We start from the raw sequence: 72,089 nt of genomic DNA on the forward strand, positions 1-72,089 counted from the left end.
AAATACAACCCTAGGTTGTTATACCTCGTTGGATAGCTGATAAAATGTAGATGTTTTTAAGCACATCTGCAGAGCAAGTGCCATAATAATTTTTTGAGATATCCAGAAAAGAAAAATATTTTTTTATAATTTGTACTTATTTTCTTAAGTTTCGATCGTCTACAATGACCTATTTAGTTAACTTACGTGCAATTTTAGTCATTGAGGTAATTAAGCATCTCATTCTTCCTGTAAAAAACAAAAAAAATAATCATAAGAGTCAAAAATATTCAAAATATTCAATTGTATAGCCGAAAAATTGGGCATTTTCATAAAAAAAATTAAAACTCGAATATCTCGAAAACGGTTAAATTTAGGAGGGGGGGTTACATAGTGAAATCATTCAGAAATGATGCGTACTACATGCCCTTAACGGATCTACATCGACTTTTCCTGTAACCCTGTATAATTACTAAACACTTTCGAAATAGCAATAAGAAAAGAAATAGGACCGAACCCCTATTTGTATACCTGTTTAAAGTATAGTATCGTTTAAAAAAATATGTATGTTTGTTTTTGATGAAACCAGATGTAATTTAGAAGAAAAAGGACGAAAGCGAAGTATCTTTAAAAATAATTTTATCGCATTCACCAATATTTTAAACGTGTTCACTATAACTTAATTAATCGGACATCAGTATAATAATAGCTATGAAATCAAATGTGTGCTGAGCATATTTCAAAAATCACCAAAATAAGTAATTATGAAGCCAGAATTTATTCATATCAGTAGTTTGCACATTAATTAAGCATAGCTAAAAAATATTACCTTGTTATGCCTATATACTGTTTGCCCTAACAAGCGTACGCACTGCACAAAAACAACCATGGTAGGGTAAGCAAATAAAATATGTTATATAATTTGTAGGGTGCGCATTAGTCGTGCTCGCAGTGACGCCCGCGGCTGCAGGTGTTTGGTGCAGTTAATTACGGGCTGGAGCCACCAATTACGGGATTTATAAAGTAAAATTAACCGGGATTATATTGTGGTACAGTAACGTAGCTATAGCTCTGGAGGCCCGGCTCAAATTCAGGAAGGATTCTACGTTATTATTATATTATACGGAGATAGTTTTAATTTAAAAAAACATGACATTGATATAGGATTTCAAAAAATGTTAAAAATTAGTGGTGAGACAAAATGTAAATTTATGTTGTGTACATTACCGTATTTGCCTGGTTTGACACAAAATCAATATAGGTTTATCTATAATATTAACTTGAAATTGTATAATTTAACAAATCATCATAGTGATGCATTTATATATTTTGACTTAAATTCCTGTATAAAATCTTTTTGTATGACAAAGAATACAGTGTATCTGCCATTTAGATATAAGAAAGAACTTGCTATGTTAATAGCATATAAAATTATTAACCAGTCTGGTACATGTTCTGTATCAGACCATCGATCTACTATAATTTTATGTAGTAGTAACTATATACACCAACCTAGGTTAAGTGTTGACAGAAAATTTAGCCCTAAGCTAGATTTAAACTAGTATGTAAGACAACAGCTAAGCAGCCTTTTTCCATTGTACATCAAAATATTCAAGGCTTGGCTAGCAAATTATTAGAAATAGAATTATTCTTAAATCATTATAGTATTAAAGTTTTTTGTGTAACAGAACATTGGCTTAAACAATGTCAGTTGTTAATAAATGTTGATAATTATGAGTTAAAAAGTATATACTTTAGGAAACATGCTATTCATGGAGGTTCTCTTATTTTTGTACACAATAGTGTAAAATGCAAAGAACGAACTGACATTGTTAGTCTATCTGTAGAACGCACCATTGAACTGTCCTGTGTTGAACTTGAGCGTTACATTATTGTTTGCGTTTATAGGCCTCCTTCCAGTGACTATAATATGTTTGAGACAGTCATGGAAGAAATATTAAAGCGTTTGAGCAGAAGTGAAAAGAAGGTTATAGTATGTGGAGACTTTAATATTGATTTACTTTCACACACACAAACGGCAACACGAATAGTTAATTTATTTCAATCATTTAATTTACATAAACTTTTTGATGAACCCACACGAATTACACCTAGTTCTGCAACTTGTATTGATAATGTTTACTGTGATTGTAACTTTTTAGAAAAAAATATTCTCAATACACTGACTTCGGATCACTGTGGCCAGAAAGTAGTTTTTGAATGGGATTGCATACCTACATTTAAAAGAATTAATGTTAGGCCTATAACTAAAAAAGGCATTCATAAATTTAGAGATAATATTAATAATAATTTGCCTGGCCTGAATGATCAATCCTTTCATAATAATCCTTGTGAAATGTTTACAAATCTTTTTAATTTAATTCATAATGAGTTTGAAAAAATCTTTAAAGTTAAATCTTTAAGTATTACCAAGGATTTACCATTTAGCCAATGGGCAACACCTAGTATACACAGATGCAGGAATGTTTTATATGAGTTATATGGCATGAAGCAATATAACAAAGACATGTCATTTCTTAGATATGTTAGAAATTATTCAAAAACTTTTAAAAAAGTTTGTTTCACTGCCAAGTGCTTGTATGTCAGAGATAAAATACGCAACTCTGATAACAAAGTTAAAACGGTTTGGTCAATTATTAATGGTGAAATGGGCAAAAGCCAATCAAATAGTACCATAAAACTTGTTAATGCTGGTAGGGTCATTGACAAAAGTGCTGATGTTGCGCTTGCTTTTGAAGATTTTTTTAGTAGTGTCCCTGTTAGTATTACCGAAAAATTAAATTCGTCATCAGCGCTTGCGGAGTCCTACTTGAGGGACCATGTTGCTGAGTGTAATGTATTATTTGAATTGCGACATGTGACTGCAGAGGAAATTGTTAAAACTTTTAAAACATTAAACTTAAAAAAAACATGTGATCTCTGGGGAATGTCTGTAAATTTAGTAAATAATATTATAGAAAACATTGCCAACCACTTAGCGTTTATATTTAATCAATGTTGTGACTGTGGTATATTCCCTGATTTATTAAAGTTAAGTAAAGTAATTCCTTTATTTAAAAGTGGTGACCAGGAAGACTGTAATAACTATAGGCCAATTTCCATTTTACCAACTTTGAGCAAAGTCTTCGAGAAATTAATTTTAAACCAATTATGTAGTCATTTTGTATCAAATGGTTTACTGCACGCCAAACAGTTTGGTTTCACAAAGGGGCGCTCTACTACTGATGCTGGAATAGCTCTTTTGTCACATATATATAAAGCATGGGAAAATTCAAAGAATGCTTTAGGGATATTCTGTGACCTTTCTAAGGCTTTTGACTGTGTAGAACATACCACTCTATTACGGAAACTAAATTTTTATGGTATTAAAGGTTTATCTCAGGACCTCATAGCTTCATATCTTCAGAACAGGGTACAAACCGTTGTTGTTAATGGAGAGAAATCTCGCGGTGCGCCGATTAACATAGGTGTTCCGCAGGGATCTATCTTAGGACCGTTTTTGTTCTTAGTATATATTAATGACCTACCTTATTATTTGCAGGATATGTGTGAAATAGTACTGTTTGCAGATGATACCTCATTAATATTTAATGTGGATAGACATGACTCAAACGTTGACGAAGTAAACTCTGCTCTTTTACGCATATCCAATTGGTTCACTGCTAATAATTTATTATTAAATGCAAAAAAAACAAATTGTGTAGAATTTATCCTTCCAAATGTAAAAAAGGTAAAAAGGGATATTATTTTAAACGGGGAGGTATTATACCCTGTGGATTCTACTGTTTTTCTTGGATTGACACTAGATGAGAAGTTACAATGGGGGGCCCATGTTGCCGCCACCGCTGCTAAGCTTAGTTCAGCTGCATATGCAGTTCGAAGAATAAGGCATCTCACCGATGTAGACACGGCTAGATTGGTTTATTTTAGCTACTTTCATAGCATTATGTCCTATGGAATTCTTCTATGGGGCAGGGCTGCAGATATTGAAACTATATTTATATTACAGAAAAGAGCCATACGCTCTATATATAATTTACGTGCTAGGGACTCACTAAGAGATCTCTTTAAGAATACTGGTATCCTCACTGTACCATCACAGTATATATTTAATAATATTTTATATGTACACAAAAACGCAGACTTACACACAAGAGTAGGAGATAGACACTGTTATGGCACAAGGAACAGAAATAAAATTGAAATGCCGTTTTACCGGTTAGCTAAAGTTAAAAATTCATTTATGGGTCAAGGTATACTTTTTTACAACAAAATTCCTCATAGTATTAAAGAGTTTAGTAGTGCTAAATTTAAGAATTATGTAAAAAACGTCTTAGTTCAGAGAGCCTATTACAGCATTAAGGAATATATGGAAGATAAAAACCCATGGAGGGTTGTCGCGTGAGAACCGCAGGACAGTTCTTTGGCATATTATGATAATATATACGTACGGTTACTTACATATTTTGTAAAATTAAATTGTAATACTGAAATGATTTAAAAGAGCAACTATGGAGTTTCTTGCCGATTCTTCTCCATAGATACTGCTTTCCGAATCGGTGGTAAATGATAAAAATATGTATTGACGTTTCAAAAGTGCTTCTCGAAGAAGTCTAATTGAATAAATAAATGTTTGAGTTTGAGTTTGAGTTTGAGTTAAACGCTCTACAATTGCATTTTTGGCTTTATTGGCAAGCTTGGCTTGGCATAGTCTACTGAATGACGCATAGCAGGATTCTAAATCCACTAGTTAAACATATATATAAAACCAACGTTAATATTGTTTTTAAAGATCAAGAATACGTAAAAATTATATTACAAGTCAAAATACAAAATATTTTAGTTTCCACTGAGCGTACATTAGGTCTTTAGGGTAAAGTTTAGTTACTACGTGTTTTCATGGCCCTGGTCAATCTCCATCATAATTAGGAAGGTACTAATTAGTGTTGTTGAGTTTAACTTAATTAGTTTTGCTCAGTTAAGTTTACTTAATTAGAATTTATGAAACAAACGTTTATTTTAACAACGGCCTTTACCGTTCTATAACGTTTTTTCTTTGACGATGAAAAATGTACTTTATATGGTTTTTTACTTTATTTAAAACTATTGAAATGATATTATATTTCAAAACAATGCTAATAATATCGTGTGAAAAAACATTATTTATTCAACCGTTCAAACTACACCTTTGTATATTAATATTCCTTTACTTCCAAACTGCTTTACAATGTTATAATAACAACAATAATAACCTTGCTAATGACTGAAAAATAAACAAAAGACGATTCACAGCTACATTTACAACATTGCACTTGTCTAAATACCCAATGAACTGGTTAATCAACCTTACACCATAGAGAATTAGTAACCAAACAGAGTCATAGCACAGATAATACTATACGCCATAGCAATAACTAGCTGCGCCCCGCGGTATCACCCGCTTGTCTCCGCTCCTGTTGGTCTTAGTGTGATGATATAGAAATATAGCCTTCCTCGATAAATGGGCTATCTAACACCGAAATAATTTTTCAAATCGGACCAGTAGTTCCTGAGATTAGCGCGATCAAACAAACAAACAAACTCAGAACTCTTCAGCTTTATATTAATACTATAGATCTGTGGTACCTACTGAATAGCGTTGTCTCTGGAAAATTAAAGGCACTCGCAAAAAGTCCACGCAATCAGTCCGACAAGCCTGATAAAGGATGTTTTTGCCCTGTATTTATTACGGAAGCTAGGCTCGATTCATTAATACTGTTCGAGAGGGAACTATTTTTTCACACCTTGCTTCGGCTCCTTATTTATGACGCCTGCGGGTGAAATTCTATTTGCCGCGTTCGGTTATAGCGCAGAAAAATCAGTAGCCTAAGTATTTACTTTAAACAAATAGAATAAATTGTCTATTATTTCAAAACCATTTTTTTATCAACTCAATAACTTAAAACTTAAAAACTTCCGGCTACCTTAGTTTGCAAGTATCTATTTTAATTTAAGTTTAAGTTTAAAAGTTTATTCAACACCACACACATAATAAATTTATGTTATTTTAAATGTATTGTATTTTTTCTAGAACAAAATATGTGAAATAGCATTTATTGTTAGTTATTACACACGTTTTTACCTTAAAATGACTATAAGATGTGAGAGAATAAATAAAAATATTATTCTATGCGCTACTCTTCTACTCTGTGACTCCAGTTATCAAAGGCTCATCAATTATTAAGGCAATGGTAGAGGAAACGGTATCGTCATGATGCGGTTCAGTTTAAGCTCACCTCGACCCACTAAAATGAATTTTTCATACCATTTCCTGCATCCGAACCTTTCTTTTGTATTTTTAAAGGAAATTTACGTAACTGCTTGTAATATCCTTACACGAGTAACAGGAAGCTATTAACTCGATTGGTAATTTTAATTGTTTAGTATTCTTTAAAATTTCATTTTCAATAACCTCAGTGATTCGCATAAAAACTAAATTATTCTTATATAATTCAGTTTTCAATCCCTCTTTGTCTATCTAGTATCTACCCTTTAACATTATACAACAAAAACCTTTAAAACCGTCCAATCTACGACCAAACAAATTACGCATTCAAAATACCCATACCAGTAATGCGGTGATTCAAAGAATAGTACTAAGAGCTAATGTAATAAGAGAATAAGCTGAAGCTATAAATCAGGCGCCATTAACGAATCTACCTAATTCTGTAACATCGGGAGCAGGCGAGGAGCCAAATGCAGCTTTTTGGTGACATTACTCTCAATGCAAAAACTGGAGGTAGTTTGGAAAGTGAATTTGGATGTTTTCGTAGATTTAATGTGCGATTTTATAGTCAAAATTCTCAGTCAATTGCGGGATTACAAAAACACTTTTAATTTGGGTCCCTAGTGCATATTTTAAAAGCGCTAAATAACATGTAATTAAATGATATTATCTATAGACTACAAGCCCGCATAGGAAAAAAATATGGGTCAAATGAACCACCAGGGGACATATCTAGAACGATAGCAGAGCAAAAAATAATAAGATTCATCACTATGCCGTCACTTGTAAGCTGTCCAACTGAGTGCAGATGAGAATTGAAAAGTACAGGTAGACTCGGTAAATTTTGGTCATTTGACCATGTACGGCATTCTTAACCATCGATAGATCCATTAAAAATAATAAGAAACCGCTCAGTGCCGTACAAAAATGGTGGTCCACAAAGTCGGAATTTTTATTTAATTTCCGAGAGTTACCGGGGGTAAATTTGGTCATTTGACCATGTACGGCATCTGTGTCATACTATGCCTATACTGCTTTTAATCCATTATTCCGCAACGCCGTACAAAAATCATGGGGACAAGGGGAAAAAATCGAGAGTTGTAATCCCCTCTCTTTCCCCACTCCAGGGGGTCATTTGACACAACACGAAATAAATTTATTTTTAAAGTATTTTATGCATAGATAATATTTTTTCATGTGCCGTACATTTTCGTTGGTTCAAAGGGAAAAATCTGAAAAAGAAAAAATCCATATAACGAAATGTTTGCTTTATATTTTGATAATAAAATATAAATATACATTAATATTAAGAAGCTTGAGGTGGTTAATTATCACCTTGGATTGTCGGAGTCAGGTGGAATGGACTCCGTTAAATTGATGAACTAATAAAGAAGCTATGAACGAAAAGATGTGAATTATATGCAATCAGCCCATGAATACAGGTAAAGTCACAAGCAAATGCTAGTAATATATACATATTCAAAATGTACAAGTAAAGCGCTTTCAAATGATACCAAACACGGCATATTTATCTTAACTTTATTTTTTTACTCTGTATGTTTTGTCCGCTAGAGGGCGCCACATTAGATTTTGTGAAACCCCATATAGCCTTTAGCTAGCTGGTCGCTGGTTATCCAGTGAACAATTGAGACGCTTCTAATGATATGTCATTTGTCGAATTCTGATAAGTAGTTTAGAAGTTACGAGGGAATAGATGAACATACATACATGACCTGTCAAAATCATAACCCTCCTTTTGCTTTGCCGTAGTTGGGTAAAAATATGTTAATGCCGTACTGTATCAAATGGCCATAAAGCACCCTTAAAATTGTAGCTTTCGTCGCTTTCATCAGCCTAAAAGATGTGGTCTGCACAAAAATGTACGGCATCGTTTTTTCCTAATTTATCTATGTTAATACTATTTAAAACGAATAAAGTGTAGAAAACTATTATATTTCATTAATCTACGATGTTTAAACTTTTACAAAATTTCTGTTTTTGCATTTCTCTATAATATTTTTTTTAGAACGGTTTCTTTTGAACGGCAATACTATACAACAATTGAATTTTACAATATCATGTTAAAAAAAAAGTTCCCGTACAGGGTCAAATGACCTTACAGCTCTTTATGTCAAGAATTCGATGAAATTAAGATGATTATTGGTATACATTTAAAAGAACAATTATTTTTTGACGGCATTGCTTTTAATAGTACTTTTGAGTGCTAGATAATGTTTTGGAACCGAAGCCGTACTTAGTCAAATGACCCCCTGGAGTGGGGAAAGAGAGGGGATTGCAACTCTCGATTTTTTCTCCTTGTCCCCATGATTTTTGTACGGCGTTGCGGAATAATGGATTAAAAGCAGTATAGGCATAGTATGACACAGATGCCGTACATGGTCAAATGACCAAATTTACCCCCGGTAACTCTCGGAAATTAAATAAAAATTCCGACTTTGTGGACCACCATTTTTGTACGGCACTGAGCGGTTTCTTATTATTTTTAATGGATCTATCGATGGTTAAGAATGCCGTACATGGTCAAATGACCAAAATTTACCGAGTCTACCTGTACTTTTCAATTCTCATCTGCACTCAGTTGGACAGCTTGACAAGTGACGGCATAGTGATGAATCTTATTATTTTTTGCTCTGCTATCGTTCTAGATATGTCCCCTGGTGGTTCATTTGACCCATATTTTTTTCCTATACGGGCTTGTAGTCTACTAGTTAGGTTGAAGAAATCCCGTAGCTGCCTTATGTACTGTTACTCCGTTTATTGTATACTGGTAAATATTTTTAACTTGGTGTAATAGGTACCTACCTATATTAAATTGTCAAAGAAATAAAATAAAGATCAATAATTTTTGCATATAATATATTGACTATAATATCTATACTAATATTATAAAGCTGAAGAGTTTGTTTGTTTGTTTGAACGCACTAATCTCGGGAACTACTGCTCCGATTTGAAAAATTCTTCCGGTATTAGATAGCCCATTTATCGAGGAAGGTTATAGGCTATATTTCATCACGCTACGGGCAACAGGAGTGGAGCCACGGGGGTGAAACCGCGCGGAGCAGCTAGTTATAAATAAAATTATTGAATTGTGTATAGTTTTCAATTAGTCGCTACGAGGACTGTAATAGCAACAAAATATTATTTTTAACTCTTTTACTTAGTATATAACACACAATTAAAAATACTTAGTCTTATTTTTCTACCTGGTAGAGTAAAATTTCCTATATTAAAACCAATTTAAGAACTTAATTAGCTTTATGCCGTATAATATTGTAGGTATAGAGTACACAGTTCTTACTGTTCTGTGAGTACACACCACGTTCAAAAGACGAGCTTTGTAATACGATGATACACTACGCTCTATCCAGCTAGCGGGTTTACCGTTATAATATTATCTTCGGTTAATTTTATACGGAGTATAGAAAAAACAATCTTCGATAACGAATATTATTATAATTATTAATTACTAAAATAAACGTGTCATTAAGATATAAACAACACAAAAAGAGCGTGTGTGCCGAGCTTAGGTACCTACGTATCAGAAGTGAAACTTCTTTCTCAAGACTCAAAATACCAAAATTGTCACCGATAGATGATACTACGGCAAAATTAATAGATATACATTAAGTTTTAAGTTTACCTATCCTAAAGCCACTTGGAAACGTAAAGAATACCTACCTAAGCTATAAAATCCGTCAAAATTTAACTTATAAATTATGGTAAAAAATTATTAAAAAAAAAACTAAGAAGCCTACGTACTTACGGAAAGAATCGTCAACTATTCAACGACAACATTAGGTATAGTACTTACGTATTCAATAGAAACATCAGTGACAACCTTTTTTATTAGTTCGCCATCAAGTTCGCTTGATATTTTCCCTCATGACAATGTAAAATATGTAGCCCAACCTTCACACGTGTTGCTGACGAGCTCTGAAAGTTTGCAGCATAAAAGCTCTTTGACGCCCACACTTTGCTATTTCGGAGATTCCACGTTAAAATAAGCGTGATACTTAGCGACGTACTCGGAGATAATGAATAGAAGTATAGACTATAGGTACTCTACACGCTGTGAAGACGAAATTTTCAAATTAGTAGAGAAACGCGTTACAAATTACAATTATAAAAGACAATGAAAAAAGTACTAAGTAGTACAGGATCCATCGCTCATTTTTGCAAGTGACTACTATCAAGCTAATTTTCCGTGAGTAGGTACCTAGCTTTATTTTGATGAGACGCGCAATAATTTCCGCTTTAGCTAACAGAGTTAACAAGGATAAAAATTTTTGATTTGATGATTTTGATGGTTGATGGATGATGTACCGACTTACCTATTATGTATCATACATACCCTTAAGAGTATGTATTAGCAAATACATAATCTAAGATCATAATTCATACCGTATACATAATAATGAGCATTTGTAACTAATCAACTTGAAAGAAAAAATACATATAAAACCAGTATTTATTGCATAAAGTATCGCTGAAAAAAATAAACAATATTTAAGCTATTGCATAGCTTCTATCGCGGGCCTTGAGCGTGGGGACCGAATCGAGAAATTCCGTAACGAAAAAACCTCACGCTCACCACTCCGACGGGCGGAGGTGTGGCTTGAACACAGAACATAATAATATATACTCAGGGGAGGGCTTGAAGGCATAGCATGCAATAGCTTGACCGCGGCAGTCCCTGAGTTCCAACTTCCACACGTTGTTTTTTTTTTATTTTAAAATTAATAAACAACTATTTACGATATGTCCGTAGAACGTATTTGATGGTCGTCACAATATTACGTCAGTTAAGACAGTTTTGTGAAGGCCGTAGGTATTGAAATTATTGTTCTAACCTTGGTTCTAACAATACATTCAAATAACAACAGAAAAACTTATACCATATTAATATTATAGTAGGTATGTAGCTATATGAATGAATAACATACCTTCTGGTCGCGCTTCAAATTACTTGTTAGTTAGTATGACGCTGACCGATGTAACGGATTCAATTCAGACTGAAACAGGGTAGGACAAAAATAAACACTTTATTTCACTCTGTTTTCACTACCTACTCTCCACATTCGTAATCATTCGTTTCGAATTAATTCTCCATCAATATTGAGAAATTTTCAAATCAGCGCCTGTTTTTGAAAATAGAATGTGCACATGTTTTTTTCTTAATTTTATTGCCAATAATAATTTGCCAATAATGTCTTGTCTATGGAAATCATAGATAAATATAAAATTATTTTAAAGTCTATTAATAAGTATTTTATTAATTAATTATTATTGTAAATTTTAAAGTAGGTATTTAGTTACTTCTATGCGATCAAATTACGATCAATTATCTTATAATGACAGGTACACCGTTGACAAAGCTGGAAACATTCCAAATGCAATCCGTTCACGTTCCTAGTCATTGTATCGTAATGAACGCAACGTGATCGCACACGATTTAACTTTGAAATTAATATCGAAATGGGAACACGATTCCAATTCACACTACATCTCTTTGTAACGCAGTACAAGCAATCAGAGATACGTCGAGGTGTCCATGAAATAAACGGAGCGCTTCGTACCCATTATGTAACAGACTTCTTTTTCGAAACGTGTCAATTGGATTGTGTATCCGCCGCTTTACCGACGTACAATCTACCATAACAGTAGGTACCTAACTAGACATTACGATTTGCGCTTTACATTGGATATTGTGGAAGAGATTTTGAATAAACACTACTTTTGTAACCAGCAATGGTTCACTAATGATGCGAAGCTATTACCGTATAGGTAGGTATTTCAATTCCTACTGCCTAAAATCAAATTAATCTCGTAGATAACCAAATTGGAATGTCTGTTACGGTCTGTTGGTTTGTCATTTTTGAAATACGAATAATTAACTTTCTTGTGCACCTTTTTGAAAAAAAATAGGTATCGGACGGATGTTTATTTGGTAGGTAATAAAAATTAATTCTCTCCCAGACACAAAAAAATACAATGTATGTAACATTTTTGACTGCCTCCTTGGTACAGTGGTTGACGTGTGAGCGTAGCACCGAGGGGTCCTGGGTTCAATTCCCGGTGGAGACGAAAAAAAATTGTCTCGGTCTGGTAGGACACAGAAGGCTGATCACCTACTTGTCCCTAGAGAAAATCGATCAGTGAAACAGATGTATATAACGCATCTGCCCGTACCCCACTAGGGGACATGGGACTTCACTTTTTTATGTAACATTTTTAAATTAATATCTTATTTTTAGATAATAAATTGCAATTATTCGGTCGTGCTTTAATGACTAATATTTAATAGGATCGTAAATTATTAATTAATTACGAGGACGTGTCGTTAGCAGAGTAAGGGACAATGCCCAATGGCTACCCTTGGGCTTAGGACCGAAAGTGCTTTGCCATAAACCGCGCAGCAAGATTGTATTTTGTAAATTACACTTAATTTCAGTTTCATTTTAATGTGTTATCAATAAATAAAAACTACGTTAATATTCGCCTTAAAATTATAGGAAACAAAATACATAAAAATGAACTAAAAGACTTAATTAACAAAATTTTCTTACAATTGGTCGGATTATTTATATTTCCTTAGAAATTAGAATACATAATAATATAATATTATCAGTTTATATAATATATAATTATATTGTAAGACATATTCTACGTTTATTTCTATATTATGAACATCAGTTACTAAATAATATTGTCACACACACAACAACAAAGCATTTGCATAGATACTTATAATAGTAATTGACTCAATCGTCTCTCACATCGTCACGCATTTCACGGTTCGGTTATCCATGTAATTCGTCCCCGAACTTATTGAATAGGGAAGCGGGAATCCAATAAAAAGCTGTCAAACCCAACGCCCCGACAGGTGAGGGTTAGTCTTATCTTTGACTGGGGAATCGCGAGACATTTAAATTTAAAACAAATCCCTTACAATGACAGAGTTTTCTGGATCATTGAATAGGTATTTGATATATTGATTTTCGGTGATGATAGGTACCTATCTATTTATATTGTGAATAGATATATTTGAGAAAAATATTCTAGTATGTTATGTACCCGCACCGCAGATCAATAATACTTAGCCCACATAAACAAAAATTGTACCCATAGCACAGAATACTTAATATATAGTAGCTAACGCTCCCATTGTACTTGAAAGGCAAAGTATTAACATCTTATTTTAATGTGTATTTCAAAATCTATTACCTATATTATAATATTGTTCTAACCAAAGCTATATTGGAATATAATAATATTATTGAAGTGGAATATAAATATGTTTAGTGTTTACCCTTTGAGGAGTTAGAGGCAACTTATGTTTTATGATTATTAATAAATATCCAATTTTATGATAAAAACTTCATATATAGACGAGATATTTGCTCATTTTTGAGTATTCCAGTACAATAATAATTTATTAATCGTTATTTTGTACTATTCAATTTAAATTAACTGTCATGAGTTATTCATCAAGATGAGACCAAAAACCTTGTATTTAAATCTTCATTAAAATTTAAAAGAATATGGCAACAAAATTATGACATTGGCACTTGGCTGTTTGACTGTTGACACTTGACATTGCAATTTGCAATAATTTGCGTTTTGCATGTTGAATGTTGAATTTCGAATTCGAGATTCCCTTTGGACTTTTGGAGTCTTGGAGATTCCTTCCAAACACTTTCATGAGCTTTTTTCACTAGTGAATGAAATATTTAAATAATTCAATTATATAAAAAGTATAAATCTATATAACTTCAATTCAATTATTTACCATGAGCTTCAATGAGCGGGGAATTCTTTGGTAGCAGTTGAAAAGCTTCGTGATGGATAATATTGTTCAATTTGAGTGGTTAGTAATTATTACAAAACTATTTAATATGTGAAATGGAGTTTTACATTATTAACATGTTTCTCAAGTCTTAATTGAATAATAAAATAGTCATTTTAGTAACTTTGTTTTTACTTATTTATGTCCGTGTATTCAGTATATCAGATATAAATTTGCACTATAAAGTATTTAAACAAATAGATAAGTATCCTAATTCTATATTTTGTAGGGTTGAACCAGAACGCGACCACTATTTCCTAAGAGCCCAAGATTTAGAGAACTGTGTGACAGAAAGAATATTAAGAAACACATTCCATGACCCATTGATTTCTAGCAGTGATAGTGAAGAGTCCAATGATATTAATTGGAAAGATATTTTTAGTCAAAAACAAAATGTAAGTTTCAATTGATTTATCGCTGAAAATTTAATGAAAATGTTCGTATATTACTGATTCAGTTACTTGATTATAAAATACAATATTTCACTGATTATAACAATATTTGTTTAACTTATCATTCAATAATATTTCATCTATATTAAAAACATTGGAATAGTTTGAAAATAGATTATTTTATGGTATTGAGTGTTTTTCGAACCGGTGGTAAATGAAAAAAAATGTAATGATAATTCAAAAGTGCTTCTAGAAGAAGTCAATTGAATAAATAAATGTTTGAGTTTGCATTTGTTTGTTGAGTGTAGGACATAAGTTTTGCTGAAATGTTAAACATAATTTGTAAAAAAATGACTAAAAGACAATCTTTCCATACAACCAGGCAAACCAAAACCACCGTCTCTTTGTGCCAGGCTGTCGGCCTGTGCCAAAGTACCCCAAGTTATCATCGCTCACTGCGATAGAACACACACAATGCCTCAAAGTGATGTGCGTGAAGAGTCCACACATACTGCCGCTGAAGCCATTCCCGAAGCCCGGTAAAATGGATTATAAAGTGTTTGAGGTATGTAATTAACAAAACATTATTTTGGTTTGTGTCTGGTTTGGTTTACTGGCTCCTGTGACACAGTTTTTTACTAATTCAGGAGCCTATGGATTTATATACAGGGTGTAAGGGAGACCTGGTCACATCACTTCAGTGTGGATAGGTGACATCCTCACATGAAATTTGGTATGGTTTTTTTTTCTTAACTCTAAATATTTAAAAAAATACGACTATTTTAATTTTAACTTTACAATTTTAGTCATATTTTTTTAAAACACTTCTGTACTCGATTGTACTTCACCGATTTTGATGATTTTTTTTAAATTTTGTTGCTTAATCAATGTACTTGCAGATTAAAACGAATGTACTAGTATTCCCTAGTAAATTACCTGATATTTTAATACTTGAATTTAAAACATAATAAAAAAATACTTGCAATTTTAGTAAAATGCAATTTTTTTCAAAAAAAGACCCATACAACTGCATGTTTTTTTAATCTTATCTAATTCCTCATCATTTTTACTTTAAAATACCATTTATTTCATAATTGTAAGTGTTATAGTTTTAAAATTGTGACTGCACAAAAGTAACTACTTTTTTTCTAAGGAACTTTCTTAACCTGTTACACGACCCTGCATTGTTATTGTTTAAACGGGGGATGTAGCAGTACGCATGGGAATTTCTACCTGGATTGATAAGTCTGTCTCTCTCTTACTTGTCCTTTGCCGGGCGAGCTAAGGGAATGCGGGGGGAAGCGGGCCACGCATTCCAGCGATTCATTGTTAGTCTCTACTACGCACGATAGTTGTTTCTTTGCATTCGACGCTCACAGTTTGTTTCAGTATCAGTTACTCGTACTTGATTGTTATTTTTTCTGTTTTGAGTTGTTCTGTGTGAGGAAATGGCTAATCCGTTTAATTTGACCGAGATGGCAGACATGCATTTATTATACGGCTACTGTAATTGTTCGGCGAGAGCTGCGCGTCGTGAATATCAGCGACTCTACCCGAATCGTCGTTTACCTTCCGCGCGCATGTCTGTAGACCGAAAATTTCGGGATGGAACACTTTTCAGAAATATGAATTTGGATCATCCTGGAGTACGGATTTCGCCACGTATGGAAGAAAGGATTCTGGATCTAGTGAATCAAAACCCAAACATAAGCACGAGGAGAGCGGCACGGATTCTTGGCATCAGCCATTGGACAGTATGGAAAGTATTCAAAACGCACCAATTGCATCCTTATCATTATCAGCCAGTACAAGGATTAATTCCGCAGGACTTATCTTCAAGATATCAATTTGCAAACGTTTTAATGGAGCGTGCATTAAACAATCCCCTCTTTCTAAAGAGGATACTTTGGACAGACGAATCGATGTTTACGAGAGATGGTGTGTTCAATTATCACAATGCCCACGTGTGGTCTGAGCAGAACCCGAAAGCGATCAGAGTTGAGTCATCTCAACACAGGTTTCACTTAAATGTGTGGGCAGGGGTAATAGGAAACTGTTTAGTTGGCCCTCACTTCCTGGAAGGCACGCTTAACGGCGAAAGATATTTGAACTTTTTACAAAATCATTTACTGGGCTACCTGAACGAAGTGCCATTGTTGTACTTACAAGGCATGTTTTTTATGCACGACGGAGCTCCGCCACATGCCACTCTTTCCGTGCGCGAGTATTTAAATACTCACTTCCCGAGGCGATGGATTGGGCGATATGGACATATCCAGTGGCCCCCAAGATCACCCGACATGACACCGATGGACTTTTTTGTGTGGGGCACAATGAAAAACTACGTTTATAGTGTCGAAATTCAAAATGTGGAACAATTACGCGAGAGAATACTCGAAGCGGCTAGTGAAGTTAGGGCTATGTTGGCGGGTACAACCGATTTAGAAAGGGAAGTAAAGAGACGCTTATTTTATTGTATAAGGGAAAACGGTGACCATTTTGAACAATTTTTAAAATAAATTATCTTGCTTTTAAATTAACTGTCAGTTTTATTTCCATATTACTTCGTTGTACTGAAAAATAAAGATGTATTTGACAAGATTAGTGTACAAAGGGTTAACTTTGAGCAATCGTAATTTTCAAGTTGTAACAGTTACAATTATGAAATAAATGGTATTTTAAAGTAAAAATGATGAGGAATTAGATAAGATTAAAAAAACATGCAGTTGTGTGGGTCTTTTTTTGAAAAAAATGGCATTTTACTAAAAATTGCAAGTATTTTTTTATTATTTTTTAAATTCAAGTATTAAAATATCAGGTAATTTACTAGGGAATACTAGTACATTCGTTTTAATCTGCAAGTACATTGATTAAGCAACAAAATTTAAAAAAAATCATCAAAATCGGTGAAGTACAATCGAGTACAGAAGTGTTTTAAAAAAATATGACTAAAATTGTAAAGTTAAAATTAAAATAGTCGTATTTTTTTAAATATTTAGAGTTAAGAAAAAAAAACCATACCAAATTTCATGTGAGGATGTCACCTATCCACACTGAAGTGATGTGACCAGGTCTCCCTTACACCCTGTATATCAGCTGTTTTGATTGGTAAGTTGGTTTAGGATATTGTTATTTTGTTTACAAAATATAAGATAAAATGAGTAGACCTAACTATGTTATAACTTTTTAAGATTTATAATTTAGATTCAGGTGTTATAAAAACACAAAATGTAAACGATGAAAAGATAAGTGGCACTGTAATCTTTACAGTTATACACTATCCAGATACATTGTAGCAGTAGTTTTTGATTAAATTAACCCCTATTATTCTATTTAAGTTTATTATAGCACCAAACCTCTAACTTTCTTTGATAATTCCTACAACAGCTACTATACAATACTTCACTCTATCAAATATTTCTTACAGGAAATCAAAAAGGAATATGAAGCGGAACAAAAAGAATACCTAGCTTGGGCGAAATCCCTCTGGGCTACTGAGCACTGTATCAAAGCGTTACGACCAAAGCCACATGTGGAATTAGTATATGAAGCCCAGTATAAAATGAGGGCGCACGAGTTACAGTCGTATCCGAAGAACTATGAACTAGCCGCACAAATACCATTGGAAGCGAGGAATGATCAATGTGAATTTGTGTTTGTGGAAGATTTAATTAGCGTGAGTAGAGTGGTTTGGTAGATATAGTATTAGGAAGAAATTTTCATTTCTTGCTATAGTGAGAAAATATAACAAAAAAGTTATATTTGAAGTTAGTTTTGATATTTTGCATTTGAATTTGATATTTCTTCACTTATATTATAAGCTTTTGATTGTACTTTCCTTCATCACAGTCAGACATACATAATCAAAACTAGCAAAAACAGCTAAAAACTTTATTTTCAGTGTGGAGTTCCCATATTATTATATACTTTACTGGAGGCTAGAATGTGTGTGAAATGAATGTTATAAAATATTAATAATTATTTTGTACACAGATTGATGCCACAGACCTACCACAGATCCAAAATGAAATGATAGAAGATAAAATTTTCATTATGAAAAACAATGCAGTACCTGAACCATGCAATAAGCATCCATGCAAGTTTATTTTACCAAGTAAGTTATTCTTGCCTGCTTTTCGTATTAAAGAAAATATTAATTAAAAAATAACCATTGATACATATCCCATAATTTTTCTCTATAATTTTAGTACTAACAAGTAGTAGTTCAAACAGTATTTTAATCGTTATATTATTTCCAGGAGAGAAATCAGTATCAGTGCTACCACTAACAGAAATAGAAAGAGAATTAGCGCAATACGCACTCGAGCACAACACACGGTACATAGCTAGTGAGAGCGCGCTGCGTTGCTTGCTGTCGCTGGACCAACATTGGTACATCACTGTGCGAGTGTGTGACGTCATTGGCTCGGGTAAGGACTACAGCTATGAGTTAGTTAAAGGACAACACACATTACGCTAACGAGAATGAGATTTTTTTTTCAGTATAGATTTTTATCAAAATGGGCTAGTAGTAGGGTGATCTACATGACCTGATGGAGATTTTTGAAGTGAAACTTCTTTAGGTACGTTGCAATACCGTCACGTCATGGAGTAGACGACGATTTGGATATCTTTAAATCTTGCCAAAGAAGTTTCACTTCTGACACGTGTGCTCGGCACACACGCTCTTTTTTTAACAAAAGAAACTACTTTGATACAAAAAAGCAATAAAACCATTTATTTACTTTCAGATGGCGAAAAATCAAATGTAATAGTGTTAGGAAGTGAATTTTCCATAAAAAAAGAGTCAATTATGCGCAGGACGTATAAGGCTTTTAGACATCTGTTGGAAGATGCACTTGTACCGTAAGTAAAATATATTATAAATTTGAAATATTTGGTTTTTGAAGTAAAACTTCTTAGGCACGTTGAGAGTACAAATTCAAGGTCGCGTCATGGCAATACCTTCGCGTCATGCGATAAGGCGACAATCTTGGCAAAGAAGTTTCACTTCTGACACGTGTGCTCACTGCTCAGCACACACGCTCCTTTTTTTTAAAGATATTGAAAAATATTTAATCTCATGGCACCTGTTTTGCAGATGTACCTTAAGTTTATGTTTTATCAGCTAACATATGAGGTACAATTTAATTCATATATTCAAGGTCGCGTCATGGCAATACCGTCACGTCATGGAATAAGGCTACTATTAGTATCTTTGAATCTTGCCAAAGAAGTTTCACTTCTGACACGTGTGCTCAGCACACGCTCGTTTTTTCAAATGTTTCAAATCCGTATCGATTAATACACTTTAATCGATGTTTTTAAGCAGGTTACCTCTCTTCGAAGATAAAATTGATAGACGTCAAATGTTGCCTATTAAATTGGCTCGACTATAAATATCTCGAAAAGTCAAATCAATCAGAAATAATGAAAACTATTGAAAGAAAACAAAAATTGGTTTACTTTATCTGTATACTAGATTTCCGCCCGCGGCTTCGCTCGCGTTTGCAAAGGAAACCCCTAAAAAATAGTTCACGTTCCCGTGGGATTTCCGGGATAAAACCTATCCTATGTGTTAATCCAAGTTACCCTCTATATGTGTGCTAAATAGCATTGTAATCTGTTCCATGGTATTTGCGTGAAAGAACAACAAACACACAGACATACATCCTCACAAACTTTCGCATTTATAATATTAGTAGGTCAATGTTAACCTCTCTTACAATAATTTTAAATAACTTTCAGGTTATCAGAAAAGGGGAGGATCATGAACAAATTGATTAGAAACTCTGAAAGAGATAGTAATGTAAATACAAATGTATCAAATGTCGAAAATAACAATATGGAACCGTCCAGTGATGATGAAGACGATGGTTTATGTATAGATACAGGTAACAATTTGTTATAAGAATAATTAATATCTAATTTGAAAAGCATTCGTAACCTATTGAGCCCCGAGCGGCCCAATGAGACCACGACACAATAGATTTTCTATTGTGTCTGTGATTCCGGGGGCTGAGTCATTAAACTGGGTCAAAATCAAATCTGAAGGTTACATACAAACATGTTTGTGAACCACACCTATAAAGGTGAAGCTAATAAAAGTGCGTAAAAATGGCTTATGAGTGTTTGTAGTGGAAAAAAAAGTTTTTTGAAAAATCATAAATCATAAAAAATCATTTACAATTTAATTAAAAATCTAGATACAAAAAAAAAGGTTTTATTTTCGTTTCTTTGTTAATTTTAATATGTATCATGACTGTATTCATATATTTTTTAGGTGAAGATCTTCAAGAAAATAGTGATGTAGAAACTAAAACTGATCAACAGGAACAACAGAAATCTCAAGAAAACACTAATAACAATTTAGAAAAGTCGGATAACAATAATTCTACCGCGTCTATAGGATTTTATGAATGCACATGTAAAGGTTTGTATTTTTGTCTTTAGTATATTTTAAACATGGGATACTTTAATGTTTTATTGTTTTTTTCTTTATTTTTTGTTTTAAAACTAAATTTGTGCGGTGTTTATCTTTTAATAATTTGTTGTTCATCCCATATTGATATTTAATAACAACGCAGTTGTTTTTGTTTCCTAGTATTCAATGATTTAATTAAAATTTTATAGGAATAAAATTATGTTTGGATTTCAGTCGTTATAACATGTAACAATTATTTCACGCATGTAGTATAAAAGTAACGTATCTTCTTTAACAGTTATATTTTTTGTTAAAGCATGCATTTATAATTATTTTTATAATTTCTTATTTCTTTAAAATTGAATTTATTGTATTCAGATACGATATTCGAGTTACCAGCACAACGGTCATACAAAAAGTGGCAAGTGAGAAGCAAAACTTCTGGCGAAAAATACGACCTTATAGTGCATTGTGCGCATAGAGCACGGGTGAGTTGGAATATAAACCTTATATCTATTGTTTTATGGGTTAATTTGCTTAAATTAGATTTTATAGTGTACTAGCATACCGCCCTCGGCTTCGCCCGCTGTGTCTAAAACCTAATCTATACTAATATTATAAAGCTGAAGCGTTTGTTTGTTTGTTTGAACGCACTAATCTCGGGAACTACCGGTCCGATTTGAAAAATTCTTTCGGTGTTAGATAGCCCATTTATCGAGGAAGGTTATAGGCTATATTTTATCACGCTACGGGCAACAGGAGTGGAGCCACGGGGGCGAAACCGCGCGGAGCAGCTAGTAAATTATATACTAAAACCTTCCCCTTGAATCACTCTATCTAATAAAAAAAAAACCTCATCAAAATCCCTTGCGTAGTTTTAAAGATTTAAGCATACAAAGGGACATAGGGACAGAGAAAGCGACTTTGTTTTATAATATGTAGTGATTGTGAACATAGAGCGCGGGTGAGTTCGAATTTAAACCTTATATTTATATCTTTAGGGGCTAATTTACATTTTTCAATGTAAAAAAGCAGATTACGCGTAGAATGCAGGTGATTTGGTGGAAATTGAACTTAATGGGATTGGTGTTAAGGGTTATTTTTCATTTTTTTATTATAATAACATCTTATAGGGCATGTATGTGCGCATGTGAGTGTGTGAGTGGCGGCGAGTTGAATGAATATGAACCGTATGTGATGTGTGCTTAAGGATTAATTTGCATTTATATTAGGCAAGTCTTATTGCCTTTATGTGACTTATATGAATAGGGGTTTTTTTATGATTTCGTAGGGTCTTTTTGAAGTTCTGCTTGAGTTAATAAAAACATGATTAATATTATGGGACAGAAATAAATATTTAAAACATTCGTCAAATTACTTAATTTCTAGTATTTTAAACTACTAAAATCTACTATCTTAAATCTGTTTGTGTACAAGTTTCAGTGTCAGTCTACTACTTTTTTTATACTTTGTTTTCCAAAAGGAATCTTCCATTTTCCGATACAATAATATATTTTAATATTTTATCCTCTCAATCCAGGGTTCGACCAGCGAAGTAATACTAGAGCCGATACCAGAATACCAGTTGGAATTAGGAGCTAGTTCGCTGTCTCAGCACAAATTAGCTAGCTTAGCTCTAGCTCTGCATTTGAGGAGGAAAGCTGCCCTTATGAATGGTGAATATGTAAATTATTGTGATATTAAAGATAAATAATAAGCTTTAAAGTAATTTGGTAATGATTTAACTTTCTAATGGATAAATATAAAAAAAAAACAAATTAATCTACTTATATGTACTAATATTATAAAGCTAAAGAGTTTGTTTGTTTGTTTGAACGCGCTAATCTCAGGAACTACTGGTCCGATTTGAAAAATTCTCTCGGTGTCCCATTTATCGAGGAAGGCTATAGGCTATATTATATCATCACGCTAAGACCAATAGGAGCGGATCGGAATAAAATATTGGGCCAGAATAAAATGGTGTGCTAATGAAATAAACACCATCTAAAAATCAATTATCTTTTGCAGTGCGATTAGATGGTGTGTCCGGAGAAATAGTGACGATGGAAAAGTTGTATCAAAATGAATTCAGCAATAAGTATGGCGACATGTTGCCCAACATCGCGAACATATTGCACGCGACTTTGAACCAACTACAGGGACTGTTGCCGGGTTATTATATATTGCATCATGAGGTCAGTAAATATGTGAAATTTATCTTATATTTGAACTTTAAATTTTTCAAGTAGACTTTTGAATTGTAAAACATTGTTTACTAGATAGGAAAGTTTTTACACAGAAGAGCCAGCCACAATTAATTAGTTGCGCTTTTCTAAGCAACAGTCATATTATATTATGAAATAATGAACACAAAGAACTGTCCTACGGGTCTTAAGCAACAATATTCCATGGATTTTGTGTCTTCCTTGCATAAACTGAGCCTTAATCATGTGACAAAAATCATTCACAATATTTTAAAGTTTGCCTGTCTGTTTTTTCAAACCACAACACTGTCTTTAACTTTAATACTAACAGCTACTTTTTTTTTAAAGGGCTGCTAGTTTTTCCCCCGGTTTTGTCCGCTAGTGAAACCGTGAGGCAGAACTAGTTATAATAAAATGTATATTTCAGCCAAGCCACGGAACAAACGCCCTATTATACTGTCCAAAGAAATCAAGTGGGAACAACACATTGACTCTAAATTTGGATCTATCTCAAATGCCCGACGAGTCGAGCGCATTGAAAACTCCGCCCACTATATCTTTGGATATGTTGCCGATGCATAAGTATGGGTTTTTGGTTATTTTTATTTTTTTTTATTGGATAGGTTATGTAGGATTTGAATGAGCAACTTTATTTTTTTTCGATAAAATTAAAATTAGTAGATCTTTAACCAGTACTAACAAAAAATAGTTATGATGATCGTAAAGTGCCATTCGAACTTGCTTTTTTTGCTTTTTAAGTAATCTACTTGTTTACAATATTGTAAATTTGACCAATATGTGTGTAACCCAGTACAAATACATACATATTATGTCTTTTATCTTTTTTAACAAAAAAAATAACTAAATATTAACTTTAAAATCCTTCTTTTTTAAGTATCCGTCACGTCCGTGTCATGGAGTAAGGCGACGATTTTGGTATCTTTGAATCTTACCAAATAAGTTTCACTTCTGATACGTGTGCTCGGCACACGCACTCTCTTTCATTTATGTAATAAAAATTTATAAAATTGACAAAAAATTGTAAAGGAGAATGCCCATGAAAGTATGGACCACAGTATAGTGTTGCGTCAATGCCAGAGTGGTTTTGGAGGGTTCTTCGATATTCAAAAGATTTTTACCAATACATTTTTTGTGATAAAAACAAGGGTTTTCAAGATATTGAGAAAAATGTGAATTAACCTCAAAACTTAAATAAACCCGATTTAGTTAGGTTTATGTGTGATTTAGGTAGTATTTTATCGTCTGAAGGCTATTTTTCGTTTAACATAATATTTAATCTATGCGTAGAGCTTGTGCTTTCAGACAAAGTCTATCTGTTCATCGGCTAGTGTAGGTAGGCACCAGAAATCTTCCGGGACGGATTTCAAGAAAACCTAAATATATATTTAAAAAATGCCAATAGAGTTTTTATTCGGTTTACATATTGTTGTTGTTGTTTGAATAATTTTTTCACTACATATTCGAAGAAAGAAACAAATAAGAAATAACAGGTTACCTTCCAAGCTATCTTACAAGCTATGTCATAATAATATTTTTTTATATATATTTATATTATTTTACTTCACTATATATGTTAAAAAAACCTACAGTTTATAAACAATACCTTACAGAGTGATTTTATGTTAATTGATTTTTTTGTAATTAAATGAAAACAATATTAGCTATTTACCATAGTAAATGTCATAATAGTTACCGCTTGGTTACCGTGGTAACCAGTAATGGATACTAAATCTATGGTAACGGATCTAAACAATTACATGTCTTATTAGATTTTACAAAACATTCCCTGGTCAAAATATATTTTCCGATAGTAAGAAGGCCTCTAAATTGCCGAGATTTTTTTTTATAGTATTTTTATCTTGATGCATGAGAAAAAACCTGTACCAAAAATGTAAACGGTAATGGACACTAAATCTATAATAACGGATCTAAACAATTACATGTCTTATTAGATTTTACAAAACATTCCCTGTTCAAAATATATTTTCCGATGGTAAGAAGGCCTCTAAATTGCCGAGATTTTTTTTCATATATTGTTGTCTTGATGCATGAGAAAAACCAGTACCAAAAATGGGCATTCTCCTTTACAGATTTCGCAGAATATTGCCATGTGCATTCACACCGTACCAAGACCAGTTGCCCCGAAAGCCGATCACTCGCAGTAAAACTCCGCCCCAGGCTCTCAAGGTATATACATACAAACATAATGTGCTGTTGCGAAGTATGACCATGAATTACATTTTTACCATTATATAATAATATATAGTATATAATAACAATACACAAAAATTTCATTTTTAAATTTATTACTAATATTAAAAGTTATTTTACATCTCATCTCATTTACATTTTTATGGACGATTTGCCACGAAAATGAAGGTATGTAATCTACATGTAAAATAGAGACTCGTTTCCTTTTTCTTTAATTGAATTTTAACATATTTTCTTTGGAAGCTAATATCAAAAGTCAATCGTTTTGTATGTAACATGTATATTTATTTTATTATAGTCCATTTCTTATAGAAAAAGGCAATGATAAATGAAATTAACTTATTAATTGTAATTTTAGAATTGCATAGTTAATTAGCAAGTCACTTATAATATACATAATATGTACTAACTGTCATTAATCACTAAATGTTATAAAAAAGTGTATATTTGTCTGTTCGCGATAAATTCAAAAACCACTGCGCCGATTCTCATTCGGTTTTCACAATGAGTACCGTGGTTCTCGAGGAAGGTGACAAAATATAATATTTTTAAGTTTTACACAACGCAGACGAAGCCGTGGGCGGAAAGCTAGTAAGCCTATATATATGTACTAGATAATATTTTGCACTTAAATAAATATCATTTTAATTTTCAGTCAAAATCCTGGGTTCGAATCCCTGTCCCTCAAAACAACTTTAAATTTTTAAATTTATCTTACTTTAAAAAGTTAAAATGTATCCCATACTTTAGTAAAAGGCGAAAGATTTATTTCTAAGTCCAAGGAAAATCCAAATAAAGTAACATTAAAAGACATTGAATTTTTATAAAAAGATGGAATATTTTTGATGTGTTAAAGATTATAGTTGAGTTTGAGTAAGGAGGAGGATGTCTAAAGGTACCAAGATGGAGCGACGCAGCATACACACCGGGAAAACTGTGCTTGCAATATTATACTGGGAAAAGCAATTAGAAAAGATTTATTGATTCTGCTTTATTTTTCTGTAATAAAATAGAGATAGTATAATGACCATAAGGCAAAAAATATATTCGATTAAATTTTAACTTGTAACTCGTCAAACAGAAAATGAGAATATTTTCCGTCTGATTTCTGATTCATTTTAAATTATTATTATTATTAAATTGGTTGAATTTTTTATTACAAAATCTCTCGAGTGAATCTTTTTTATTACCACTATCATTTTAATCATTAATACTTAAAATGTAATTATGTTTCCCAATATAACATTGCAAGCCGCTAGTGAGGTGCGCTGGCCATCGATATCGATAATCAAGTTGCAACCAATCTGTTGGCCAGAGCGCAGCGGGCAGAGCGGGCAAGCGCGGGAAGCGAAAGCGAAAGAAATAGACGCGTGGGATATATACCGCCGCTAGTGACGCGCCACCTGTCGATAGTCGCCCGTAGTGATGTCTGTTGTCGATGGATTCGCCGTGGGTATTGGTAAAGTTCGCGCAAAGTGTTGCTGACGTCAGACGGTGCGTCGGTTGAATTGGAACTACTGAATGGATGGCTCGAACGCTACTGAACCGAGCGGATAAGGGGTTTGCATACAAATTATGGTCTTTTTGGAAGTTTTTTGTAATTTTTTACTTTCTTTTGTTGAAATCTTACTTCTAGTTATATTTTTAATGTTTAAACTTCTACATTACATACTTTAATTATCGTAAAAAGAGTAAAAAATAAAGACTTGTATGCAATTCGTCCTTAGACGCAAACATTGGTAAGGGTTAAATCGTAACATTTAGAATATTTGAACTAGCAGACCTGTTGCCTGATGGTGTGACAAAATTGCCCATAAGCTATGCAGAAGTCCATTTTTCGTAATGTTTGAAAAAATTCAAGAAGTTTTATTGTTGAAGACGCAATGTTTCAAGTGTTGTGTCTCTTTTTATTGTCATTATAATTGTTGGGAAATCAATCATTATCGGATTATTGATTACATGAACAATTTTAACAAACATTGACTTGAGAATTTAATTCTAGAATTTTAATAGTAGTTTTTCCTTCTTAAATAAAGTGGTTTATTTTATGGGTTCAGTATAAAATCCAGTTTCCATGAATAATGTATTTAATGCATTTATATATTTATTTTGAGTTCTTTACAAATATGTTTTTGTTTACATTTTACATAATATATTTAACATTTATAGTCTCTTATTTACAAAGTTTTTTTTTTATTTCTAAAACGAAAGCGAAATTACAAATAGTTTTCGAATATTAACCTTCCAAAAATTGTTACAGTGGCCACGGCGAAAGAAAAATAAAAAGAAGAAAGCTCGAGCAAATGTTTAGCCTGGCGGAGACATCACTATTTTTTCATAAATATAATATTTTTCAGGATAGGTTATGTTATAAATCAATCATCTTATGTCTTCAATTAAGTTTAAAAGAGATTGAATTGAGGGAATTTTCATGCTAATATTTTATAATATTTATAATATTTTCGACTCTTCGACAGTGGCAAAGCGCCAAATCGTTTATTCGAATATTTATATTCTGAATACAAATACGTTACATTTATACTTAAAAAGTAAATAATATTAAAAGAAATTGTTGTTGTACTGTTATGTTAATATTAATAAAGTACGAAATATTAAAGCTTGGTTTTATTTCACCTCTCATTGATCCCAGGAATTATTGAAATGTACACAACCTGTCTGGATGATATCCTATCCTTCCTACTAATAATATTATAAATGCGAAAGTTTGTGAGGATGAAGTATGTTTGTAACGCTTTCACGAAAAAACGGATGAACCGATTAAATTTAGCACAGAGGGTAACTTGGATTAACACATAGGATAGGTTTTATCTCGGAAATCCCACGGGAACGGGAACTATGCGGGTTTTTATTTAAAAACGCAGGCGAACCCGCGGGCTGAAAGCTAATAGCATAATAACTCATAAAATTTTGTATATAATATAAAGTCACACACATGAATTACCTACTAAATCAAAGATTTTTATTTTTTTTCTTAATAATTATTGGTTTGGTAGTTATGCCTGTAACTCTTTCACAAAAAAACTACTGAACCGATTAAATTTAGCACACATAGAGGGTAACTGGTATTAACACATAGGATAAGTTTTATCCCGGAAATCCCACGGGAACGGGAACTATGCGGGTTTTTCTTTGAAGCGAAAAGCTTGTAGGATGATAACTCATAAAATTTGGTAATACGTACTAAATCAAAGATTTTTTTACAGGTTGAACTCGAACATATTTTTTTTATCTTATCATTTTTTGTTCAGTTTAATAAATCCACACAGTTCTATTGATTAATTCTTCTAAACAAGTAGGTAGGTACAAAATATACACTAAATGCGACTATAGCATAATAGCATAGGTAATACATAATTATTATGTCTCAAATTCGACCGATTTATAAAAAGGGATCAAAAACAGATTATACCAACTATAGACCGATAACAATATTACCTACTATTGATAAGATTATTGAAAAATATATTGCCAAACATATATATGAATTCTATGAAAATAATAAAATTTTAACCAACCATCAATATGGATTTAGGCCAAACAAGAACACAACACAACTTCTGTCAGCGTTTACCGATAGCGTCCATTCACATTTAAATAACAAAAAACATGTACTAGCAGTATTTATAGATTATAGTAAGGCGTTTGATACGCTTTGTCACGAGAGACTATTAGAGTGCCTGCATGACAGCGGTATTAGAGGCAACCTATTGGACTGGTGTTCGGACTACCTCAACGATAGAAGATACACTGTTAGAGTCTGTAATGCGACTAGTGACATAGTTATTGCTACGGAGGGCACTGCGCAGGGCTCGGTCATCGGTCCATTGCACTATCTCACGTACGTAAATAGCCTTACAAATGTCATTAAACACAGTGAGACTTATCAATTTGCCGACGACACCTGTCTTGTTGCTGCTGGTAACAACGTAAGCGAAGCACTCGAGAAGTTGCAAGAGGATTTTAACTCATTGTTACGATGGTCACATGACGCAGGCCTAGTTGTTAACGAGAATAAGACAAAATTAATGTACATAAGCTCTAGTCAGAACAGAAGCTCCCATATACCCAGACTAATAGCTCACGAACACCAATGCTTGCACGGAAATCAGAATTTTAATAACTCACCACATTGTAACTGTAACGCTATAGATATTGTAGATTATCAAACATACTTGGGTGTTACTATTGATAGCAGACTGAACTGGCAAGAACATATTAACGGAGTGTGTGATAGATTGAGGTGTATCCTGGCTAAATTTTCGATAATTAAACACAAAATTCCCTACAAAACTATATTATTGCTTTACAAATCACTAGCCGAATCAATTATCTCCTATGGATTGTCTAGCTACGGACGGACTTGTAAGACCAATCTTGACAAAATATACACACTCCAATTAAGACTACTTAAAACGATCGTTCCATATAACATTAAGGCTAAATATAAAAATGACTATCGTAAATTATTTGAACTGTGTAAAATCATACCGATACATGAAAAAATTAATCTAACACTTTTAAAAGAGGAATTCTTTAATATTGACATAAATAAAATTAAAAAAACGCCTCATAATAATATAATAACTCGTAACGTCACAAACGCTACGCTAAAACTTCCATCTTTTACAAACCTTCACGGGAAGAGAACGTTAAATTATATGGTACCCTGTCTCATCAACAAACTACCTATATCTTTAAGAGATTCAATAACTCACAAAAATCTAAAATTCAAACTAAAGCAATACTTTTTAGTAAATATAAATAAACTATTATAAAAAAAAAACCTTCTAATAACTCTAAAATATTAAGAACTTATTACGAATTTAATCTAAATATTAAATACAAATAATACAAAATTATAGATTCACGAAAGGAGCATACTGTATGTTTACACGGCCAGCAAGATTACCGATGTCGCTCGTCACTAAAAAAAATTCTAAGTACCCTCATTAGGATTAAGAACTAACAATAAGTATTAAAACATATTATGTAGCGGTTTGTGGGCTTATGGTGCACAGAAAAACTCGAATGAGTTTATGACTGCATCAATGTACATTATATCATAAAAAAAAAATAAATAAATAAATAAAATAAAATAAATAAATAAATGTTATCAATGCATGTACAGTTTGCAATATATCTTTCTCAGGATACAGACCTATTAAACACCACCACACAATATTGCATTTTACATAATAATGTGCCTTTTTTAATAGTTAAGACTTAAGCCGTAAGTACATAAAAAGGTTTAGGTATGTGCCAGATCAAAAATCCATTGGAGATTTATTTACCATATTTGCTTAAAATTGGTTTAAATTCTTAATACAGTTCCATTGATATATACACTCAGCGGCACGGAATCTTGGCCACTTACAAATTTGCCGATAAAAAAAGTTTGAAGTGTTTTTCACGATCTTTTGTATGCAGATATGTTAACATATTATTTGTTTAATTTTATGGTAAGAAATCATTGAGTTTGAGAATAATCTTTTACCACTTTTTAAGAGTTACTCGTAATTTGTGATTTGTGCGGTTAAGCCGAAGTTACGAATTGTTCGTTTTAAACTTTTTTTGATATCGTTTATGCCGTTTTAAGATATTGTTATTGTTGTACTATAATAGTCAATGATCATAACAAACAATAAAAAATGCCATTAACATCTGAACAACCTACTCAGGCCATCACAATGTTAGACCAATGACTGCCGCAACGTAAAGTACCTAATGTACAGTATGTACCTCGTTCAGCGATGCACTATGCATGGAGAAGATACCAGGAGACTGGCAGCCACATGTGCAGACCAGGAAATGAAGGTGTGAGGTGCACATCAGCTCGAGAAGACCCGTTTATTGTTCGAGAGATACTCAGAAATGGCTTTCTGACAGTTTTTAGGATACGCCACCGGCTCTAAAACACCAGGATAATAAATGTGAGTGAGCAATCGGTGAGAAGACTAATGAAAGAAGTTAATTTGAAGGTTTGCAGACCAGCACGCCGTCCAGAACTCCTCAGACATCACAGAGAAGCACGTCTTCGTTTTGCACGAGAACATGAAAACTGGACCCACAGCCAGTGCGCTCGTGGGGTGTTCACAGATGGCTGCTAAGGTACTTTACGAGCTTCTGATAGCCAACAGTCAGTATAGAGGAGACGAGAAGAGAGGTTTTCACACATCACCACACTCAAAATGCGATTTTTCATGGAGGGTCAATAATGGTATGGGGAGGTATAAGTTCCGATGCTCGCACGGCATTTATCGTAGATAATGGCTTAAATTTGATCAGGTACATCGAGGAAATTCTCCAGGAACATGTTCAGCCCTATTACAGGTTTATCAGTGAAGAAAATTTGCTACTTATACACTATAACGCACGTCCGCGTGTCGTACGATACGTATAAGAGTACCTTCAAGAGGTTATTATTGAAAAATTGGAGTGGCCAGCTCGTAGCCCGGATTTTAATCCAATAGAACACATCTGGGACATGCTTAAAAGAAACATAAAGTTCGATTCCAACCCAGCACTAATGTTAGATGAGCTTAGAAATACAGCTGGGGCCTTTTGGTACACTATAGCTCAAGTGGTCTCCAAAAATGTATTCTAGAGTATGCCAGACTGGATGCAAACAGTGTTTAAGGCAAGAGAAGGAAACACCCTTTATTAAAAGGTTCAATTTTTTTTATGGAAACGTTCTTTCTAATTTTTTAGCATTTTTTAAGAAATCATTTAAATTTCACAGGAAAAGCGTAAATTCTTGTTTAATTCATATCTACTCGGTAGTACTTCTTATTAACTTCCAATTATTACTAAAAGTTAGTAAAAACATTAAAGTAACTAGTTTTGATTAAATTTTTATTGAATTTTGTAGTAGAAAAGAAATAGTGTTATTTTACGCAAAAATTTGCAGTGGCCAAGATTCCGTGCCGGTGAGTATATTGTTCTTCAAAATAATTATGAAGGATATTGAAAACCTTAATAATTTTAAATTACACAGTAGCAGTTTTAACAGTTTTGGGATGTAACTTATTAGTTTTTGTCACTGAAAATCAGTGTAGCCGTTATTATTTGATAGGCTTTTGTAAAAAAAAAAAAAAAAAAAAAAAACAGTAAAAATTTTACCAGTAGAGTAGCTTTGCATTACAATGCTTTTTAAGGTAATGGATTCCACTTAATGCTCAAAATTAAGTTAATATTTTCCTATGCATTAGAGGCTTAGAGGTCTGTCGGAGTGCAGCAATTGTTTACTTTTACTAATTATAACTAGTTTCAGTTTAAGACGTTCATTTCTATATTTTGTTTTGAAGTGGCTTGGCACACCGGCTCTTTTTTGTGAAACTATTATTAATAAATAAAGGGAATGCTGATAATAATTTATCCGCCATTCAATGACTTGTCATCCTTTAAGGTTTATTTGGATAAAAATAACACAAAACCATATAAATTTAAATATTTATTGATAAACATCTGTATAATACTTAAGTCTTTTGAATAACATAATATTTTTTAACTAGAAATAGCATAATATAATAAATATATTTTAAGCAGCTTCATCGAAGTAGCCGTCGAGTTGCGTTGCGATCTGGAACAATAATAATTACTTAATTGCGCTCCGAAGGTGAGATATTAACACGTTTTAAATATATGTGATAAGATCTAACGAGAAATGAAAAAATATAAACACTATATTTACTCAATTATCATGTTATTGCAAATATATAATCTCTCATAATTGAGAAACAAAATCAAACACGCTTTTTCGACGTGTTATTATAGTTTGACGTTATATAGGTCAACGGGCGTCATCATATTTTTACCACATTGGAAATGGTAACTATTTCTGTACCCTAAACATATCAGGAGACTTTCTATCTAGACTATTCTAGACTATTTCTGTACCCCAAACATATCAGGAGACTTTCTATCTAGACTATTCTAGACTATTTCTGTACCCCAAACATATCAGGAGACTTTCTATCTAGACTATTCTAGACTATTTCTGTACCCCAAACATATCAGGAGACTTTCTATCTAGACTATTCTAGACTATTTCTGTACCCCAAACATATCAGGAGACTTTCTATCTAGACTATTCTAGACTATTTCTGTACCCTAAACATATCAGGAGACTTTCTATCTAGACTATTCTAGACTATTTCTGTACCCTAAACATATCAGGAGACTTTCTATCTAGACTATTCTAGACTATTTCTGTACCCTAAACATATCAGGAGACTTTCTATCTAGACTATTCTAGACTATTTCTGTACCCTAAACATATCAGGAGACTTTCTATCTAGACTATTCTAGACTATTTCTGTACCCCAAACATATCAGGAGACTTTCTATCTAGACTATTCTAGACTATTTCTGTACCCCAAACATATCAGGAGACTTTCTATCTAGACTATTCTAGACTATTTCTGTACCCCAAACATATCAGGAGACTTTCTATCTAGACTATTCTAGACTATTTCTGTACCCTAAACATATCAGGAGACTTTCTATCTAGACTATTCTAGACTATTTCTGTACCCCAAACATATCAGGAGACTTTCTATCTAGACTATTCTAGACTATTTCTGTACCCCAAACATATCAGGAGACTTTCTATCTAGACTATTCTAGACTATTTCTGTACCCCAAACATATCAGGAGACTTTCTATCTAGACTATTCTAGACTATTTCTGTACCCCAAACATATCAGGAGACTTTCTATCTAGACTATTCTAGACTATTTCTGTACCCTAAACATATCAGGGGACTTTCTATCTACAAAAGTTACTATTTTCTTACCCTAATCATATCAGGAGACTTTCTATCCCCAATATTAATATTTCCTTACCCTAAACATGTCAGGAGACTTTCTATCCACAATAGTAACTATTTCCTTACCCTAAACATGTCAGGAGACTTTCTATCCACAATAGTAACTATTTCCTTACTCTTATCATATCAGGCGACTTTATATCTAGAATAGTAACTATTTATGTACTCTTAACTCAGGAGACATTCTAATAATAGTAACTATTTTTGTACCCTCAACATATCAAGGGATCTGTTTTGTACAATTTTAGCCCCGTTCTCTATAATGTTAACTTGTGCATACCTGTAATTGGTGTATACATCATAATAATATTCGATAGTTGTTTAGTTTTAATTGTGATAATTTTCATGTGTACTCTGTTGGTATGTCTAAATTAAATAAATAAATAAATAAACTTTATGGTAAATCTGCGCCTGCGTTCTGGTAGAACTTTTTTTTAAAAGTGGGGAAATCTTTTTAGATACCCCGGCTCCCAGGGATGGAGCCGTGGTTATGTCGGATTTTTACCGACTAAAACCCCACTCTGTTCCATCGCGCTGCTTTGGACGGAACTGCGGGAACGGTTACGGGTTACGACTCTACCGCGTGGTCCTGGCAGTACCTGCACGGGCGTGTACTTGGCGTACTTGTCGGGGCTCTTGGAGAAGGGCAGGTGCGCGGTGTGTGCGTGGAAGGCGGAGTAGCGCGGCAGCAGCGCCTCCTTGTTGTCGCGCTTGGCCCGCTATTCCCTACAACGGTAACTACGTCCTGGCAGTACCTGCACGGGCGTGTACTTGGCGTACTTGTCGGGGCTCTTGGAGAAGGGCAGGTGCGCGGTGTGTGCGTGGAAGGCGGAGTAGCGCGGCAGCAGCGCCTCCTTGTTGTCGCGCTTGGCCCGCTATTCCCTACAACGGTAACTACGTCCTGGCAGTACCTGCACGGGCGTGTACTTGGCGTACTTGTCGGGGCTCTTGGAGAAGGGCAGGTGCGCGGTGTGTGCGTGGAAGGCGGAGTAGCGCGGCAGCAGCGCCTCCTTGTTGTCGCGCTTGAGCGTCTCGCGCAGCTCCCCGTCGGGCACGCTGTAGCCGCGCTGCGCCCGCGCACTCTCCTCCCACTCGCGGTTGAACGACTAGCCAATAATAAACGTGTGTTCGTTCATTTGTGTATAATATTAACACATTTATGTTTAACTAGTGGTCCGCCCCGGCTTCGCCCGTGGTACATATTTCGCAATAAAAGGTAGCCTATAACCTTGCTCGGGTATGAAAATATCTCTATACCAAATTTCATGCAGATTGGTTTAGTAGTTTAGGCGTGATTGAGTAACAGACAGACAGAGTTACTTTCGCATTTATAATATAAGTATGGATGATAAAAACGTGTGTTAATTCATTTATGTACTAATAGATTTACAACCGTGGCTTCGCCGCGTTCAAAATAACCCGCATAATTCCTGTTCTAGTGGGATTTCTGGGATAAAAAGTAGCCTATGTCCTTCCACAGGTTTCACGCTATCTCTGTGCCAAATTTTAAGCAAATCCATGCAGTATTTTTTGAGATTATGCCGAACATACATACAGACCAGACAAATTTTTAATCATACCCCAAATATTCTTTTAAAAAGTATTCAATGTACAGTTTTGACTTTCCTACGATTTTATTAAATAATGATTTATAGACAAAGTTCTTTTTGCACAATCTCAAATCAAAATCACAATGGACGTTAAAATTTCATCCAAAAATGTCCGAACAGTGTTGTGGTCGAAATTAATATGTACCTAATTTAGACGCAGTAGTGTTCAAAATTTATTGTATCGCTCACTAGGGAACTCTGTCTAAATCACGAGACAGAGTTTTGCTTTTGACAGCTTTTTACTGACTTTGTATAGTTGTTAATGATGCATCAATGTGTTAGTAACACTGTTTAAAACTTAAGAAAGGTGGAAACAACTGGAAAAATTCTCACGGAATATTTATCCTTTAACATCTGCCGATCCTTGTCTCTCAACTTGGCAGGAAGAGGCTCGTCCAGTGTAATGTACGATAGCAACTTGTTCCAACTGTAATACAAAATTCAGTAATTATATTTTTCTTTATTTTCACATTGAGATAAATTTAATTATCTGCGAAAGCTTCATCCGTTTCGATACAGCTGTTATAGTAGAGCCATTTTAATAGGCAACATTTGACAGTTCAACAAAATTCAACAACGTAACCTAGTAACGACGACATAGAATAACATGATATTTCGTTTTGTTAGAACTGCACATTTGCTTAACTTTTTTAAATTACGATTACATATTTATAATAATAATGACCAATACAAGTAATTTTAAGATTTCATTTTACTGATAAACCATTCTAAACATAATAAACAATTTCTGAATTGAAGAACTGACGTCGCTACAATTTTGTGTCAATAAACCTTTTTTCTTTTTAAATACAAGAGATGTTACTCTAAAAATCGAAATCTGACATCTAGAATCGAATGCATTGATTACTTGTGAATAAAAATCATCATAAATTAATAAATTCGATTGACAAATGTTTCAAATCCGTATCGATTAATTCACTTTTATCGATGTTTTTATGCAAGTTACATCTCTTCGAAGATAAAATTGATAGACGTCAAATGTTGAGTATTAGTGTATATTAAACAAAACTTAATCACAATATAAAAACCGACATTCACGAACGAACATCTTATTTATCTAGTAATAAGTATTAAAATCTAAACACAATGTATATGCCAACTACCGCAAAACACTCACCTATTGAGATACGCAGTCTTGTACTCGTTTATCATGTTGCGGTAGGACGCCTCACAGTCGGGCTCTGACAGCGCCAACACATCTAGCAAACCACTGCGCTGTAAACCCTGTAAAATCATCATCATCATCATTATTAACAATACTACCACATTTAGAAATTAAAGACTTTTTAACTGATTTTAAACGCGATTTATTCATTATATCATCTTTAATTTCTACAGGTATAATACTCGCGTAAAATAAATCACTAGAAAATACTAAATACTACCACAATCAGCCAGAATATTATCATGATAATTATCATCATCCTTAACAAGTAAAATATCAATATTACGAACAATACCACGACAATCAACCAGAACACCACTATCATCATAACTATTAACCATAATACAATCATAATCATAATTTTTCATCATTATCATCTACTATAACATCACTATACCACTATTGTTGTAAATCATAATACGACATTATCGATATCATCAAAACCAAAGCACAATCATCATCATCATCATAAATTAGAACACAGGCGACCAAAAACAAGGCTTATAATAATTTACGATAATACTACTATCGACATCAACCAATTCTAAAACATTAACATCATTAATTAAAATACCAACATCATCATTGAGAACTAAAATAACACCATCATTACTATCGTCATCGTTATAATCGTAAGGAACAAGAACATCACCACTTAAAATCTGTTCAGTCTCGAAGGACCAATTTACAACATGATTACAATATTATCTTTATGTTTGCATCCCAATATCACAAACCATTATATCTTACCTGTAATAAATACAAGGTGTTGTTCAGCAAGAATATAGCCTTCAAAGCATCTGGGTACTGCTCGCTCTTGTTGCGTAGAGACAGGTTCAACTGTGCTAACACTTTTCCTGAAAACAATTAGTACATTTAGAAAAATAAACCTGAATTTAAAAAATGTAGTTTCATATACATTTATAAAGAATAGACAAAATTCGATCACGAGGCGGGACTCGAACCCGCATCCATCACGCCAATCCGGGGTGGACGCCTGACTAACTCAGCCACCCGTAAAGGTAGTTTCATCCCTTAGTTGTCACCTGCAGGCTGGAAGAAAAAGTAAAGCTGTCTGGAAAAATATGCATGCTTAATGAAAACAAAAACTAGATAGTCTCAGAAACCTACCAGTGTATTTTTTTTAGGACTGCGTTACACTGAAATCTAGCACGATAGAAAAAATATCTTGAACACAACTTCATTCCAACACCCTATTTTTTCCACCAATTCTACAAATACATACGCATATAAATAGACAGCATGAGTGCGTTCTTATCCCCCGTGGTGTTGCCACACGCGGCCGCTGCGCGAGAGTATGCAGGCTCCGTGCTCAGAGCCGGACCTGAAACATTTTAAAATTACTTTCAACTATTAGCTAGTAGAAGAATGACAAACAAAATTAATAAAAGTGGTCCCAAATAAGATCCCTGGGGAATTCCTATTGGAATTATTATGAATTATGATTATCTAGCTGCGCTCCGCAGCTTCACCCACGTGGCTCCGCTCCTGTTGGCCTATAGCCTTCCTCGATGAATGGGCTATCTAACACCGAATTTTTTTTTCAAATCAGACCAGTAGCACAGAATATATTATAATAGTACTACGTACAGATGGTTCACTCCCTAACAAAAGTCAACTTTAGGCATAAATAAATGCTAGCTGTATAGCTATAATATATAGGGTTGGTACTCGCCGCCGATTTATCATAGGTACGCGATTTGTACGCGAACATACGCAGTACCAACGCAGTGAGCGCGCGAGCGGCGAGTGGCAGGCAACCAGAGATCGACTGCCAACTCAGTCGGCAACGGCGCGAAACATACCTAAACTTCGGAGTGGAAACCCCCCTGCCAGTAGTTCCTGAGATTAGCGCGTTCAAACAAACTCTTCAGCTTCATTATATTAAGTATAGATTAGGACGTATAGGTGTGTTATGTATGCGTGTAGTGTGCAGTGTGTAGCGGCGCTCACCGATAACGTGCAGATGCGCGGCGAGCGCGTGGCAGTAGGCGAGCGCGGCGACGGGCAGCTGGTGCACGGTGCCGTCCACCGCGCCCCCCGCACTGTCCCCGCGCACGCCCTCCACCCACTCCTCCAGCGACCGGACGCACTGTATACACGTGTTATGGATTGAAAACTGGTCGTAAATAGTGCATATACACGTCTCATTTAGCGCTTATTTATGTATTTTTACAAAAATACGTACTTAGTGTTATCGTCCACGTATAATCTTTTTTATCATTGATATGAAATAAAAATAAAATAGGCCCTAAGACACATCCTTGAGGTATACCATGCTTGTTTCATCTATATTTAGAGTGACGTGTTAATTTTAATTAATTTTATAGGTTCTATTTTAAATATAATTGGGAACAACCTAACACAAGTGCCCTTAATCCATATGCCTTTTAATTTGGTTCATAGTAATGCTTGAGCAACTCGATCGAATGCTTTTGACATGTCAAATTACAATACAGTACAGTAGGTAATATTTTGAAGAATCAAGTGTGGTTACATAAAACTGCATCAACGGCAATTCTTTTTCTTCTGTTTGTTATAGTAGCTGCAGGTCGGGCTGCAGGCGCTGCGGGTGCACTCACGTGGTGCTGACAGTTGTGCAGCAGCGCGGTGTACGCGGCGGGCGAGGCGGGGTGCAGCGCGCGCTGCAGGTCGGGCTGCAGGCGCTGCGGGTGCACTCACGTGGTGCTGACAGTTGTGCAGCAGCGCGGTGTACGCGGCGGGCGAGGCGGGGTGCAGCGCGCGCTGCAGGTCGGGCTGCAGGCGCTGCGGGTGCACTCACGTGGTGCTGACAGTTGTGCAGCAGCGCGGTGTACGCGGCGGGCGAGGCGGGGTGCAGCGCGCGCTGCAGGTCGGGCTGCAGGCGCTGCGGGTGCACTCACGTGGTGCTGACAGTTGTGCAGCAGCGCGGTGTACGCGGCGGGCGAGGCGGGGTGCAGCGCGCGCTGCAGGTCGGGCTGCAGGCGCTGCAGGCGGCCGAGCAGCGCCCAGCACGCGGCGGCGCCGGCGGAGCAGCGCGAAGCAGACTTGCGGCTGCGGGTGCACGCGCGCTCCACTTCCGTTGCTGATAACGGAATGGATGATGAATGTTTTTTTTATCAAAAGTCCCAGATCAGATTCCGATTAAAACTCACAACCAGTGAACAAAATTTTATTTACATAATTATTCAACAACTTGTCGTCAATTGTGCAAATGGTCCCGTATCATTTAAGAACGTCTGAAAGATGAAGGACAATAAATGACCTCAAATCGTTCAAAAAAAAAAAAGAACACTGGTCCTAAATGCGAGCCCTGTGGTACCCCGAAAGGCACATTATATATTTTCATTAAAAAATCCTCGTTCAGTTACTGATTAAGTATACTTCCACAGAAATAACTCGTATCAACCCAGCACAAAACCCCAAATACCATATTCTTATTTGTGAATAAAGAGAACATGATAGACAAGATCAAATGCTTTGTTGTTTGTGTTACACACAGAATGATAAAAACGTGTTTTTCATGGTATAAGTGGTAGAATTTTTTCATATTATTTTTACTCAACTATGTACAAACAAAAAAAATTGTTTTACAATCAATAAATTAAAAACGTTTATCTATAAGAAACAACCTGTATTTTTCATATCGATTTTCATTTTTTAACCGACTTCAAAAAAAAGGAGAAGTTTATCAATTCGGCCGGTATGCTTTTTTTATGTATGTACACCGATTACTCCGAGGTTTCTGAACCGATTTACGTGATTCTTTTATTGTTCGATGCGGGATGGTGTCGAATTGGTCCCATAAAATTTTTATTCGGATAGGCGCAGTAGTTTTTACTTTATGAGCATTTTTGTCTGTATTTGTAAATGTTGCAAACGTGCAAGTTTGAAGTCGGTTGTTTTTAACGCAGTTATAATAACTCCACTTGTGAAAAAAGATTCTTAAAGGGGAAGAAATTTCCAACGAAAAACTCCCGACTCTCGGAATTCTATCTCCATTATTACATATCGAAATCTTTCAAATGAACACAAAACAATGTGATTTTTTTTAAGTCGGGTGCCAAGTTTACATAGCCCAAATTTGTAATCTAAATCCAATGTCTCTAATAGAAAGCTCACTTACCCAGCAAAGCGAGACAGTCTTTAAGCACAGCAGCGAGCAACGCCGGAAGGCGAGCTAGTGGCACTAGTCCGATCATGTGACGTTGCTCGCGACGCGCCAACCGGCATAACGCCGCCGCTAAAGTACCCGCTGCCTCTGCTTCGCGCTCGTCTAAAGCATCGCTGCATTCTTCCATATCTACAAATGGAAGACTTGCTGACTATTTATTGAAGTGAAACTTCTTTAGGCGCGTTGAGAGTAAAACTTCAAGGTCGCATCATGGCAAAATCTCTCACGTCATAAAGAAAGGCGACGATAAAGTTTCAGAACATTGATTTTTAGTTATCCGGGAAAAAATTCACAACTCGACAAACATTTAAATGCTAAAAAGATGTCTCACAGACTTAAAAAAAGAATTGTACAAAATTGAATCTTTAATACTTCAGATTTTTTTTTTATTTTTTGACTTTGGTTTTCCATGGAAGCACTTACATGTGTCATTGACAGATCTTCTCGGGCCAATAGCAAGCCCCGTCGATTGTTCGAGAGTTTGAGATGCTTTCATCATTATATTAATAGCACGTTTTTCCAGCCTGCAAAAATAAATAATTCCATTATCACTGGCTTTTAAAAAATGCAATGTGGATTTAATGATTGCATTTTAGTGTGTTACACTTACACTTTTTGAATTTTACTTGTCCTTCTTGTAGTACTATCCGCGCGATGAAGCATATTTTTAGCTCTCTGTGAAAAAATCTTCATATTATGATCATCTATAATATTTTGACGGATAAAAACAGAACTATTTTACACATATCCTGTAATTAATAAAATTGGAACATCATTAAAATATAACAAGAACAAAAAGGGGCCTACAATCGATACTGTGGAACACCAATGTTAATAATCGACGTGCCGCAAAAACTATTTCTATTCACAACAACGCGCTGTAGCCTACTCTGAAAGTATAAAGATATTATATATAAGTATAAGTATAAATCTATATATGTATTTGCTCGAGAATTAAACCTCTTATTGCATAGTAATTTAGTTAATAAAACAAAGTGAAATGTTCTACCCAGTCAAATGCTTCATTCAAGTCACTAAATATCCCTTGGAATGTTTTGAGCTTTTTTATATCATACTTTATAGGTATCTTCAGCGCTCCTTGGTGAAAACAAATAGTATTGGTTGTTTGGCTTGCACACCCACCATCAGCGGCGAAGCAGCCATGGACCGAGACCGCAGGTAGTCCTTAAACGCGACCAGCGAGGCTTTCGCAGCGGGCCCTCGTATAGCGAGCAGCGGCGTGGCGGGAGGCCGGCCTGCGCGGCTCAGCCAGTCCGCGGCTGCGCGCATTGTGTCCACCGCACCTCCTGTTGTTGAGTTGCTGCCGCTTACGCTGATGCTGTCCACACTTGAATCTGGACATTTACACAAACTTATATAATACCTGACAACACATTTGTCAATGGAAAAAATATAATATTTTATTACAATATAGTATAGTTAAATGCACTATGAAACTATTGTTATTGTAACTATTTAAAAGTATTTAAAAGCATTTGAATGCCATAAAACCAAAGATATAAATTCAACAAAAAAGGTTGTGTTCCATCGTTACAATATTGTATTCACTGAAAAGGGCTTCATATTGGTTGAAATGGTTGTTAATCATCTCAATAGATGGCGCGCGGTGTGTCCCTTCAACACATAAAACTGAAAGAATAGAATAAATTCGATCGCTCGGGCGGGTCACGAGTGGCTGAGTTGGTGAGGCATCCGTTCCGGAATGGCGCGAAAGGATGCGGGTTCGAGTCCCACCTCGTGATCGAATTTTTTCTATTCTTTATAAATTTATATTTATAAAGCATTAGAATGCCATAAAACCAAAAATATAAATATTTAATTATGCTGTGCATTTATTTACCTTCTTCTAATGCAATCATATCCATAAGAGTTGTGGGAGACAGTGGTCTTGTATTTCTACTGAGAAGCTCCTCAAATGCTGCTTCTAGTTTTAGCACCCCAGCATTGTACAGTTGATTCTGTAAATAAATTTATTGAATTTTACCAGATAAATAGAAAATTTATTGAATTTTACTAGATAAATAGAAAAAGTACAATAATAACACTTAATTTAAACTGGTTTCACTTACAATATTTTCCAGTTCTACACTTTGAGGGTTATTCTTATTAAAATAACTCTGAGCTTCCGCTAATTTATCAAGTGCCTGAAAAAAATAAACACAATTAAAAATGCCTTACTTATTATAAAAATCAAAAAGTATTTCAGAATTAGGTATCACAGAGATAGCATGAAATAGACAAAATTTCTAATACTTTAAATAAAGAACATGATTTTAAGCAGTAGTTAGTAAGTTTTAGAAATGTACACTTACATCAATATAAACATTTAATGACTCAGTAGATGCACATTGAGGACCAGCTTGTATCAGATCAGCTAGTTCTCTAGACACCATGTAATAGTTGATGACATGGTCTAAAGACTTAACAGTGCGCTCCATATCTGCAATTCATAGTTTTATCATCATTCATTTTTGCAAATAAATAGCAATTTAATAACTGTGCCAGTAAAAGTTTTGTAAGATGTGAAATTATCCCATTGAGCCCCAAGCGGCTCGATCAGTCCAAGACACAATAGATTTTCTATTGTGTCTGTGATTCCGGGGCCTGAGTTATTAATTGTGTATTTTGTGTTTTAGAATTTCATCATTAACTTACTATGGTGGATCTGCTGTAACCTAGCTGTATCTCCATACAGCGGTAACACAGCTGTCTCCAGCTGCTGCAGCCTTTGCTCACAAGCACCCAGCACATTGCACACATCATTCGCTATCGACGAGCTGCGATTAGCAGCCGCTTTCAACTCTTGTATATTCGTCATTTCCTAGTGACACAAACGCCTCTTTTAACGTGATATAAATTTAGTAGGATAGCGACGTCATTTTACTATTTAAATTAAATAAATATATGCATAGTTAAGACAAATGAAAAAACTGCTTTTAATAACTTACTTTCTTCAACTTCATTTCTATTTCAAACTTTTTCTCTATCGCATACATTATGTAAAGTGCAACTATCTTATATTCTTAATATAAAATTAGCACTCTCTATTACAGTCTATAAACTAGCACTGAACTGAGCTTAATATGTATGGAATCTAGATTTTTACAACATTTTCTTCTACAATATAAAAATAATTATAGCAATAATTATTATAATTTTGTACACTGCACTGTACCACACACTGTACACAAACAGCTCTCGGTAGAGAGTAGTATATTCTTTGACAAACAGCAAGTAAAATGTCAGAAGTCAGAACCATCGAGTCTCGACCTCTATGGTCTCGACTCTCGACTCTGCCTCCTCCACACTACTCGCGAACTTAGATTATACACCTAGGTGTATAATCTAAGCTCGCGAAGTTCCTCGGCGAAGTACTCGGCCGAAGTTGACTGAAGTCCGCGGTGCTACACTACACACTCGTTCAACTTCGCGAGGAGCGCATACGTTCATATTCAGAACGAACTTCAGGTAACTTCGTGCCCTTTGACTCGGGCGCAAAAACCGACAACAAACGGAAGTAGGCCGAGGTGAGGTAAAGTTGGACGAAGTAAGCCGAAGTGCCTCTCTACATTATTCTATTCGTCTAACCTCGTTCAACTTCGCGAGTAATGTGGAGGAGGCATGAGAAGTGCCAACTTTGATATTAGATAGGTACAAGATAGGTATAATTATCAACACTGGCCGAATTTCAACAAAACTTGTAACTTTCTTTCTTTCCATACCGCCGTACATTTTTTTCGCCAAACGATTTGGAACTGTGCAAAAATTAGCCTGGTACAAATGATTGTATTGTTTTTTTTTTTTAATAAACGCATTCACGTCGGTATGGTGGGCTGTAAGTCACACCCACGTCACACCAGAAAAGTATGGCATGACACTACCTTGGACCTTAGATCATTAAGTAATGGCACAGTAAAGTATGGATAACACTCAGGCCGCGCTTCCATCTGCAAGAAAACTTCCGCAAGAAATGTCCGACACTTGGTCCGACAGTCTGTCTGACAGCAGCTTGCAAGTCTAAGGCCGCGTTTCCACCTGCAAGAAGAGCTTTCTGACCCTTTGAGCTATTATTACGAATAGAGGAGACACCACGAACAAAATCTGTGCTGCAAGCGCGGCGGCGCGGGGCGGCTCATTATACAGAGTGTCCCGTAAGTAGTGGACCAACGGGTTATGGGGAGTAGAGGGGCTTATTATCTAACAAAAATACTAAAATTTATTGTCCTAAACCATATAGTTTTTGATTTATGCTTTATTTTCAAAATTTGATAAAAATATCATCCACGTAAGCTTAATATGAACTTTTACCATTTCTGTTTTTATTTTATTCTTATTTTTTTGTTCAAGGTTGTTAAGAATACATAAGTCTTCCTAATTAAAATGATACTCAAGCATAATTAACAACAACAACAAAATTAGACCAAAAAGTAGGTAAAATTTTACGTTTTAAAAATTTACGGACTGAAGTTTGAACAAAGCTGGTGTAAAAAAAATGTATGGTGACCCTGTGGAACTTTGTTTTAAAAACTTCTACATCTCATACAAATTACAAAAAGGTATAATTGTGTGGTATAAAGTATTTAAAAAAATGTTAAATTGGCGTTCAACATTCAAATTAGAAATTATCAGGTAGTCAACTCATTAAGTTATTCCGAGAATTATTGCCTTTATGGGCGCGCGCTGGAATTCTTTTGTATTGTTTCTGGCCAATCATAGGCGATACGTGAACCCACTATGATTTTCTTTGACTTTCAACTATTTCAGTGATTTGCTTATAGCTCGGAACTACACGCGTGTTTAGCTTGAATCCGTCATTACGATATTATTCTTTGTTGAAGTGCGATTGAATTGGACACTGATTTTTCTTGTGATTTGGATATTGTTCGACTTTAGTTTTTTGAAGGAAATTGCCTACACTCTCACTCTACGTGAAAATGCAGAAATGTTATAAAATTATTGACTTAAAAAAATTTTGATCCAAGCATAAGCATCTCTCGACAAAAATTTATTCGTCGTTGTTAATCACCTGGTATTAATGCTTGCTCACTCGTACATGATACGGGTGTAAATCACTTCTCTTCAATATGCGATGCACTGTACTTCTTGGTACACCAGTGCGTCTAGCAATACGGCGAGTACTAGTTGAAGGAACTTCTTCTACTTCTGTCAATATTAGACGATCATCGACTGATCTAAGCCTTCCTATTCGATTTCCAATTCTAGGAATACGACCTTCATGGTATGCGTTATTTACTCTGAGAAAAAATCGGTGATCAGGATAGCAATCCCGATTGGGATAACGCTCACGATAAACACGTGTTGTTGTCGAGCATTTCCATCACTGAGCCCATAAATAAAAACATTTTTCTGCATATTCACATGGAGTGTACGTATTAGGCATTTTTCTTCAAAAAACCAAAGTCGAACAACATCCAAATCACAAGCAAAATCAGTGTCCAATTCAATCGCACTTCAACAAAGAATAATATCGTAATGACGGATTCAAGCTAAACACGCGTGTAGTTCCGAGCTATAAGCAAGTCACTGAAATAGTTGAAAGTCAAAGAAAATAATAGTGGGTTCAAGTATCGTCTATGATTGGCCAGAAACAATACAAAATAATTCCAGCGCGCGCCCATAAAGGCAATGATTCTCGGAATAACTTAATGAGTTGACTACCTGGTAATTTCTAATTTGAATGTTGAACGCCAATTTAACATTTTTTTAAATACTTTATACCACACAATTATACCTTTTTGTAATTTGTATGAGATGTAGAAGTTTTTAAAACAAAGTTCCACAGGGTCACCATACATTTTTTTTACACCAGCTTTGTTCAAACTTCAGTCCGTAAATTTTTAAAACGTAAAATTTTACCTACTTTTTGGTCTAATTTTGTTGTTGTTGTTAATTATGCTTGAGTATCATTTTAATTAGGAAGACTTATGTATTCTTAACAACCTTGAACAAAAAAATAAGAATAAAATAAAAACAGAAATGGTAAAAGTTCATATTAAGCTTACGTGGATGATATTTTTATCAAATTTTGAAAATAAAGCATAAATCAAAAACTATATTATGGTTTAGGACAATAAATTTTAGTATTTTTGTTAGATAATAAGCCCCTCTACTCCCCATAACCCGTTGGTCCACTACTTACGGGACACCCTGTATATGTCATCGACTCACCGCTATAGAGGCGAAACTTTGTAAATATTTTGCTTACCTATTACTTATCAATTAAGAACAATCAATGTAACAAAAAAAAATGATACATAGGTAATTTATTTTCATCTTTCATGATTTAACTTTTTTTTCAAATAATATCCACAGTACAATATTTTTTAAATGTGTAAAATTATTTTTTTCCACTATAAAAATTTATCTAATATTACTATCTAAACATCTTTCATACCAAGTAGAAAAATTATAAATATATCTGTATATTTCTTTGCATATTTTTTTGCATAAGTAGAATAGAATCTAATAAAATGTTAAGAAATATAATTTTTATTACATTGCAACTATCCGAACATTAAAATGGTGACGTGACGTGCTGTATCGAGACGTGGCTGACGTTTTCAATTTTGGATTGTTTTGTCATTTGCATTTCACAAACGTTCAGCCACGAATTGTACGATTTTTGCGAGTTGATAGGCGGATTAATTATTTGTGGTTATTCTGTTCCACTGTACATATCTAATTAATAGGTAAGTGTGTAATAAATAATATCGGAGAGAATGATATATAAGACTTTTGTTACATCGGTGTTAACATTTGTTAATTCTTATTTTCAGAAAATGGATCAAATCGTAAAGTTTGTAGAGCCAGGCAGGCAATTCGCCAAGGATTCTATCAGATTAGTCAGAAGGTGCACAAAGCCTGACAGAAAAGGTATGTACAATTAGATCTAGATTCTAGACAATACGATTCTTAGTGGTGATTGTTCCAGAAATGTTGTGTATGGTATACGTACTTACTACGAAGCATAATATTACCGTTGTTGCGCTGGCACTAGGCCACTCACTCCTTGGAGTATTTTTGAATTAGATTCTATTCTTACATGATCAAATGTGAAATCCATGAGTATCTTGTTACATATTCTTTTGCATTTGTAAGACTTTCACATTTGTGATTGAGTTGTGTTTAATTTAGATAAATATTCCTACATATAGTTTATTGTAGCATTGACTTACAAGGTATTTAAAATTATGCAGTGCCAAAAACTATTAATTTGTGTCATGATTTAGCAGCTGTGGTCTGTTATTTTTATATTGGGTGAATATAAGCTATAAGTAAGTTAGGTTGATAAAATTTAACCTATGTCATAGTAATACTAGTCATCTAATTGAGTCTAATGTTTAATTATTAATAAAATTATAAGAACTCTCTTATATTTATCTAATTAGTAAGAAATAACTTGTCTGTTTCATTCAAATATTAAACTACTAGCTTACCGCCCGCGGCTTCGCCCGCTATGTCTAAAACCTAATAAATTATATACTAAAACCTTCCTCTTGACTCACTCTATCTATTAAAAAAAAAAAACGCATCAAAATCCGTTGCGTAGTTTTAAAGATTTAAGCATACAAATGGACATAAGGACAGAGAAAGAGACTTTGTTTTATACTATGTAGTGATAAGCTATTTATGTAATAAAAGTTATTATAGCTTCAAGTATCATGCACAAGATTTTTGCAAGAAATATGATAATATGTTTTTTAATCATTGGCTTAATAGTTTGGCACTTACAAAAATAATATCAATGAAACACATGTTAAATATTAGACAGAGTTATTAGTCTTATTCTGATAGTTTACAATATTTTTTGATAATATTTTTAATTCACAATAATTTATACAACAGCACTATATATTTGTATTTCTTTTCCAGAATTCCAAAAGATCGCCATCGCTACAGCTATAGGTTTCTGCATCATGGGCTTCATCGGTTTCTTCGTAAAGCTGATACACATTCCCATCAATAACATTATTGTCGGCTCATAGACTGTGTAGACTTAGCTTTAGTTGTAACTTATCTTTAAGCCCCCGACGTGTCTAAGTTAACTCTCACTGTCATTTTATTTCATCCATACAAATTTTATTAGAATAAATTATTTCATTTTTATAGTCATTGTTTCATTTAATTTGTGTACTATAATTATTTCATGTTGTCTATTAATTGTATGTATATTCTTGTTTTAAAGTAATGAAAATTAAATTTTATTTCTCTACATACATAAATTTCAGGTTCATTTATTCAATACAAAGTATCACCTCTATCATGTTGAAAAACATTGAACATACACTTCTAATATATCTTTTAAAACTTAGAAAAAAGATTTTTTAAATGAACACATCTTTGACAAATTGAGAGTTTCAGTTTGCACTGCAACGATTGCACTGTATGCACTGTATATTATTTAAATGATTTTAGATACTTTTATTCATCCCAAATTTAAACGAAAATTAGGCATTCAAAATAAAATATCCAAATTAAAACAACAATTTTATTAACAAATTTAACCTATTTACAAGCTAAAGTTTCTTCATAACGTGGATATAATACGCGGGCTCGGGCACTTGTGACAGCTCTTTGAAGTCTGCGTAAATGTCATGTTTCGCACGGTTTTTGAACGCTTCGTCTAGCATCTGCGTGAATCTGTTCAGCTTGTGCGGGTAGTAGCAGAGACGGAATTCACTGGAATGGAATGAGGAGAATTAATAATAAGTAAGAGCCAGCGCGCAGGAGCAACTTTGTCCCCGCAACTATTTTGTCTCTCCCATCAATTTGTATGGGGAGTTGCGTTGCTACGTGCGCGCACTTTCATACTAGCCCATGGGTGGGAGAGACAAAATAGTTGCGGAGACAAAGTTACTCGTGCGCGCTGGCTCTAACTCTGCGTAGTTTTCAAAGAAGACAAGCATATAATATGGTAACTAGTCATTGAAAATGATACTTTAATTAGACTATCTAGTTTCCTTCATCAAATATATTATACATTAAAAGAGGTTTCATTTGTTTTGCATAGAAACGGAATAAACATACAAAATAAATAACTTAATTTTTTAGGAGACAATATTATATTGTAATAATGTTTTATTTTTATGAAACATTATTTTAGAGGCTGTGACGCATTATATTAGAAAGTTCAATTAGCACGTGAGCTCATTAATCTCGAGCAATTACCTAATGTGTAATTAACCTACGAGTTACGTTATTTATAAATATTCTGGATAATCATTTTTTTAACCGACATTAAAAAAAGGAGGAGGTTATCAATTCGGCCGGTATATTTTTATGTTTGTATACGGAATTTTGGAAAATAAGTCTGAAATTGACGAATATTATCAGAATATAATTATTATGTTAAAACCCAATTCGATTGTAAGTAGGTACTTACTACTTAACTTTGTACCTACTTAGGTACTCATTTTCAGGTAATGTGTAGTTATAAAAGCTTCTAAAAGAATTATATCTTTCATAATATAAAAAAAAATTGACACAATAATGCAATACCTCCTTTGTGACACATCTCCGTTCTCTGTGGGGCAGATGCAATAGTCCAAAGCGACGAGTTCAGGTTTCCCGCGCACCACCAACACAGATGTTTTGATGTCAACTGGATATTTGCTCTGAAGTAAAAAGGGCAAATAATTAGTAAAAATAACAGAGAAAAATATTGGCAGCAAGAAAAGAAATAATTGAAATTTAGATTCCTTGCATAGGTATTGCATTACATATATCCAAATCATAAAGCCTTTTAGAATGAACCAATTTTCTAATAATTTGCTCGTGTGCTTGGCAGGCGTTTATTTTTGTCATTTATATCTTCACCTTATTCTCTATTAAAATAATATACTTTTTACAAATTCTTTAATTAAATATTATTCCATAAAATATCCTCACATTATAATAAATAGAATGGCCTGGAGTAGCGCCACTGTCGATCATGGCGTCATAATTTCTGTGGTCTATAAACAAAAGACCGCCGGGTTTCAGAACTTTCGCGAAATTCTCTAAGCACATCTTCTGTGTTCTTTGGTCCTCGTAGTCGTCTAGAAGATGGGCGAAAGAGTTTCCTAGGCAAATAACTGCGTCGAATTTAGCGCCTGGCAGGAATGAGTCGACGTCTTGAGGCAGGGTTTCCCAGGAAGCTTCTTCGATTACTGAAAATATTAAAAAAAGGTAATTAGAAAATAAAAGTAAAAAGAATAGAATCAATTGACGGTTAAAAAAATAAGTTGCAATATTAAGTACAACAAAAGGAGTCGCAGTCCGGGATCGATAATCGATTTATTTGTTGACAGATCTACCATTCTGAGCACAGAGCAATTATTTAAGCAACAAAACTGTTATTATAAGAACGAAGTTTATATTCATGTAATGCAATATAATTTTATTGGTTATCGATCTCTTATTTTACACATATATTAACATTAATTTGATAATTCATACCTGGGAACAATTTTTGTTTATCTGAGAACGAAAATATTTCGTGGTGATAGATCTATTTATTAGGTGATACAACTTGATGACAAATATAAATTTTGGTGATAGAAAATATAGTTCCCATATAATACCTAATAATAAATAATAATTAATGGATCAATTCTTAAAGAATACAAAAAAATCTCCAATTTGAGGCGGTAGTCGAACCGGTCTTTTGCCAAACCGTGCCAACAAAAAAATGTGGTTAAATAAAAAAAAAAAACTTACCCCACTCATCATACCGCGGATCCTTTCTCTTCTCCCATCGCGCTTTGAGCGCATGTTTCAGCATCTTGTCCGACGCGTCCACCGATACAACTTTGAAGCCCTCGTCTACTAGCATCATTGAATCTATACTGGAAAGAAAATTTTATAGTCTTTATTAATAACTTATAATTGCTGTAAAAGTACCTAGGAGGACAGATTATATAATAAGTACTATACAGGGTGTCCCACTAGGCACTATTGGTAGGTATACTAAGCGCGAAGGACCTTGTATTTTACATACACTGATCACGTAAAAAATACTTAAACAACAAAATTACGTCAATTTTTTTTTGCCAAATTTTTCCTGAAAATCCATGTTTTCTCCTCTAACTTCGCGCAGCCGGAATATACCGCTTCTCTAATATGAGCATTCTGTCTATGAGAACATAATCTTAAACGATAGGTCACGTGCTGTTGGCAAAGTTGGGCGTTATGGGTGAACACTGTACCTACACATAGAATTTTAAGAATTCGTCTATTTGAAAAAGAATGCGTCTGGAATTTTATAAGTATTTATTACGTTCTCAACTTCTCAGCGTATGCAAAACTATCACCTCCTTTGAGCTATACCAACAGTGGGACACCCTGTATAGGAATACCTATTTGTAGTAGAGTAGTAACTACCTTGTAGTAATAAAAGTGGATCGATAGATGTAAATATAGGTAAGTACCTATATGAAACTGTTTGTACTAGCTTATATGAATAATAATTATTAATAGTGTATGTTTTAACTGTAGGTATATCTAACAATTACAAACGTGATGACAAAAACATTAATAATGACGCCGTACTTATCACATAGTTACATATTTGTGAAAAACAATAGTTATATTTTAATATTATGTAGTGATTACCTATTGCGGATTGAGAAAATATGATAAAAAATTCGATTATTTTAAAATTAAACAAATCATGTTATCTCTACAATTTGGATTGTTTTATTAAAGCAGAATTAATAGCAATAACAACATGATATAGTTATAATACTTACGGTAATTTATCAATTAATATTGATAAACTACCATTTGAATTCTATGGAATATTTTCAACTTTTTTGGCGTCCCAAGTCACTGTCATTTATAGGTAATAAAAAAAAAATAATGAAAATCTGTAACTAAGTAGTATTGAAAAATTCTACGCACTTATTTGTTTTTATTATAGAAATTAGAAACTAACTTAACAAGGTTCTTTTGCTTGGATATAATCAAAATTAACAATTTACATGATAATATTATGTTATTGGGTATTGTTTTCATTTGCAAAGCGATTATGCGTTCGTAACTAAGGTTCTTATCTACTGATCGAACCTACAACCTATATGTCAGCATAAATAGTATCATCAACCACTGCGTCATACATCAACTGCATACACAAAAATATTTTGCAAGATAAGTGCATTTAACGACAAGATAATACATATTATTATCTTTAAGAAATACGACCTTATTGAGATAACAGATTTGTTTCCGATTCATTTATTTTCAATAAATATTTAACAGACTACTTATTGTTGACATTTTATAATATCATTAACCAGATTTGGTAATTTTTGTAATCATTTAGTTACTAAAAGCGCGCCAAAGTCGTACCCAAATTACTCTTTATTCTTTACATGCTTTCACCCCTAAAGCTTTCATGTTGCCAGCAGCAAAAAGTAACGGTGTTAATAAAAAATTGAAAGGCAAAGGCTGATAAACAGCTCTCTTTGATTTCCGAACTTAAATAATTGGAAGTAATAGCTGTGAATCTTTTTCATGCGTGTACACTGTACATTTTGTAAGACTACTAAATAGTAGCTGTAAGACATTACTACTAGACGTTATGTTATGATAAGATTTTTCATTAATTTTTTATTTACATAATACTCTTTAAAATAACTTACCCTGTACCACAAGCAGCATCCAGCACATTAACGCAGCCGTGTTTCCTCAATATACCAGTGAGAAAGTCCTTATAATTTTGGGTTCTCTGGTTGCTGTCTCCAATGTACTTCTTCCATATCCTCGCGGCTATGCCATCCGCGTACTGATCCTTGACACCCTCTGAAGGGATGCCTTGGGACCTGGAGTGGAATACTTTGTCCGCTGCCATGTTGGCTGGAAATCGAGAAAAAATTTCAACACATCAGATTCAGATTATTATTTATTATATATATTTTAGAGATAAGATATATTTTTTCTTTATTTTTCCTTATTGATTACATCTATGACTAGATTATAATATGTTCTACATAGGTATTCAGATTAGAAATGTTGATCTCACTCAAGTACCAACTCAACGCGGTTTCTTTGCTAGGTAGTTAGGTAGTTACCTATTAACTCCTATTAAAATTTTATGATAATTTAAATATGATAAATGGATTTTTAATCTATTTTGCAAAGTAAATGTTAGTAAAATGCACTGAAGAAGGTTTAAAAAGAAGCCATCTGAATAATCGAGATTTTTGTATGGAGCCATAAATAATCACTATGCGAGAGCGATAAGACCGACAAAACTGTTACTTTATCACAATTTCTATTTTAGGTTTCTTCATGTATTGTGTTAAAGTACAAAGTGATATGAGAAGTAATATTTATTCATCATCTATACGTATAATAAAATCGTTGGAAAACTCAAAACTGTAAATTGAATATTTTTTAAAGGAATCGCAATTCGCAACCTATTTGGGTCGCGATCTTCAATCCATATCGAAGCCAAAAACATATTTTTCTACATTTTTTTTCAGTTTGTCTGTATGTTTATCCGGGCTAAACTCAATTAGTACTCCATGGATTTACTTCCTTGCATGAATATTAATATTACTAACAGGTCGGGTCATCATATAGGCTAGGTATATTATATTATCATCACGCTAAACCAATATTTAATCAAAAATACAATTCGGAGTTTAACTGTTGCATATTTCTCTGAAAGTGTTCATAGTATTATCTGCCATTACTGTCATTAAATTAATATTTTGTGAGAGATACATGGCACATTAATTAATTTTCCCCGAAAGCTCTCACTAGTCTCACTACACGTGGATCAATAACATTTCTTATGACGTAATGTTTTCATGTTATTGTAACGAGTAACGACAATATTATTAGATAATAAATCCAGATTTAACCGGATGCTGGGTCTGACACCAATGTAATGAATCTACGAGCAAAGATAATAACTTCCTTAATATCAATTAATTATTTAGGTATAGTCATTACCTATGATGATAGTGACATGCAGTTTTGGTTCCCATCTCATCTAAGTAGTTATTTATCATTTTAATGCTAAAACAACAGTTTTATTTTTATCGTCTAGACTTAATAAAAGTTTACATGTGTATGATATCAGTGTTTAAAATTGAATGACGTGTATCGTTAACAACTTTCTAATGACTCTGCAGTCTAAATCATAAACAAACGGGCATATAGTATATGTATAATGTTTTATAGACTTGTATACTACCCACTAACCACTGCCATAGTATGGCACATAGGTACCTAAGGTCATATGTATAGATATAGGTAATTTCGCCTCTTAGTAAACCATTAAAATTTTAGCTATCAAATGATGTAATTTATAGTACCTAAGTACCTACACATCTTCTGAAAGTTCCATTAAGAACGGCATTAATTTTTATTTGTTGAACACCTAGAAAATAGTAAGTAGTATAGTAACTAGTATAACATTGCCTGAATTGGCAGTTTAAAGAATTTTAAAAAACATTGTACTTCAAAACATCAATCAATATCATAGGAGATTGAAATATTTGTCGTGTGTTTTCCTGACGTACCTACCTACATATTTGCATTATCATGATTCAAGAGCACAATATCGCGATAACAACAAACGGCAATTAAAAAGAGCGAAGTCGAGTACCAAGACTGCTCTACAAATTGTTTTGTTTTCGTTAAAACAGTCATGCGTTAATTTATATAATTCCCATAGTCATTCAGCAGATAGGTAAGGTACATAATGCTGCGATATGTAAAAAATAAACTTTTTATAAAACACTAGCTGCTCCGCGCGGTTTCACCCCCGTGGCTCTCCTCCTGTTACCCGTAGCGTGATGAAATATAGCCTATAACCTTCCTCGATAAATGGGCTATCTAACACCGAAAGAATTTTTCAAATCGGACTAGTTCCCGAGATTAGTGCGTTCAAACAAACAAACAAACAAACTCTTCAGCTTTATAATATTAGTATAGATAACGTTTTTTTAGGATGGTAGAGAGTAGGAGTAGAGACTAATAGATTACTGAATAGTTAGGTCCTAATGAAACTATAATAATTTTATATCATATTAACTGGTATTTTGCCAATTTGAAGCATGTGTTTATAATTAAAGTATCCAAACTATATAATAAATAAACACTATGGGTGTTATCAGTTATCGGTATAAATTACAGTTATCTGTTAGAAAACAAACCTATAGTTATTATTTTTCTCAATAATATGTGATACTACTTAGGCATTTCATGATTTGTTTTACAAAAATTTAAATAATTTTATTTCTCACGTTCTTCCATATATGTACCTAGTTTCTTAGGAGTTACTACATTCTTTGATAAACACGAAGATTTAATCAACTCTACATAATTTCAAATAACGACTGCTTTATTTATTTTCTTAACAACTAACTAACTGGTTTTCTATTTTTTTAATAGAATTCCATCACGACTATCTTAAATTTGTAATAATATGTTTAATACATAGGTACCGCATAATGCGATTAACTGTAATATACCTATCCATCTAACAGTATTATTACCGCGATGTTAGATCGTGCATGATAATTAAATGTGTACCTAAAATAATATTTAAATAGAACAAAGAATCAACTTACAGCTATAATTGTGATTATTTCACGAGAGTAATATTATAATGTAATTCGTCACTTGTGATATAATAACAAGACTACAGGTTAAGGCGAACGCGGGCGAGCGTCTGCTAAATGTAAAAACATTGCATGGTTTATAAAAACCGGCCGCTCATATGTGAATGATGTAATAATTTTCATCCCTTGCGTTCGAAGTGTTGTTATAATAATATGATATATCACTGTCTTTCTCCGGTATTTTCTGAAGAAATACTTGATGTATGATACTTAGCTGTTAGAATGATCGTTTATAGGTGCTTGAATTATTTGAACATTTTGGACCTCTGTAATGGATTTTTGTCTACGTGTGTTTTTACATATTATTTTTAAATTATGTAATAACTTATAACATCGTTTGTTTTAGAAACATGATAAGGTAAAGTAAGAGCAGTTGGTTATTATATTTTATGCTAGTTTGCTTTTGAATGTACTTACTTAAGTAATTCTGTAGGGAAAAAAACTATTAACATAAAAATTTGAGTGAACTAACTAACCGTTTCATAATATTTGGTTTACTATATTTCCTTTAATAAAATAAAGTCTTGCAGTCTTTACGCTCTGTAAGCTGTAACTAAGTAACGTAAAAAGCGTGCCAAATTAATTATTAGGCAAGAAAATTATTTCCGCTCCATAGTGACGGTTGGATCGTGCTGGTTATCAATTGCAAAAACAACGAGATATTTGTCTGACCCGCGAGGTGATAAACTGTTATCCACACGTTAAGTATATCACTGTTAGCTGTTAGTCACATTATTATTGTGTTCGTGAAAAAACAAAATCGTTTTTTTTAGTGGGGCAGATTTTTAGTTGCGTATGGTAAAATTATTCGTTTTGCTTATGAGTGCCTGAGTTTTCGAAACTTTTACCTGCATAGAAGTTTGTTATGATAAATACTTAAATCACTCTATAATATTATACCTAACTACCTATATTGGAATGCAGCTACGACAAAAATATCATCTAGTCTAGATACAATTAATTTTATAGTTATCACACTCTTGAGTTCCGACTGTTCCGAGCACTAATTTGATGATTTCTTAACGATATTATGTATAGTGTAGCGTTAAACATCCTGAATTCGTAATACACTGTATAATATTTAATAATGTGTGAAATGGTAATAGAGGCTCTATTAACTATTATTTAAAAAATACTAGGTATGTACAGAAGTTTGATAATTCCTTAACTAGATGGCGTTATACATATTTTACTTGCACACACATTTAGGTATTTTAAATAGGTAGGTATATAAGCAAACTAATTCAGATAGATAATTTAAAATAATTCAGATTCATATCTACCCAATTAGTTAATTTCTGCTCAATTTATCTTTCTTTTCATTGTCAATTTAATTATTTTTTATGCCTTTTCACGTTTTCTGTATTTTAATAACCTGCATTTTGTTATAATACTAAAACTTATATACCTACTACCTAGTAGTTTTGATCTGTTAAAATTTAAATTACAACTATTGCATTAAATTATAGCCATACATACGGGATTTTTTTTTCATGAAATTAGGTAATTATTCATCTAATCTCACTAAGTAGTGAGTATGGTAAATGTTAAATAGTAAAAAAAGGGAGAAATTTCTTAAAATAAAAACAAATTTGTACATGTCGAATATTTTTATTATTCACTAGCTGCCTCCCGCGACTCCGTCCGCGCGGATGTCGGTCTCCACTCTCCATTTTGAACTGGGAAGACGTTTCTCACTAAAAATATTAGATGATCACTCTCGCTCGCCACACTGAGAGAAAAAATTTCGGCGTAATTAATAGCAATGTTATTAAATGGCGTTATAATCAAATTTTATCAATTCCTATGTATTTTTAATGAAAACTACAAAATAATTTAATTTCAAGTACAGTTTATTAATTTCGCAATATAATACCAATAAACGGGTTTTATTAAATGTCGAAAATAATATTCTTTACTTGGGATTGCAGGATTTTACATGTACCTAAATATTCCTTGAATTTGTAGGTACTGTACTAATATCAAGAGGTACAGATTAGTAATGATTATAAAAGGTTTTACTAAAGTGACCAATTACAATAAACTATAATATCTAATCAGTAATCATTCACATGGTAACTCAATGTAGGTATCTAATATGGCATTTCTTATTTCTATAATTTGTGAACTTGTAATTAGAACGTGTTTTATTTTTCCCTCTAGAAGTAAACTATTATTTGTCATTACAGCTATTAGTGTTTATATATTATACCTTTTCTTGGAATTAGTAGGTAAAGTACAGTACCTACCTTTTCTTGGATTTTACAGAGATGTGGTCAAGACACGAACCTTGTCTAGTCGGAAGTGTTATTGCAGGCGCCAGATCGAATTCTGAGACTAAGCATAGGTATTCCTGTCACCAGAGATTATCAGACGATTCCAAAATATCGATATTATTGTCACCTGCTAGGACAATATATTGATTATTTATACTAGAGAGGTGCCTGTCCAGCGATGTGAGGAACATTGAGGGATTTCTAAACGAAGGGGAGCGATAAATACCTAGTACATACGTAGTATATTATTATTAGTCTGTGCTAGTACCTATACAGACCTTTTTGTCAACAATAAGTTGTAAACAGTTTGTATCGTCGATGGGAGGTTCTGAAACCCTAACACAAAGACCATCCCGTACGTACATCACAACACCACCATTTTGATTAATACCTAATTGTAGTAGTTTTATATGCTGTGTAATTTTGCAATAATGGAATTTGAGAATATTTACTAAGCCAACATTCATTAAGTATTATGACATCATAAAATAGTTTTAAACGCTGCAAAGAAATTATAAAATTATCATAATTTTTGTTAATACTACGTATACCTATTGAATGAAAGAACTTTGAAATTATAGTCACTTGTAAGAAAAGATTTACAACAATCGATGTTAGAAACGGCATGACATTTTTATCTTGTAAGAGTCTAAATCGGATGCGATATTATTCGACGCTATTAGATATTAGATTTGTACTATAGATTAATCTAGCTTTTACATGTTTGATGATAACTATACAAGTTTCTACTATACTATACAACTTAATACAAGTACGAATTAATATGAAGTGCCTGATGTTAATGTCGTAGCAAAGTTGTGTAAACGATTTTTTGTATTCCTAAATTGTTGTAGGCGTGTAAAATTAATAAATATTGATAATTAATAAAAGTATATAATTATGTAAATTAAATAAAAAGTAAAATAAAATAGATGAAATATATAATGAATAAATTGAAGTTATAATTTTATATGTGATACTTATAATTAAAATACATCGATAGTTTCTTAACAAAGTATCTAAAAATGTTAGGTACATGATTTAAATGGCTATTTGAAATATCATTATTTAAGCTATAATTGTTAAAAGATATATGAATCATTATTCATTACAATTTCAGCATTGTGTTGTATCGTCGATATGCGAGGACGAGTTAAAAATACTAGGTATGCAGCTCGTTTTGGGTGCGAATATTGTGGCGAATAGGTATGAATAGCATTTTTCCCTTCTCTCTGTCTGACATATTATACATTCCCATTATAGCAAAATGCGTAACCAGATACCTAGTTTGTATTTACTTCGGGCCTCGCGAAACAACATACGGTTTTATTTGGTTAGTCTTTCATTATAGTTATATAGTATACCTACTAGCTTACCGCCCGCGGCTTCGCCCGCTTTGTCTAAAACATAATAAATTATATACTAAAACCTTCCTCTTGAATCACTCGTTTTATTAAAAAAAACCGCATCAAAATCCGTTGCGTAGTTTTAAAGATTTAAGCATACATAGGGACATGCAAAGAGAGCGCCCAGGAGTTCGGAATTCTCGGAGTTGAAATCTCGAGTGACGTTCAATTCCGCAGTCATTTGGAAGCGAAGGCTAAATTAGCCTCGAAAAAGCTTGGTGTGCTCAGCAGATCGAGACAGTACTTCAAGCCGGCCCACCGACTTCAGCTGTACAAGGCTCAGGTGCGACCGCATATGGAGTACTGTTCTCATCTCTGGGCCGGAGTCCCACAGTATCAACTCCTTCCTCTTGACCGCATCCAACGTCGAGCAGCTCGAATTGTCGATGACCGTAGGCTTTCCGATAGGCTCGATCCTCTGTCAGTGCGAAGAGACGTTGCGTTTCTCTGTATACTGTACAGAATCTACTATGGGGAGTGCTCTGAGGAATTGTTGCACCTACTACCAGCCGCACAGTTCCACCACCGGACCACACGCCTTAAAAATTAGTTCCATCCGCACCATCTGGATGGTTGGCGCTCCACTACTGTCCCTGCACCCGCAACTTCCTTCCGCGTACGGTGAAACTGTAGACCGATTTGCCACCTGCGGTGTTCCCGAACAACTACGACATTGGGGCCTTCAAGAAAAGAGCTTATTTGTCCATAAAAGGACGGCAAAGCACCTGCAACACTTCTAGTATTGCAAGTGTTTATGGGCGGTGGTGACCACTTACCATCAGGTGGCCCACCTGCCCCTTTGCTTGCTCTGACATAAAAAAAAAACATAGGGACAGAGAAAGCGACTTTGTTTTATACTATGTAGTGATCTTCGATGCCTCACCAGGTATATTCAAATCAGCACTGTTAATATTTTTTCTCGACTTAGCAGACTTCAATATTTCGTCGCGCTTGGAACGTCGATGGAATCTAATAACAACAGGACGGGGAAGTTGATTCGAAGAAGTCGATTTTTCTTTCGAGATACGTGGACCGGCTCTCATGACGCAGTCAATATCTTGATCTGACTAGTGTTGCCCAAATGCAAGAACAAGACGAGACTTAGCCAGTCTTGGTCTTGGTCTTGCGCCAATACACCTGGTCTTGGTCTTGGTCTTGGTCTTGCGCCAATACACCTGGTCTTGGTCTTGGTCTTGCGCTCCCAGTCTTGGTCTTGGTCTTGCTGCAAGAGTCTTGCAAGTCTTGCAATTACCTATTAGTCTATTACTATTTATTGTGAGCTTGAATTAACATAGCCATAGTAAAGATACTTGCGTGATCAGTATAATGTATTCATTTTCATTCTAAGCACTCTGAAACTTATTTATTCTTTGGAACACCTGTAGGTACTCTTAAAAAAATTCGAAATTATTTTGCATGAGTATACCTACGCCCTATGGCGGCAATCAAATAGTGTCAAATGTTATGATTTCGGCGTGGCAGCAACGATTGTTTTTCTTTGAGAAGTAAGTAGAAAACCTTTGATGCCGCATTACAAAGTGCCGATGGTTAAAACATAACTATGCATGCACTCAGTTTGATTTTAATAGATATTTTTTTAATCGCTATTTTCATATTCTTTGATACAGTTTTTTGCGTCTCATAGAATTCACCGAACACCTATACACCGAACTGTTACACCTAACTACTCAGTGAAATAGCGCTAAGTCCTAGCTGCAAGACGCAAGAGTCTTGCAGGCTATGTCTTGTTCTTGCTCAAGTCTTGCACGGTCAGTCTTGGTCTTGGTCTTGCTAAAAATACGCGGTCTTGTTCTTGGTCTTGGTCTTGCAAAAACGCAAGAACAAGACCAAGACTGCAAGACCAAGACTGAATTTGGGCAACACTAGATCTGACAATTCTACACCAACTTTCCGAGAGGCAAGCAAGGCAATTTGATGAAGGTTTTCATAAGCTGTTTCGGGTATGCCAGCCAGCTCAATTTCGTTACGCAAATGTTGTTGCGCTTGTAGATTTAAGTATGATTGGAGATTTGAGATTGTGGCCTTAAGGACATTTATCTCCCGATTATTGCTCTCTAGGTTTTTAATTCTAGACTCGTTTGCGGTTACTTTCCCCTCGAGCATTTCAATACGTTCGTTACATATTATAAGTGCTTGAGTGGCATCCCCAAGCCATTGTTTAATAGATGACAATTCTTGTGTCAAGCGACGTATTTCAGAAGTAAGCTCCTTAACATCGTCACCAGTTTCTTCGGTAATCGAGGAATCTTTTTTCCGCATTGTAATAAACTGGGAAATGGTGCGCACTGGAGTATTGCTGTTATCTCCACCTCTTTTTTGGGCTGAGGAGCAAATGGGACATTCCCATTTATTTTTTTGTTCAGCGGTTTTTAAATCAACACATTCGCGTCGGTATGGCGGGCTGTAAGTCACACTGGAAAAGTATGGCATGACACTACCGCCTACTTCTTTTTTATGGGCTATCGGTAAATTCTAAAATTTTTGTGTTACAAATCGTTTGACTTTCGCTATTTTTCCGACGAGTTCGACTAACGCCCACGCGACTAAGCCGCCGGTACCAGCGTTCACACCATCATTTTTCTTTTTGTCATTGCGTACTAAACCCCTGTAGAACCGCCATCCTGTTACAATTGACTCGAAATTTTGTGTCAATGTCTCCCGGCCTATTATATTTAGTTAATTGTTTTTATAATAATATTTAGTTAATTGTAGGTATAAATATATATAAACTCAATCTAATAACTAGATTTTCTCTTTTGCCTATGAACCCAATGATATTTTGTAATGTAGGTAAGTACTTAATATGAATAGAAACCCGAATTAACTGTTATAAATAAATATAATAATTTATGTACCTATTTGCAAATGAAATGTCATACTAGTCAGTAATAGGGTCCCGTTTTACCGTTTCGGTACGGAACCCTAAAAAGGAATCAAACTAAGATTTTTTTTAAATAATAATTTTGAAGTTGATGTACACCATACATTTTTGTTGTAAATTACTAAATAAATATGACTGACTGAGATGATACTAATAATCTTACGAAAACAACATATTAAAAAAAATATAAGAAAAACAAAATAGGACGAAATAAATATTCGGAACGAGATAATTGAATAAAGTCATTATTTCATTCTAAATATAATATATCAGTTCACAGGGAAATTCTGGCCAATAAATAACACAATAATATGTGATAACAGGTCAACATTATTATAATTTTGCATATAAATACTGGCCGATTCAACGAGCACGTATCACAGTGTTTCAAACCCGTAAAGATGTACCGCGTATTTGTTTTGCTGTGTACATTCCATTTGTCACATGGCTTTTTCTGTTACTCCCTGCAGGTGCAAGTGGGGCAACTACAGCAGGGCATCACCACCATGGAGTCGCATCTATTGAGCAAACGTGCGTACTACGAACAGCTGTTAGCGGAGGCGCAGCAAAATGCGAATGATACATCGCAGAACGCACAAACACAAATAAATCAGTGCCACGAACTAAAGAATCAACAGGCTGCGTCACATCAGCAACAAGAACAACAACTTAACCAACAGATAACGCAACTACAAGCGAAGTTGGCTGAACAACAAGGGGCCGCACAAACAGGAATGCAATGCCAGCAACAGCTAGGCGCTCTACAGCAACAAGTAAACACGTTGCAAGCAAAAGAACAAGAACTTAAAAAGCAGATAGAAGAGCAGCAGCGCAAATTGCTTGAACAAGAACAAAACGCGAAATTACAACATGATAAGTGCCAACAGCAACTACAGCAACAGATCGCGTTGCAAAAAGAGCTAGAAAATAAAATGAAGGATCAAGAACAACAGTCACAGAAAAACTGCGCAGATGCTCAAGAAAATATCACACAAACAGAACGAGCTAAGTGTCAGCAAGAACTACAGAAACAGCTAGATTTACAAAAGCAACAAGAAAACACAACGAAACAACGAGAACAAGAGTTACAAAAGCTCCGAGAGAGGGTGCTCGAGTTGGAAAAATCTTTGTCCTCCAACAAAATGCCTCGAAGTAAAACTTTTGATTACCTCGGCTCGTTTTTGAACGAATTGGACTTTTTACAATGTAATATCGACGTTTCCACAACTGTGGCTCAAGATTCCTATAAACTTACTTACCGTCTGCCGAAAAAACTCAACGATGATGACATAGAAGTTAAAATTAATAACAGAGTGATTTACGTAAAGGGCAGTGAAGGTTCGACAGTTTTGTTTGAAAGCGTTGAATTATTGCCGGCCGGTTTAAATGTGAAATCGACCGATTGGCAGTTGCGGGGAGATAATATTATGGAAATAATTATTCCATTTAACCTGTCTGAAACTGGCAATAAAATTAAATCATGTATTGCAGATAATCCAGCGATTACAATAGAATCTCCAGAGAGTACTCTTACCTTTAGAAATAAACCATAATAACACTGAACACATAGCATAGCATAACCATGGCTGATAAATCTAAATTCATTTATACTCTTTTTAATAAAAAGTATAAAAGCAAAACTGTGTATACAAATTATTTGAAATCTTCCCCAAAATGATTTTTAATTCTTTTACTTATACTTTCATTATATACTAGCTTCCGCCCGCGACTCCGTCCGCGCGGAAAAATTAAGAAAAATTAAGATTTATTTTTTTTCTACGTATTTTTCCGGGATAAAAAGTACCCTATTTTATGCCCAGGATAATAAGGTATAATTATACCAAGTTTCATCGAAATCGAACCGTTAGTTTTCACGTGATGCCTGAATATACAGACAGACAGACAGACAGACAAAAATTTTTTTAATCACATATTTGGGCTTGGTATCGATCCAGTAACACCCCCTGCTATTTATTTTTTCAATATTTTCAATGTACAGAATTGACCCTTCTACAGATTTATTATATGTATAGATTTTATCTTCCAGTATCGTTGACATTTTTCATTTGATATTGAACTTATTTAGGTATACTTTTAATATAAAATTACGATTTTTATATAAATAGAGACGCTAGTTGAAGCGATCATTCTATTTTCCAAATTAAGCTAAGGTTATGACAAAGGTTAATTGCTACTTAGAAAATACCCCTACAAAAGCAAATGACAAATATTTATTTTCATTATTCAGAAGATACATTGCATAGCGACAGGGATCGCATCATCACCATCTATGTATTCTATTTACTTTAGAAACATCATAGATCATAGATAGATTAAAATAGTACCAAATCACCAAATCGGAAATCACAAATATTTTCTTCAGAGAAGAGTCGATACCAAAGTCTTTAGTTTTAAATCACTTTTAACATAATATTGTTTCACACATAATTATACAGGGTGTCTCAAAAGAAAGTTTATATTTTGTGGATGAATAAAAAAAAAGTAAGCGGTGTATTGCAAAAATGTTTATTAATTATTAAAGTGCATAATATGGGAATTTATTTCTTAAAAATAATATCGTCCAAATGCAGTCCATTGCGTTCACGGCACTCATTTAATCGAACACTAAAAGTTAGTGGTCAGTACCCTGGAGCCGAATTTATCTTTCTGGGAGATTTTAACGCCTGCCATAACGAATGGCTCTATCCATTCCAGAAGACCGATCATGCCAAAAGAGAAATTTTCAACTTCGCATTGACCCATAATCTCTCCCAGCTGGTTCACGAAGCGACACGTGTACCTGACATTGAAGACCACACCGCAAACTGCTTAGACCTTCTGCTAACAACAAATCGAGACAGACATACAGTATCTGTATCTTTACCCCTAGGCACATCTGATCACTGTCTGGTGAAAACTGTATCAAACCTTCCTCCTCCAGACACCACCGCAAGATACAAACGGAGAGTATGGAAGTACAAGTTAGCAGATTGGGATGAGTTGCGTCACTTTTTTGCTAGTTATCCTTGGAGGCAAGTCTGCTTCTCATCTGCAGACCCATCTAACTGCGCGGATAATGTCGTTGATGTAATTCATCAGGGAATGGAATATTATTTCTCAGATGTTTACATTGACGGCAGAGCTAAACCATGGTTTAATGCCGAATGCATCACTGCGGAGAACCGAAAGCACACGGCCTATAAAGCCTGGGTTGATGCTCGTCTTCGCAAAGCCCCAGATTTGCGCTTGAAAAAGAGAGCTTTTAACAAAGCCGCCAAACACTGCAAAAAAATACTCCGAAAGGCTGAATTCGACCGAATCCAGAACGTTGGCAAAAGTCTAATATCCTACCCTTCAGGTAGCAAGGCCTTTTGGTCTCTTGCCAAGATTATCGAATCGAACTTTTGTCGCCCTTCACTACCACCTTTACTTAAGTCCGATGGTTCACTGGCACATAGCGCAAAGGATAAAGCAGATTTACTTGCATCACTTTTCGCAGAAAATTCACGACTAGATTGTGGGAACAAATCACATTGTGGCACATATATATCACTCAGAAGACAGTTCTTAAAACCCTTCGCAATCTAGATTTGAACAAATCCAGTGGACCGGATCGTTTACCAGCGGTAGTATTTAAGACTTGTGCACCAGAATTGTCTCCAGTGCTGATGCGCCTTTTCCGCCTTTCATTAAAATCAGGAATAGTTCCCAAAAGCTGGAAGCTTGCCAATGTGAGCCCGTGCCGAAGAAGGGTAGTCGTGCTGATCCTACGAACTATCGACCCATATCAATAACCTCCATACTCTCTAAGATTATGGAGCGTATATTGAACGATCAACTACTTGCATGCCTAGAAGCCAACGACCTCCTAAGCGACCGACAGTATGGTTTCCGCAAAAAGAGGTCGACTGGCGATCTTCTAGCGCACGCTACGCATCTATGGGGGGAGGCCTTGGATAATCACGGTGAGGCACTTGCCGTCTCCCTAGACATCTCCAAGGCTTTTGACAAAGTTTGGCACGCGAGCCTTTTGAGCAAATTTCCATCTTATGGAATTCCAAATGACCTGTGCGTCTGGATAGCTGATTTCCTGAGAGAACGTACGATTCGTGTCATTATTGACGGTTGTTCGTCAGATGAAATGACCATTAATGCCGGTGTTCCTCAGGGATCTGTTCTCTCAGCGACTTTATTCCTTCTGCACATAAACGACCTCCTCAAACCTAACATGTTCGGTTATGCAGATGATACTACTGTCGTAGAGAGGTACTTGTCCAGCGCTCAAGCATCTCAGGTCAGTATCAGATTTGAACGGGAGGCCATGATTTCGCGTATCAACTCACCCTTGCTGGACGTCACGAATTGGGCCGATGATAATCTGGATGAATTTAACGCTACCAAAACACAGGCGTGTCTTTTTACTGCGAAGCGGAATCCACTTCACCTTTCTCCTTCTTTTCACGATGAACCGATAGTATTAACCCCCAACCTCGAATTACTGGGTATGTCGATTTCTGCAAATCTAAACTTCCGTCAATTCATTGAATCGAAAGCCCAAGTAGCCGCCAAAAAGCTTGGCATATTAGCAAAAGTGAGACATTTCTTCACACCGGCACAGCTCCTTCAACTCTACCAGGCTCAAATTCGGTCGTGTGTGGAGTATTGTAGTCATCTTTGGGCGGGTTCCGCCAAAACTCACCTTGGTGCTTTGGAATCAATGGAGAGACGTGCTTGCAGAATCTTGACCATCGCCGGCATGCATGCATGCAGCATGCCTATCGGTTTTCTACAGAATTCATTTTGGTGAATGTGCGAATGAACTTCACCACCTGGTTCCATCTTCCCCATTTCTTTACCGCACATCTAGACGGAGAATGGGATTCCATCCCTTCACAGTCGACATTCCTCATGTACGTACGCAGCGTTATGCAAATTCTTTTTTCATCCGAACTGCGAAGGAATGGAATTCTCTTCCATCGTCGGTGTTCCCCGTGGACTACAATATCCAGCTCTTCAAGTCCAGAGTGAATAGGCTTCTTCTGGGTAGACGTGCTCCTAAATAGATCGCATCACTGCTTTACATCCGGTAGGATAGCGGTCAAAAGTCTACCTATTTATTATATAAAAAAAGTGAATATGTGCAAGATGCAATGACATAATAATATGTTCGTCATTATGGTCGGCCAGATCTATTCATTACATTTATATGTAATCCGAAATGGATAAAAATTATTCAACTGTTGCTTCCCGGACAAATATCAAGTGATCGACACACGACATCACACACGTGTTTTCAAGCAAAAAATCCGATCACTGATGAGTTACATTAAAGGAACACATCTTTGGGATTATTCAATGATGGATGTATTCAATCAAATGCCGAAAATCTGGCTTGCAGCATGCACACATTTTAATTTGGTTAGTCGAAAGAATAAAATATATGAGTGTACTATGATTCATGGACCGTGTGAAATCATCAACCAACAAACACCATGCATGGTTGACAGCGAGTGTACCAAAAGGTATCCACGAAAATTGATGGCAGAGACCATCACAGGCAACGATGGTTACCCACAGTATCAGCTTCGATCGCTCAATGATAATGGTAGAATTATCATCACAACTAAAGTGAAACGAAACGATGGCGTGGTCGATAACAGTTAAAGAATGAAAAGAGTTAATCCATGCATGCACAACTTATTAAAATTCAATCATTTTTCTCTGAGAAGTGTTTGAAGTTATAAATTAAAATACTATTACATATCAATCCATATCCATACTAATATACTAATAATATTATAAATGCGAAAGTAACTCTGTCTGTCTGTCTGTTACTCAATCACGCCTAAACTACTGAACCAATTTTCATGAAAATTGGTATGGAGATATTTTGATAACCGAGAAAGGACATAGGCTACTTTTTATCCCGGGAAAATGACGCGATCCCGGAAATCCCACGGGAACGGGAACTATGGGGGTATTTCTTTAACTGCGCGGGCGAAGCCGCGGGCGGAAACCTAGTAAATATATATTTTGTATCATTGTATTACGTTCATCAAAGCCTAAATTAGTTCAGCTAAAAGGTAACACAACATTCATTGACAGGGCGGTACAAAGTTCGCTGGGACAGCTAGTTTTGAATAACATTATCAGAATATTAACAAAGCCATAACCGATCTATGGAAAGTCCAATATGGAGTTCACATAATATCACGACAGTGAAAATCACAGGGGAAAACCAGTGTCAATAATAAGGCGTTATCTAAGACGTATTAATAAGTTTATTCACTGTAAACAATTACAAATTCCCCAAGGTTCTTAATATATATACAGGGTGTAATCGTGAAGTGTGCACAAGCGATTATTCCGTAACTATAATTGCAGATATCAAAAAACTTTAAACTGATATCGAAAGTACTTAACCTAATGAGTAAAATGGCCATAATAAATTTTTAAAAATAAAACGAGAAATATCCAAAAATGTTACATTAAACTCTCCCATACAGTTTATTTCCCATACATTTTGTATTCATAGCAGATTTTCGAAGTGATGTCCTCATTGTGCAATACAATGTGAAGCTATATTTACAGTTTCTAAATGAACTTCCCTTCAAATTTGCGAAGTAATTAAAGCAGAAAACCAAAAAAAGAAAGAAAAAGCTAAAACCTTTCATATTAAATGTACATGGGATATTCGTATCTCATACTAAATGTATGGGAGGGTTTCAAGTTATTTTTTTAGATATTTCTCGTTTTATTTTTAAAAATTTATTATGGCCATTTTACTCATTAGGTTAAGTACTTTCGATATCAGTTTAAAGTTTTTTCATGTCTGTAATAGTTACGGAATAATCGCCTGTGCACACTTAACAATTACACCCTGTATATATTAGCTTTTAATATACTTAAATACTATTCCCCTTTTTTAATTTTCTTGTTTTTTTTTTTAAGATTTATAAGTCTAGTATGAATATCACATCTTGGGTAAAGGTGGCGTCCGCGTCGTGATGAACTTTCGCGGCCAGCAAAAGTTATTATCTAGACACAAATCTCGAAACGTATTAGGAAGGAACAGAGATATTTGGTTTTGTATTTATTATTCATTTACCTTGAATATAGATAATTTATTATAAGATTTTTCTGAGTTTTTTAGGTTTCTCCTTTATTTATTTAAGAATTCTAATGAAAACGATGTACATGAACGCTTATATACGCAATATATTGCTCTTTTAAAAAATCCAAGTTTCATCACTGGCCGCGAAAGTTCATCACGACGCCACTAGCCCATACAAAAGTACCTACCCAAACCCCTTTGTTTGTCTGGTATACCAGATTGGATGAATTGGATTGGATAGCTTATAATCTAAAGCTAAATCTGGTATATCTGGCATAATTTATATTATGAAGTTTCAAATAAGAGTAACGCTTCGAGAAATGGTAGTAGCGGAACAGGAATAAATCATGAATACTTAAAATAATAAAAAACGTCAGAAAACTTATTTATATTTTTAAAAATTTGAGACACGTCACGAACACTGCCGTTCTACGTACCGTCTACTATGCCTTGTGCGAATCTATTGTCACATACTGTATTGTATGTTGGGGAGGTGCCGTAAAAACCATACTGAAGCCCCTCGAGGTGGCTCAAAGAGCAGTTATGAAAGTCTCCACGTTTAAACCTATGCAGTATTGTACAACCGACCTGTACAAAGATTGGAAGGTTCTCACCGTTAGACAACATTTTATTTTACAGACTATTATTTTACAACACCGATTAACACCTCTAGTTACAACCTCGTTTCGACGAAAGAACAAAATCTGCACTGTTCCTCAGCCATATAGCATGATCACCAAGAGGTTCTTTTACTTCCTCGGACCCTATTTGTATAAGAAAATTAATGATAGTCTTAGCATCTATGCCTTACCGTATTCTAAATGTAAATTAACCGTACGCTTCTTTCTATTAGGAAAAACTTATGACGAGACAGAACAACTTCTTGAGATACTGGCTTAAGTGTAAACGTGACTCTTGCTTAGATATCTATAATATAATATTTCAGACACACACACACACACACACACACTTACACAAACACACGCACACACATACACATACACACACAAATATAATATATACATTCATAAGATACAGTTTCATTCGCCACACCCGCATTCTCTTATACACCTTAAATTTTACACATTTTTTTTTCTCTTACTCCCTATTGTAACCAATTTTAATCTATACATATAATAAATCTGTAGAATGGTCAATTCTGTACATTGAAAATATTGAAAAAATAACTAGCAGGGGGTGTTACTGGATCGATACCAAACCCAAATATGTGATTAAAAAAATTTTTGTCTGTCTGTCTGTCTGTCTGTCTGTCTGTCTGTCTGTCTGTATGTGAAGACATCACGTGAAAACTACCGGTTCGATTTCGATGAAACTTGGTATAATTATACCTTATTATCCTGGGCGTAAAATAGGATACTTTTTATCCTGGAAAAATACGTAGAAAAAAAATTAATCTCAATTTTTCAGTTATCCATAGACGTTGTTCTGTAGTAGGTACCGCGAACACACGTTGCGTATTATAATAGACCTAGCCGTATTTGGGTCCAATAGATATTTATAAGATGTCATTGT

The 72,089-nt window shown here is 34.4% G+C and overlaps 5 protein-coding genes across 7 annotated transcripts; 3 read left to right on the forward strand and 2 right to left on the reverse strand.

Moving 5' to 3' along the window:
• Nucleotides 1-13,958: 13,958 nt before the first annotated feature.
• Nucleotides 13,959-28,001, forward strand: LOC123691745. Of its 3 annotated transcripts, none has more exons than XR_006751446.1 (16): nucleotides 13,959-14,153; nucleotides 14,362-14,527; nucleotides 14,907-15,089; nucleotides 17,952-18,200; nucleotides 18,518-18,638; nucleotides 18,784-18,954; nucleotides 19,276-19,390; nucleotides 20,273-20,418; nucleotides 20,808-20,957; nucleotides 21,327-21,436; nucleotides 22,489-22,624; nucleotides 22,977-23,143; nucleotides 23,580-23,734; nucleotides 25,264-25,360; nucleotides 26,700-26,843; nucleotides 27,645-28,001. XR_006751446.1 is itself a non-coding variant. In XM_045636285.1 (15 exons), the coding sequence occupies exons 1-15, from the start codon at nucleotides 14,128-14,130 to the stop codon at nucleotides 27,693-27,695; spliced, it is 2,043 nt and encodes a 680-aa protein (XP_045492241.1). In that variant the 5' UTR covers nucleotides 13,959-14,127; the 3' UTR covers nucleotides 27,696-28,001. The 3 variants fall into 3 exon arrangements, 1 of the variants encoding a protein (XP_045492241.1); XR_006751447.1 differs by having other exon boundaries at nucleotides 26,700-26,833; XM_045636285.1 differs by lacking the exon at nucleotides 26,700-26,843.
• Nucleotides 28,002-35,092: 7,091 nt separating this feature from the next.
• On the reverse strand, nucleotides 35,093-44,418 carry LOC123691933 (exocyst complex component 7). Its single transcript, XM_045636528.1, has 16 exons — nucleotides 44,172-44,418; nucleotides 43,879-44,044; nucleotides 43,536-43,663; nucleotides 43,293-43,367; nucleotides 43,064-43,181; nucleotides 42,346-42,557; nucleotides 41,813-41,877; nucleotides 41,626-41,726; nucleotides 41,155-41,331; nucleotides 39,932-40,113; nucleotides 39,003-39,141; nucleotides 38,275-38,373; nucleotides 37,779-37,885; nucleotides 36,981-37,087; nucleotides 36,176-36,269; nucleotides 35,093-35,338 (listed from the first exon to the last, which is right to left on the reverse strand). The coding sequence occupies exons 1-16, from the start codon at nucleotides 44,217-44,219 to the stop codon at nucleotides 35,108-35,110; spliced, it is 2,049 nt and encodes a 682-aa protein (XP_045492484.1). The 5' UTR covers nucleotides 44,220-44,418; the 3' UTR covers nucleotides 35,093-35,107.
• A 3,362-nt stretch (nucleotides 44,419-47,780) lies between these two features.
• On the forward strand, nucleotides 47,781-49,350 carry LOC123691737 (protein transport protein Sec61 subunit gamma). Its single transcript, XM_045636274.1, has 3 exons — nucleotides 47,781-47,933; nucleotides 48,021-48,117; nucleotides 49,117-49,350. Exons 2-3 carry the CDS (start codon nucleotides 48,024-48,026, stop codon nucleotides 49,227-49,229), a joined length of 207 nt encoding a protein of 68 aa, XP_045492230.1. The 5' UTR covers nucleotides 47,781-47,933; nucleotides 48,021-48,023; the 3' UTR covers nucleotides 49,230-49,350.
• A 368-nt stretch (nucleotides 49,351-49,718) lies between these two features.
• Nucleotides 49,719-56,907, reverse strand: LOC123691736 (glycine N-methyltransferase). Its single transcript, XM_045636273.1, has 6 exons — nucleotides 56,808-56,907; nucleotides 53,865-54,078; nucleotides 51,943-52,070; nucleotides 51,133-51,392; nucleotides 50,743-50,858; nucleotides 49,719-49,923 (listed from the first exon to the last, which is right to left on the reverse strand). Exons 2-6 carry the CDS (start codon nucleotides 54,071-54,073, stop codon nucleotides 49,761-49,763), a joined length of 876 nt encoding a protein of 291 aa, XP_045492229.1. The 5' UTR covers nucleotides 54,074-54,078; nucleotides 56,808-56,907; the 3' UTR covers nucleotides 49,719-49,760.
• Nucleotides 56,908-63,809: 6,902 nt separating this feature from the next.
• On the forward strand, nucleotides 63,810-65,082 carry LOC123691735 (zinc finger protein 853-like). The gene has a single exon (XM_045636272.1). The coding sequence runs from the start codon at nucleotides 63,844-63,846 to the stop codon at nucleotides 64,993-64,995; it is 1,152 nt and encodes a 383-aa protein (XP_045492228.1). The 5' UTR covers nucleotides 63,810-63,843; the 3' UTR covers nucleotides 64,996-65,082.
• The last annotated feature ends 7,007 nt before the right edge of the window (nucleotides 65,083-72,089 follow it).

The sequence above is a fragment of the Colias croceus genome, chromosome 5 (assembly GCF_905220415.1).
Source record: "Colias croceus chromosome 5, ilColCroc2.1".
In the NCBI taxonomy this organism is placed as follows: Eukaryota; Metazoa; Arthropoda; class Insecta; order Lepidoptera; family Pieridae; genus Colias; species Colias croceus.

Bases quoted from the DNA above. Each gene is read 5' to 3' on its own strand.
- LOC123691745 (XM_045636285.1), top strand. From the start codon at position 14,128: ATGGATAATATTGTTCAATTTGAGTG. The intron at 14,154-14,361 runs GTTAGTAATTAT...TATATTTTGTAG, and splicing joins AATATTGTTCAATTTGAGTG to GGTTGAACCAGAACGCGACC. The intron at 22,625-22,976 runs GTGAATATGTAA...TATCTTTTGCAG, and splicing joins GAAAGCTGCCCTTATGAATG to TGCGATTAGATGGTGTGTCC.
- LOC123691933 (XM_045636528.1), bottom strand. From the start codon at position 44,219: ATGTATGCGATAGAGAAAAAGTTTGAAATAGAAATGAAGTTGAAGAAA. The intron at 43,368-43,535 runs GTAAGTGTACAT...TATTTTTTTCAG, and splicing joins CATTAAATGTTTATATTGAT to GCACTTGATAAATTAGCGGA. The intron at 41,727-41,812 runs GTAAGTGTAACA...TTATTTTTGCAG, and splicing joins ACAAGTAAAATTCAAAAAGT to GCTGGAAAAACGTGCTATTA.
- LOC123691737 (XM_045636274.1), top strand. From the start codon at position 48,024: ATGGATCAAATCGTAAAGTTTGTAGAGCCAGGCAGGCAATTCGCCAAG. The intron at 48,118-49,116 runs GTATGTACAATT...TTTCTTTTCCAG, and splicing joins CACAAAGCCTGACAGAAAAG to AATTCCAAAAGATCGCCATC.
- LOC123691736 (XM_045636273.1), bottom strand. From the start codon at position 54,073: ATGGCAGCGGACAAAGTATTCCACTCCAGGTCCCAAGGCATCCCTTCA. The intron at 51,393-51,942 runs GTAAGTTTTTTT...TAATATTTTCAG, and splicing joins TCCGCGGTATGATGAGTGGG to TAATCGAAGAAGCTTCCTGG. The intron at 49,924-50,742 runs GTATTGCATTAT...ATTCCATTCCAG, and splicing joins GGAGATGTGTCACAAAGGAG to TGAATTCCGTCTCTGCTACT.
- LOC123691735 (XM_045636272.1), top strand. From the start codon at position 63,844: ATGTACCGCGTATTTGTTTTGCTGTGTACATTCCATTTGTCACATGGC.